A 60,948-nucleotide genomic window follows, 5' to 3' on the forward strand; every position below is an offset into this window, starting at 1 on the left:
AATTAAGCTATAAGAATCTGCCTGTCCCGTTACACTGTGGGATACATCCATGCTCCCCAATGAGCCCTAGCATTTCCCAGCCAGTGGTGGCACCCTGTCCACCCTCATTCTCGTTCCTCACTACAAAATCTAGCCTGGTGGTCCTACCACAGTGTTCCCTAGCGTCTGGTGGTCCCAGTGTTCCTTAGCCTGGTGATCTCAGTGCTCCCAAGTCCATTGGTCCCAGTGCTCAATAGTTCGGTGGTCTCAGTGCTCCCAAGTCTGGTTGTCCCAGGGCTCTCTAGCCTGGAGGTCATAAGTCTGGTGGTGGCATCCTTAACTTGTTGGTTCTTTCTCCCTAATCTGGTAGTCCCAAGTCCAGTTTTCTCAGCTTTCCCAAGCCTGAGTGTACCAGTGCTCCATAGACCAGTGGTCCCAAGTCCAGTGATCTCAGCAGTCAGCACCAGGGACCAGTGGTCCTGAAGGTCCCAAGCCCGGTGATCTCTACTTCAGTGGTCTTGAAAGTCCCAAGCCTGGTAGTCCTTTGTTATGAGCACTTTGTTACCGTTGTTATCAGTGCTTCCTGTGATGGCTACTGCTATCTTGTATGTCTGGGCTGCACACACCATGGGATGTGCATGATTTACCATGGGATCATTTTTATAAACAATAAACCAAATACAGTTTGTAGTTGCTGATTAATGCACCTCATTGTCATATACTGCTTTTTATTTTGTTGAAGTCAAATCTATATCTGATGTTATGCAATTTTTCTTCTTCTTTTTTTCTGTTTGACATGCTTCAGCTGTGCTCCTATGTTCTGCCTCATTGTTGCATTGCATATCTTAATGTCTTTAGAGTTATGGATCATTGAAGCTGAAAAACCAAGCAGTCCCACCCCATTACACTCCTTTTACTGTGTGTCACGGCTGAAAGTGGCTTAAAAAATGCTGAGGAACATTGACTTAGTGCTTATAAAGCTGATATGCGGCAATGATTTTATGAGAGGTTGGTTGCTGTAGTAACTTCTGAAAAACATCTGTATTTTGTGAATGGTTTACTCATAAAGATAGATTTTATAAGGTCCAAGAGATCAGCAGATGCATCACACAAGTACACTAACATACCCTGAGATTGATTAGAACAATTGATTGCCCTATTCCAAGAGGTCCATCAATAACTTCTATTTTTTAACTTTGGATTAAAATAAAATACAGAGAAATAATAAAGGCTATACATAGGCAACATGTTTTTTTCTCATATTCTCAAGTAAGTATATTTTTTTAAAACTGTACCTCTAACTGGTGAAATAAGATCCCCCAATATGATTTGAATTTGATGTATTGCATTTATTTATTTTTTCAGAAAATGTTTTGCATCTGATTTCGTTGTATATAATATAATATAATTCCAAAAGAAAATAAAAAAAGGTAACACTTTATTTAAAGGTGTCCTTGTTACACGTTACATGTACTTACTATTGTAATAACAATTAATTATGCATAATTACATGCATAATTACCTAAACCAAACCCTAATCCTAACCCTAACCATATGTGACCCTGGACCACAAAACCAGTCTAAAGGCCCGTTCACACCAAGCACGATAACTATAAACCCAGCCAACATTTTCACGTGGGCCCCATGTGGGTTTTTGATGGGCTGACACTTGGGACCTGCATGGACAACCCAAATGGGACCCATACAATTTTGTCCATCAGCTCCACTTGGGCCCCATGTGTGTTAGCCCATAGGGGCACATGATGGGTCCATAGTGGGCTCTAGGTGGGGCCCATATAGATTTTCATTATATGGGCCCACATATGTCCCAAATGGGTTCTGATAATTGGGGCCAAGGTGGGCCACATACAGAACCCTTATAGGGCCCAAATGGATGACCACACTGAACCCACAAATGGCCCAAAATCATCTTTCAAACCACTCCAACTCTTAAAATACACAGTTTTTTTGTTTTTGTTTTTGTTTTTTGGAAACCTGTACCTGACCTGATCTGTTGATTTTATGTGGTGCTCAATACATTTTAAATTACATGATAAAATATTTCAACTGTGAAGAAAATGACTTCAACTCAATCTCTAAATCACATTTTTTTATTGGGTGAAACAAAATATAAAACAAAACTATAAAAATACTTGAATAGGTCAAATGATATTGCTAGGCCTGTGCAGACTCCTCAGCTTCATACCTAAAAACAGAAACAAATCTGAGAAAAGGCATTTATTTTAAAATACTACTAAACTTTTACAAGAGCATTAAAAGGCATGCGTGGTTATAATTAAGCCGTGCCAGTACTTTTCCCTAAGTGACAAAACTGACACTTAAAGGTATTCCTAAAGCTAATATGAACAAGTTAAAGGTGACACTATTCAGTTAAGAAATGTAATTATATGCTAGGAGCTATTTTTGTTGTAAAATAGCCTACATGATAATGCAACACAGTTTGATTTCAAAAGAGTGTATAACCGTAAAATGTTTGTCAAATTAAAAGTAACTTAATGGCAACAATTATCCAGTTGCTGCTGTATTTCATACCACTGTAAAATTGCTGTAAAACTAAGTACACTAGTTTTAAGCACACTATAAAATGAAGTACAGAGTTATAGTTATTTATTTTATTTTTATTTTGTTATATATTCAATAACACAAGTTATTGCTTCACGCCAACAGCTTTATTCATGATTCATCTTTTATATTTCATAGCTGAACTTCAATCACACATAATTACCAGCATATTAACCATATTTCATCAGTGAACATACCAGTCAGAAGTTTTTGAACAGTAAGATTTCTATTTTTTTTTTTTAAGAATTCTCTTCTGCTCACCAAGCCTGCATTTATTTGATCCAAAATACAGCAAAAACAGTAATATTGTGAAATATTTTTACTATTTAAAATAACTGCTTTCTATTTGAACATATGTTAAAATGTAATTTATTCCTGTGATCAAAGCTAAATTTTAAGCATCATTACTCCAGTCTTCAGTGTCACATGATCCTTCAGAAATTATTCTAATATGCTGATTTGCTGTCCAAGCAACATTTTTTAATTAATATTATTATCAATATTTAATACAGTTGAGTACATTTTTTTCAGGATACAGCGCGGATTTAGAACGCCGTTGCCTAGCATCCATCTGGCAAATTTCCCAACAAAATGAATAGAAAGATCCAAAGATAAGCATTTATCTGAAATAAAAAGCTTTTGTAACAATACACACTATTTAAAAGCTTGGAGTCAGTATTTTTTATTTTATTTTTTATTTTTTTTTGGGGGGGGGGGGGGGGATTATAGAAATTAATACACTGTAAAAAGTGATAAGTTGACTTTACTTAAAAAAAATTGAGGAAACCCGGTGCCTTAAAATGTTTAAGTAAATAATAATAAAAAAAAAATAAGTTAAGTGAATTGTCAACTTTTTAAAAAAATTTTTATTATTATTTATCTAATAATTTTAAGGCAACGGGTTTCCTCAATTTTTTTAACTTGTCAATTTATCACTATTTACAGTGTGAGGAAACCCGTTGCCTTAAAATTATTAAGTAAATAATAATTTTTAAAAATAAGTTAAGTGAATTGTCAAGTTCACTTAACTTTTTTTTTTTTTTTTTTTTTAATTATTATTTATCTAAGTTGACGCCCATATAGCCCAGATAAATCCCATGTGAGGCCCACATGGACATGTTGGCTGGGAAGATAACAATAAAGATATAGTTCTAAAAATCGTTCTCAATATTAGAGAATAGCAGAGTCCACACCACAACTATAACGATAATGGCACAGATAAAATATCGTTGGAATCACTTTCAGAACGATTTTTGTCCAGCTGATGAACAATACAAACATTGACAGCCAATCTGAATCCATCCTGCATCCGGCAGACGCGCGTGCACTTAGATATACAAACGATATCGTCCGCTTGTGTGGACACTAATATCGTTATCTTTATAGTTATCGTTCTTGGTGTGAACGGGGCTTTAAGTAGCACGGGTGTAGCAATAGCCAACAATACATTGTATGGGTCAAAATGATCGATTTTTCTTTTATGCCAAAATTCATTATTAAGTAAAGATCATGTTCCATAAAGATATTTAGTAAATTTCCTATTGTAAATATATCAAAATTGATTAGTAATAATGTGCATTGTTAAGGACTTCATTCCTTAGGCGATTTTCTCCATATTTTGATTTTTTTTGCACCCTCAGATTCCAGATTTTCAAATAGTTGTATCTCAGCCAAATATTGTCCGATCCGAACAAACCATACATCAATGGAAAGCTTATTTATTCAGATTTCTGATGATGTATAAATCTTAGTTTTAAAAAAATGACCCTTATGATTGGTTTTGTGGTCCAGGGTCACATGTAGTTAATTAATATTACTCAGTACTTAAATGTATATTGCATATATATACATTTAAGTACTGAGTACCCAAACAAATCTAAAATAAGAGTAGCTTGTCCTGGTGCGAGCATTAAAGGGCTGCCGGAGATATCGGCAGCAGGAGGTGACGTCAGCAAGCCGCTTTCCCTCTCGTTGACTCAATAACAAGAAAGAAAGTGACCTGAGAGAAATGCTTTGTCTTGTGCCACATCGCTCAGTTTCGACACGACTTCAACAGCGCCGGTGTAAATTAGTAGTGTAGCCAATGCGACCTCGGTTCTTCGGTCTGCTGTACAGATGTCTTTGTCTTCTCGCCAGTGAAGTTTAACGGGAAATCTGTTTAAGTCGTTTGCGCGAGGATTTCTGTTCCGAAAAGGATCTTATGACTCTTCTTTTGATTATTACACGTAAACATGTTCGTTTTTTGGAGGAGCAGCGGTAATATGAGTGAGTTGGTGGGTCCGGAGTATCAGGGTTGCGTGGACGGATCTCTGATGGACGGGTTCAGTGTTTTTATTCAGGGTTTGTTGGCGGTTCTGGCTTTCAGCACTTTAATGTGTAAGTTTCTTATGATTTTTTAAACCAAACCACAAATGAAACTGTTTCTGTGTGATGTGACAGTGTTTACTTTTTTCTCCTTCTTTTTTTTTTTTCTGATTACGGATATGATGTAGCACGTGGCTTGGGTTTGTTTGTTTACAGTCTTGTTTGTTAGCTATTGTTGTATATGGAGGTACTATGGTACAGTGTTTTTTTTTTATTTATAACGTTACTTGGTATTGGTGCTAAATGATTAGCATATTTATACAGCCTAGCATGGTATTTATATGGTAACGTTACTCCAAAAAAAGTACAAATAATATTTAATTAACACTATACACAGATTAAGCCATGTTTACTGTTTAGTGTTCCCTGTAAAGAAAATGAGAGCTGTAGTTAGCCTACTTGCACTTGACCATAAAATGACAAATTACAAAATTAAAATGACATTTGTTGAATCTGTCTTAACATTTAAACAGAAAACTGGCACATATTTAGGCTTAGCAAAATATGTACATAAACACATTGAAATAATATTTACAGTACAGAGACAATGTGCTGGTTTTAATTATTCTCATTCCGCCTTAGTTAATATGTCTTGTAATCTGTGTTTCCCCCCTTCTTCCTGGTGCTTTTAATGCATTCACTCTTCTCACTGTGTGCTAATTCAAGATCTGAAGTGTTTAACCTTCAAGCAATAAGGAAACTTAATGACTTTTAATCAATAACACTTCATATTATAATATCGTTCAGTGACCTAAATAAACAAAACCTAGCAGCATACACGCCTATCCACACATAAACTTGGGCCATATGAAATGTTTTTCTTTCACTCAATTTTTAATACCACATTTCAGTCTTCATCTCATACATCATTTTTATTTTCAAATGAATGACTCTTAAAAATAAAGGTGCTTAAAAGGTTCTGAATCGATTGGATCATGAACAAAGCAAGAGTTTGCAAAAACAATCCCTGAAGATCTATTTGTTTCTTGATTGACATTATCGAGTAGCAAAGAGATGTGAGCAGAAAATGAGGAAGATTAGTACAGGTTTTTTTGTTTCTGTTGCAAAATTAGCATGGGGAAATCTTTCGTCTGTATGTGAAATTCCCAGTTGCATGGATTTCCATTGAAATGACTGGATTTTGTTCGTAAAAATGCTCAAAAACGTACTTTCCAACCATGAGGTACGAGTATTACTCAAAGATAAGATTGTTTCGCCGTGTGATAACACATGATAACAGCATTGACTCCTGTAGCTCATGTGATGCTCAGGTCCCAAACTCAAGCTGCTGTTTCCAGCTGGAGGGTTCGAGTCATGTGACCTTCCGTTCAAGTTTGGACCCTAAGGTCCAGAGTTGTTTCTTTCCCAATATCTAACCATGTCATATGATCATTCAGTTCAAAGATACACTACAGTGTTTGCTCGGTTAATATTTGGTAATTCTGACCTAATATTCATTCAAACTGCTACTGATCGTTTATAAAGTGAATGTGGAGGTGTTAGAATGTTATTTACTTAGGTCTTAGATTAAAACCTTGAGTAACTTGTCCCAAATATGCGGTACGGATAGGAATAAGAACTCAAAACATGCAGCTTGTTGAGGAGAAGTTAGGTTTTTAAGCAATCGGAATTTAGATTTTTACGTGTTGGATGATAAAATAGGCCAATCTGGAGAAAATATCCTAGAAATGGGCTAAGTAACTGCATAGCAATGTCCTGGCATGATGGTAGTGAGTTTTGGGCCTCACATTCTTTTGCCAAAGGATGTGAAATGTAGATTTCTAAGCTTGTTTTTTTTTTTTGGTCATGCACTGAATAACCCCAAAAACATGGTAAATGACCTCTGACCTTTTTAAAGTTACACATTACCATGGATCTGTGCTGTTCCGGTTGATCATTAAACTTTTTGCTGTGTACAGAGAAAAAATATCCTAATCATTAGTTATTATCATAGGACTGGCATTTATTTATTCATTTATTTATTCCAGTAAGAAGGTTAGCTTACATTTTCAGGATAGATTAAGAAATTTAACCTAAAAACAAAGCTGGGAGAAGTTCTATCTGTGACATTTGTACTTTATAATCACCGTCAGAACTCTGCTTATGCTTGTGTTTTTACTGTATGCACTTCCTCTTTGTTATTCTGGCCACTTCCTGGCTTCTTTTTGGCTGCTTATCTTTGTTGACGTCATCACTGTTAGTTTCCTCTGACATTCAGTAATCATCCTGCTTCTGTTTGGCTGGTGATTACAGACTAACCGTTTGCATATTTGAAAAACATCCAGATATGTTTTTTAGCTTCTGTTATAGTGGGCTAGTTTGACAGAGAATTTTGGCATTATATGCAATTATTCTCTCCCTTGAGAGCGCTTGTTTTGATGTACATCAGTGATAACATTATTTCATGATTTTGTTGGTGATTTAGCGGTTTTTCCCCCCACCAATTTATTTGATTTAATTTTGGTTTATGTGAGCTAGACTATTATAAAGACAGTGGTGCGGCATTTAGGTTTAACAGAACTAATTCACCCAAGTGTTGCAAAAAAAAAAAATTCTATTTTTGATATTCAGCATAATTTAAAAAAAGTTTTAATGAGGCTGAAGTAGTATCTAAACCTCATAAAATTAAATTTCGTTTAAGTTTTGCTATTTTTGTTGTTCATTTTACTCTTTAAAAAAAAAAAAAATATATATATATATATATATATATATATATATATATTATTGTTTATCTCTTTTTGTGAGTATCTTAATCTTACTTTAATAATTTTTTTATCATCTATGTGAAATTGGGCACAGCCCCTTATTATTTAGTGTATATATATATATATGTATATGTGTGTATGTATACATATGTATGTATGTATGGTATGTATGTATACACATTTTCCTTATAGAACGTATATAACATTGTATATTAATCAAAATTAATATTTTTATTCAGTAGGGATCCATTAAATTGATCAAACACGACAGTAAAGACATTTATAGTGTTATAAAAGTTTTGTATTTCAAATAAATGGTGTTCTTTTGAACTTTGTTCTTTTAAAAAATCCTGAAAAATGAATGTATCGCAAAACTATATTAAGCAATACAAAAAGGTTTTAGATATTGATGATAATAAGAAATGTTTCTTGTGCCAAATCAGCATATTAGAATGATTTCTTAAGGATCATGTGACGCTGGTGACAGAAGTAATGATGCATATAATAATTAATAAAAATATTAATTAATAAAATACAGGAATAAATTACATTTTAAATATATATTAAATAAAAAATATATATTTTAAATTGTAATAATATTTCACAATATTACTATTTTTAATGTGTTTTTGATCAAATAAATGCAGCCTTGGTAAGCACACTATCTATATATATATATATATATATATATATATATATATATATATATATATATATATATATATATATATATATATATATATATATATATATATATATATAATATAATATAATTTGTTTTTTGTTTTTTTTCAAAAACAAAATATCTTTACATCTTTGTCTTTACAGTGAAAAGGTTTCGTGAACCCGTCGGAATAAGAAGACCATGGAGGATCTGGTAATAATATTAAACATTAGTTGAGAATTATGGTAAAATAATACAAAAATAGCACAGAAGAGAGCAAACTCTCATTCTTTTTTTTTGTTTGTTTTCTCCAGGTTCTTTGATACGTCAAAGCAGGCCATTGGGGCTCTTTTCATGCATTTTGCCAACATTTTCTTGTCCACACTCACCAATGAAGATCCCTGTTCTCTGTGAGTCAATTATTAGCCTGATTATTTGTCAAGTTTATTGCTTTAATCTGGCATTAAACTAACCGAATGGCCCTTTTCTGTTTTTAACAGATATCTGTTGAACTTCCTGTTGGATGCCACGTTGGGAATGCTGGTGATCTGGGTCGGGGTGAAGGTTGTTTCCAAGATCGTGGAACATAAACAGCTAACACTGCTGATGTTTGGAGAATATGGTGAGTTACACTGATGGAAGCTGGTTATAACAGGTGAACAGTGGGGATAAGGGGTAAGTTTAATGTCCAAGACTACTGGCATAACTATCGGGAAAACGTAAACAAAAAATTCAAAACAAAAGAGAAACCGATGAGCCGTTTGTTACCACCAGAGGGCGCTGTATGTTATATTTGTCAAATATGTTTGGGTAGTTTCCCCACATTTGCTTTTTCCCTCTGAGGGATTCCCTGGGTGAAATACCATAGAAAAATAAAATGACACACACACATATACTCATACGTGTGCACATGCACTCAAAGCAGATGGAATACGCCCATAGTTTCACATGATTTTGGCCAAACAATTGTTCATGACTGTTTTTCTGCTTAGATCAGTTTTTAAATCCCTCTTTTGACTGTGCGCCATGTCCAGTTTACCGTAATGTTTTGAGGCTGATCACTTAAAAGTGCTCAGATGCTAAAATCAGTGCTAATACTATTATAAAATTACCAGCATTCATTAAAGTTAAAGAGAATTATTTTTTAAAGATGTTTAACATATGGAAGAACACAAGTGACATATAAACAAATAAATAAATATTTAATTCAATACACCAATATATTGTCAAAAATAATCATCATAAAAATAAATGTATGTATCTTTCACCAAAAAAATGATGAAATGTCAAAATGTTAATGCATAATTATTATATGTGTTAATGTATAATGTAATAAAAATTACATGTTATATTTATTTATTTATTTATTTATTGTCACATTTCATGATTTATATATTTATTATTTTATATTGGCGTATATTTATTGACTTTTTTGACATGATTTATTTGTTTATTGAAAGGTTAGTTTATTTGTTTATTGACACATTACATGGTTTGTTTATTTATTGGTTTACTTATTCATTAAATACATTTATTCATTTATATGTTTATATATATAAATGACATATTTCAGTAAATAAATAAATACATATTTATTTAATAAAAGACCCTTTCTCTAAAAATTTTTTTTACAGGTTTTTTTTTTGTTTGTTTTGGCTACTGATCACTTAACAACTACATAGCAATAGTGTCAAGCACTTCAGAAAATGTAATAAATCGTAGTGAATTTCTGGATGTCTCTTTCTGTCTTGTAGGTGATCCTCCTCGGATAGCGGCCTGGTTGGCTCAGTGCTCAGTGTATTTACTCCTTGTTGCCCTGGAGAAAACTGTGGTCACTCTGGTGCTGCTCATTCCCGGGTGGACCAATGTAAGATAAACAGTCACACACTCAAACTTTCTGTTATTGTTACACAGACTCACCCCACTGGCATCATTTCCCTCTACAGCCTAGGATGGACACAACTAGAATCGGTCTCTGATCCAAATATTTTTTGTTTGAGTTTGAGCAATGTATAACTCTTTTTGGAACGGTTTACTTTTTGTTGTTGTTGTTTTTTTGGTTTGAATATTTTCCTGACTAACGCAATGACATTCATAAGGATGACAAATTCTATTTGGGCCATTGAATGTTTTCAATGCTTGTGTGAAAAAATAAGTCAGCCCAATATATATCTTTTGTTCCTTCTGTTTTTTTATGAATCAACATATATAGACAAATTACTTTTTGTAATGAGGTACAAAGCTGTCACTGGGGCAAGACCCTAAGGAACAATAGCTAAAATAAATAGTACTTATTCATACTTCAAATGTACGTTTTAGTACATTAAGTGTACATATTAGTACCGTTTGAAAGGGTACTGTTAGTACCTAGTGACAGCTTTGTAAATTTTTTCTGTACGTGCAATTTCATAATTTTTGCTGAAAAAAAAAGCTATGTATGCATGTACACTGTAAAAAAAAAAAGGTGTGTAAACAGTTTTCACATAGAATCTGCTAGTACATTTCACAAACAATTACAAAGAAACTGCAAGCAACACATCGAATTAAACATGGCATTTTAAAGTAGAAAAACTGAAATAGTATTTTCTTGTAAAACACAATCTTTGTTTTATTTACAACCTCAAAAAATATCAGTTTTCATCGAAGTGTAAGTTTTCAATACATGCAATTTCATACTTTCTCACTGTAGGATGTCTAGACATTCTCTAAACATTTTTAGGCAGACTTCATATATATATATATATATATTAGATGGATATGCATTTCTTGAAGCGTTGACCGCTGGTGTGTTTGTGTGTCATAGCTGGAGGAGGTGGTGCTGGACTACATCCCAAACCCACAGCTGGAGTTGGCTATCGTCATGCTGATTGTGCCTTTCATTGTAAACGTGAGTCATTCAAGAGTAATGCATGCTATCTGTCTGTCTATCTATCTTTATGTAATACAATGCAACTTATTTCTGTAAATAAATGTGTTTCAGTCTATAATGTTCTGGGTGGTGGACAGTTTAACAATGCGGAAATATAAGAAAAGTACATCTCTGGAGGGCTCACGTGACTGTCCTAAGCAAGTAGAGGTGTTGCCAAATGACAGCAATGACGAAGCTGAGGTGAGAATGTCCTAATAAATGCACATTTCACTTGTAAAAACACAGTTTTGACCAAAATTGTAATTATAATTAACCAATGTCTGAATTCACTAAAGAGCCTCACTTTATTGCCATCACACTATTAAACTGTAATATAGAGTGAAATGTAAGTAAAGCACATTTTTGTAGTCTTTATCCATTTCTAAGCCATTTTTAAAGTGTTGTGAGGTTTAGTGTCTCTGCTTATAGTAGCTCAATAATTGCTACATGACAAATTACTATTTGCCATTTACAGTAGATGATGCTTTTGACTTACAGTTCACTTTATACAGAGACAAGTCATTGTGTAACCTGGGTTAAAGTGCTGTAAAAAAAATATTTTGTGACAAACATTTACAAATTTTAGTAGGATACTGTACATTTTATTTGTAAGTTATTTTAATGGTCAAATGTGGTAGAAATACAATGGTTCTTTAAAGTAACAAATGCCCGTTCTCATGTTTTACTCATGGGTCACTTCTTGCAAGATTTGAAGTGAAGTGTGTCATTTCTGTGGCACCAAAGAAAATTCCAAAAGCTTTCATAATATCACCATGTGCAATCCCTAGGATGTTCTTTATCCTGGGTTTAACAAATCAGTGTTGAGATCCAGGAACAAATGAGTCAGTAAAAATTCCTTAACTTGATCCTAATGACCCTGTTCCCCATATCTGTCCCTCAAGACATTTCATCCAAGTTTGAATTAATTTAGTGGTTCTCAGCTGGTTAATTTTAGGTTTGTAGCATGAAGTAGTATAAAATGCAGTTGACCATATAATTGTGTATAGTTAGAATGCCATGAATTTACCAAGTTTTACAATGGAGGAGTGGCACATTTTATGTTACTGACCTCATAAAGCATGTACCCATTCAAACTCAATGATATGTTTGTGGAAATGTATCATCACTTGTTAGAAATGATCCAAATTAGACAGAATTTTGACTTAATCATAAAAAATGCACAAAACAAAATGGAATATGTCCCAGACTACATAAAATACAGACTAAAATGGTCAGACAGAGCAAAATGGGTTTTCTGTGTTGAATTATTTACCTGAAACCATCGAAATTCAGCATTATTTTCTCATTCAGCCTATGTTACATTGATAATTTTCCATATGACTGAGCTCATGCAGCAAATCAAAATGTTTAAATTCTACAGACAGCCACTTGAGGTCCAATGTAAAATCTGGGTCCTGAAGTAAAACTTTAAAACCCACTGGACTAATTCAATTCTTTTATTAGCTTGGCTTTATTCTTGCATATGATTTAAAATGAAATGTGCCAGCTGGAATGCATGTTTTGTTTCTTAGGTCGTATATGAATAGTTTGATTGTGTGTTTGTGTATTGTATTCTTCTTCTTGAATGGTGGGATTGTGCTATATGAATGTGATTACAGGACAGATATTTTTTTAATATTTGCGTCATTTGACCAAAGACCTTTCCAAAGGCCGGTGGCTTCTAGGGTCAAATGGTCTCCATTTGTTGGGCAATACAGTGTCTTTCCCATCTCTTTTCCTTTGTTCTCCTCTTCTTCTCTTTTATTTTTCCTCATCCCTCTTTCCCTCACTCCTCCAGTTGTGGAAGTGTGCCAGCTGCTCACAAATCATCCATTTGTTCAGCGGGAGAAGTGACATTTGAAACATGTTTCCATAAGCTCATGCTATAGAGAACAAACCCAAATCTGTGGAAAAATGTGTTTGATGAGTGCCGATATGAACGAGAACTTAAAAACGGGTCTAGTGTCAATCTTCTGCTGAATCCATGCGTCTGGGCTTGTGGTTTTATAATCAGTAGATTTACGCAACTATAAAGTGATCCAGCTCACATGAACGGGAAAACGATCATGTGTAAAATCTGTCCAGGCTCTTCAGCTGACCTCAAACTGTGTTTATATGTTTGTGTAGGTGCTGCTAAAGGAAGATGAAGATGATGCTACAGTGTGTTCTGAACAGGAAGAACACGTCTCAACAGAAGAAGTGTTAATACGAGTCTGTATGGAAGTTTAAAACAAACGTATGCTTGTCAGAATTTTATTTGTTCCTAAACCTAGTGAGCTGCCTTGATGTTTACTTCATACATAGGCAGATACCTTCCAAATTGAAATGGAAACTCGTATGTGACTCTCTAGTTAGACTTAAACTTAGCGCAACTCAGAACTTTTCACGTTAAGTACACACTGAAGATGGGACTCAGTTGATACCAATAGAGTTTGGCGTTAGCATGTTGCTAAGCTAACAACACAATACCATAGACAGTAAAAACATCTAAGTATGGCTGCTGTCATCTTGCGAAAATGACGTAATTTGGAGACAGAGTCTGCGCAGTAGTGATCAAGAAGTGGAGAAAGTCCCACCCGATATCAAAGTCCCACCCAAACTCCCGCAGACCTAATCGCACTTTTGTAGCATCAAATAATTAACTGAAAGCAAACTTATTTAAAAAAAAAAACACTTGAACATACATTAAGAGTGATAAGAACTACCCAAAAAGATGGAAACCATCTTTGGGAAAAAATAATTTTATTATCTATTTTATTAAATGTATTAATTCGATAAGTTAGTTCTGCTCACATCCCATTCGTTTACATGGAGAGGGCGGGGTTTATGACCTATTCTGCAGCCAGCCTCCAGATGGCGATCAAGATGTTTTGGCTTCACTTTTTCAGGTCATGTGCGGCACGCTTGCACAATACTCAATACTTCACACAGTACTAAGTATGTAAAATTGCCAGTGTTTAGTTAGATTGATAGATACTTTTTAGCATTAAATGAAATATGTTTATCATCAACATTTCGTTTATGAAATTTCTATGGTAGTATCGATTGGAACAGCCTTCTTGTTGTGCCAATGATGCTTTAAATAGAGCTTTTCATGGGAGTACACTTGGGAGAGTAGATTTACAACTGATTCCAATTGAGGGGTGTTTACACAACATAATTTCAACTAAAAACGGAAAACTTTTTATGCATTTTGGCCGTTAATTTATACGATAATGGTCTGAAAACCCAAACTTTTGAAAACGGGTTTAAAAAAGTGCACGTTTTTGAAAACCGTTATCGTCTCCGTGCAAACTACAAAAACGCAAATTTGTGAAAACGGTGATGTCGTACGTATTATAGGTTAACAGTGTTTCTACAACAAAGTGACATTGCCAACTACTGGCCTGGCATACATAATACTGCGTTTTTAGTTGTTTTTGCGGATCCGTGTGAACGGGGATCATTTTGACAACGTTGTCATCTGTACACGAAAAACGCAAAAGCTAACAACACAATAGGTAAACAAATTCCTTTGTCAACATTTCTCTCAGATCATCCGCCATCTTAAAATAGAATTTAAAAAAGTAAGTAAATAAAATTCATCGCAGTGATTTCTGGAATTGCCTTGTATGCTGCCAAGTATTTTAGTATTCAGTTATGTTTTGGCTAACATTAAGATACGTTCCCAGAACATTCTGATAGCAGTTGTTAGAGGGACAATGCTGTCTAGGTAGGCAGCTCTCTTGATTCTCAGCTGGGAAGTTTTAACATTTTAAGCAGACACATGCAGTTTGACATGCTATACTTCATGTAAAACGGCATTTTGCTGATACTCTTATAATTGTTATGCACGCAGCTTATATTAAATGTGAGCTCATTTTAATTGAGATACTACATGGAATATTTGTGCTTTTAAAAATTCATATCAGGCTTTTAGAATTAGTGAATCAAAATTGTGATATAAAATGGTCCCCATTTGACAAGTTACAGCATCTAAGTTATATATTTTACTTTATGCATTTATATAAACGGTAACACTTTACAATAAGGTTCATTAGTTAACATTAGTTAACAACATTGGTAAACATTGTCTCTGTACATTGGTAAACATGTCTACAACATTTATTAATCTTAGTTAATGTTAATTTCAGCATTTACTAATGCATTATTAAAATCACAAGTTGTGTTTGTTAACATTAGATAATGCACTGTGAACTAACATGAACAAACAATGAACAACTGTATTTTCATTAACTAACATTAAAAAAGATGAATAAATAGTGTAATAAACGCATTGTTCATTGTTTGTTCATGTTAGTTAATACATTAACTAATGTTAATAAATGACACCTTATTGTAAAGTGTTACCATATAAACTTCAACCTATATATAACCTAAGAGCAACAGTTTTCTGAAATACTTTATATTACATTGTAGGATGTTTGTATATATGTTTGTATGTTAATGTATAAGCAGACAAGATAATTATGAGCATACGAGTTATTAAAGGGAAACATTATCCTCCTTCCACATCCTTTAGAGTTCATACTTCTAAGAAGTTAATTAAAAGAAGAGAAATGGAGAGAGATGAGAGAGGAGGCCTAGTGTTTTTCCTGATTACAGACATTCAGACTTTTAATTTGTAGTCTAAACAAGTCATGTCACTACCTGCGATGAACACCTCACTGTAAATACACTACGACCATGTTTCCAGCTCTGATGCATGCGAGAATATTTCATATCTGAAAGATGCGCTCAAGAAACAAGTTTTATGTAAGACGATTTGTAAATATTCAGTATTAAGTGAAAGACCAGATTATCTTCGTTTAAATATTGTAGTGTTGTTTTTTATGATTGTTTTTGTATTTTTACACATCATGCACTAGTTCTGAATTACAATTTCATATAACTGATGTATAAAATGCACAACATGATGTAAAGTAACTGTAAACTTTGTAATTTCAGCTGTTAAATTATATTGATTTCTTCAAAATTGTAGCAATGTCAACATGCACATGCAATTTCTTCAACATGAGGAAACATCTTGTTGTAAAATGTTGACTTAATGCCTTATTTGTATGAAAACTAATAAAACTACGGTTTGAGTGACTTAAACTTAAGTTGTGAAGTGATATAAAATATTGCTTGTAATATAAAGTCCAATCTAGAACTAATTTTGTAGCAGAAAGTTGTCACTTAGAATTAGGTAATTTTATTTTTTTAGGAAGATTTGTTTTCTTTAATGTACTAATTGTTTTATAAAAGTAATAATGCACTTGGCACCATTTTGCTTAATTTGAACTATAGGGTCATTGTGTGGATAAACTTTCACATTTTTTCGCTATCAGTTAGCAGGGTCACGTCTCCAGACCTTTTATGTGAAGTATATTGATAACCACAGCCAACAAAGTCCTGTGTGACAAAAGGTCTCTAAGAGGTAAGCAAACTTAGGTAAGAACACCTGGAGGGGTGGGTCCTGAAACCATTTGACCCCAGTCTGATGACAGGGGCAAAACAGGTCACACTCAACCAGACATTAGTCAAGTAAGTTAGAATTTCTCAGCTGTTATGGATATAACACACACACACAAAGAAAAAGGTACAAAAGCTGTCATTGGGACAGTACCCTTTCAAAATGTACCATTTAGGTACTAATATAAGCTACTAATATGCACCCTTTAGGGGTAAATAAGGTACAAAGGTGTATCTTTTGAAAGGGTAACGTGACCTTTTTTTGGGAGAGTACATTTGTTTAACATTAAACATTTTTCTCCTTGCTAATAGTGACCTTTTCTATTTGCCACAATAATGGTCCACTTTTGAAGTAGGCAGGTCCTGTAAGTATTTTTCTAATTAATAATCTCTTTAGACAACAGTATATTTCAAGCAATTAAGAATTTAAAAAAATACATACGATTTAAAAACAACAACAAAAAAAAAACATTATTATTTAACTTTAATAAACATCAGTAACATTAGTAAATCAAAAGGATGCATGTCATCAAAATTCTGTCTGATAAGATGATTATTTCTATGTTTTGCATAACCAATAAACGGCACATATTTAAAAAATTAAATTCAGAGCTATTTTTACAATTAAAAAAGAAATGATCACCATTTATCAGTAATAGTCAGAATACAATATACTGTAAATATTGACAAAATAAGTGTGGATACAGTGACAATTGTTTTGCCACATTGAATGATATTGAATAAGTATCTGCTGAAATAATTAATAATGACCAATATATGACCAATATTGTACCTATATATCATACATCCCTGACAATAATTATTTAAAAAATTTTAAATCTGAATTTATTTCTTGAACTGAAGCTGAATCATAATTAAAATTCAGTAAGTTTATAACTAATAAAAAATTACTAATATTTCAAAATATCATGTATCATGTTTTCTATCTATCTATCTATCTATCTATCTATCTATCTATCTATCTATCTATCTATCTATCTATCTATCTATCTCTCTCTCTCTCTCTCTCTCTCTCTCTCTCTCTCTCTCTCTCTCTCTCTGATTGGTGGATTATGGGTAGTGTAGTACTTTACTGAGAATTCAACAATACAACCGTTTGGTTTTAGAATTAAAATTAGAAGCATATTTCATCACTTAATCTCAGAGGTCATGGTAGTTTTGTCTAATTTCATTTTAAAATAATTTTCTCTACAAAGATTTATACTACTTTAAGAAGAAGACAGCTTATTAACATTAACATTTAATTTATTAGTACAAAATGTTTTCCTTGTCTTATTATATTACCTAAAAATATATAATATATATTTGTAGATGACTACAATAAAAACAGTAAAGTAACACATTCAGACATTACTAAATATAAATCATGTACTTAAAATACTGCTTATGGGTTTTTGTGATGGTTTTTAAAGTGTTTGTGTGAATATATCTGGGTCATGACCCATCAGTCCAGTAGAATTATAGTGTGTGTGTGTGTTTGTCTCAGTGTGTGTTGGTTCCATTAGCCCAGTCTCCTGTGTCAAACAGATGTGACACAACGTAATCACTGTATTGTCCATCAATCAGTTTAGCCGCATTATTTTTGGCAAACCAGCAGTCAACAGTCTGCTTTCCAGAGTAGATTCGCCTGCTCTTCTTTATGACAGTGACAGTGCGATCCTTCAGCTTTAAGGCAGGGTAACTTGTTAGAGTGATATTTTTCCCTAGTGTTTCCTGTGTGCTGTTTACTCCAGCCATGCTGAAATTTCCTGGAAGCTGCGTCAATCCAATGTCTTCATAAAGGAACTGGCCTGTAAGTACAAAAAAGTATCTCTCAGTTAATATATAGAAATTGCAATTTGCATTTGTAGATCTGTTCCAAAGCCTACTGCGCTGCCTACTGCTATCATTTAGGTTTCATGTGCATGTTTGTGGAGAAAACATGGTCAAAATGTACTGCAGCAACAATTTAAGTCAACAAAGTGAGAGAAATGTGGCTTATAAATAAATAAACATTTTCATTCAGTACTTAAAAGTATCAGCAAAAAAGTTGAACCTCAGTACAGTAGACTTTTTATTTAAAATTTGGTGTACTGTTTTTTTTTTTTTTTTTTTTATGGCAAGAGCATTAAAATGTTAGCTTAGCAACATGCTAACATCAAACTTTACACATTAAAGACAGTCAGGTCTTGTAATTAAAAATACCATTCATTTTCTCCCTGGGGGAACTGATTAACCCATAGACCTACTGTGAGCTTTGAGGTTGTTAATCAATGGTTTATGCTTCTGTTAAAGCGGTCAGCATGCATTTTTTTTAACAGTGGAATTCCTGGTGAAAAACAACATTCCCCATGATTCTGTAAAGAAATCTCCACCAATCAGTGTAAGGATGGTTTTCCTGCTAAGACAGAACATGAAATCAAACACCCTGCAATAAAACCATAAAACTCACTAATCTGGAGAGAAGATCTCAAGAAAGAGCAAAGGACACCACCTTGCCCAAAAGTCTCTCCTTGCTTATTTATGAGTCCCCCTCTCCGCTTTCCCTCTCCCCCTCTACCAGGCTCAAGTCACTGAAAGTTCACTAAGAATGTCAATATACCACATATGATGTATCTTTTTCCCTTTCATGTTTGTCATCATTTTAAATGTCAATTGGTTAAATGGTCTCAATTTCACTTAAACAATGAGTAAGATTGAAATCGTTGAAGAATTCTGTTCTGCTATTGAGACGTGTGTCTATCAAGGTCTCTGGTGATAATGTTTTCCTATCTATTCTGTAACATGAAACCCCCCCAACAGTGTGTGTGAGTCTCTGGAGCTCTGCACATTGCTGTGTGATGCGAGACTCAATCAGGTCCCTGATGAATGAATCATTGAAAGTGTGGGATGTCCAGAATAATCAAACATCTAAATCAGGCCACAACTAATCTTATGATCAGCCGTTAATCATTAATATAGTCAAATTTAAACAATTACAATCTCCAATTGTTGGAGTCATGGAGCTACAATAAGCTTTAAACTCAGTCCTAATAAATCAGGTTATTAAGTAAGTCCTAATTATTAACTTTGTAGAAGCGCAAATAAATGACGTACAACCTTCACCCATGCTGTTGGATTCCGTTGTCGGGCCAATGGGTGGTGTGTATATATATATATATAAATAAATATAGCCCTAGTGTTTCACTTGTTTCTTTGTCAGGAGGTTGATCGTAATGGTTGCCATTCTGTCCAAGTTTTGCCCCTGGTTCTCAGTGTTTCTGGTTCTTTATTTATTTTTTTACTTAAAGGCAGGGTAGATGATTTGGTTCAAAAACATTTTTTTGTTATGATGGTTGAAAGTCTCTTCACATCCTGATAGCAATCTCAAAGTAGATTAGACTAAATAGACTAATCTTTTGTTATCCTTGCAGGTCAGTTATGCGGTAATTATTGCGGGGCAAATTAATTGTAATTTTAATTTAATAATAAAAGTAACTTCCTAATAATAATAGACCTAATAAAATAAGAATATAACAGGCCTACATTAATTGGAAATGCCAAATCCTCTTAATATTGGCAATAATAAATTTTTTGACAATATCTCTGGCTATTGTTGATACAAGATCATTGTCTTTCGACGCAACCCAGCAAGGGGAGGTTATCACGCCACTGGGCAGACAGCACATTGCCCGTTACGTTTTTTGGGTTGCCTTGTTGAGCGCAGTGGCACTGAGAACATTATATTTCACACACTTTAAGCTCATTTACTTTCCAAATGTAATAGGATTAGTCCACGAATCATTCGGTTTGTAATGCGTACCGAACCGAAATCCTCATACCGAACGAGTACCGAATATGTGTATCATTACACCCCTATTGGAAGGCATAGGACCATAAAATGTTCATCCAATCATATCCCTCGGTCCGAGAGCTACGATAGGCTGTCCTACCTGCCTGTCAACGTATGTATTTGCATACCTCTGTGCACCCTGTTCGCACAGACATGATACGTCATCAGCACATTCCAGCGAGAATGAAAGGCGCTATTATTGTAATGTTTCCTCACCAGTTAATGAGACTTGAAAGCGTTGCATTAAACCTCCACCAACGCCATCTCTCATCGTATCGCTGGTTAGCCTCTGATCTGCCTGTGTGCGTTCATGTGTTTTGGAGGAGGCGTGGCTTTGGAGAGTGATTTGCAGCGAGGGTGGGATCTTGCTTTCAAAGCTAGCTTGCTATTGCCAGCCTTTCCGAAATCGCCTATACTCTACCTTTAATTAAACTCCCTGCATATAGATCACCTCTGCATGTTTTCTCAAGTTCCAGCAACATTACAACTAGATTTTAAAACATGTGTATGCATGCTTACTGCTTACCTAGCAACCCATGCGTCTCCTTGCTCAATCCTTTGCTGTTAGCGATGTAAAACCCCAGGTGATCCCGCTGATAGGGCGCTGGGTTTTTGTAATGGTGGAATAAGATAACAAACTGGATAGTTCCTTGGATGGTCACTGTCAGGTTTGTGTTAGCAATAATGACCACAGCCAGGTTTGCGGTTTCGATGGAAATGCTGGAGCTGGATGGAAGGATCATCCGCTCCCGGTCGTCCAGTATGACTTTTTGTGGGGTCACTTCAATGTAAGAGCGGCGTGGTTTATCGGCTACTATAGTTATGGTGCTGAAATATGTCCTCTGGTCTTTATGACTGCCAGCCGGAGCGGGAGCTCCAATCAGTGCTCCGTTCACAGTCACGCCTAACGGGAACAAATACATACATATATATTAATGTATAGGCTCCATGTTATAAAAATGTTAAATATTAATACAATTGTGTAAATATAAAGTAAAACTATAATGTGAGATGACAGTTTACACAATTAAAAAAAATAATAACAATAAATATTAAATATCGTAAAAATATTATAAATATTAAATGTAAAGTAAATATTAAAGGGATAGTTGGGAATGCAAAAATGAAGTTGTTCCAAACCTGTATAAATGTGTTTCAGCTGTTGAACACCAAAGAATCATTTTGAAGAATGTTGGTAACCAAACAGTTGCCGGTAGCTATTGACTTCCATAGTGTGGGAGAAAAAAAAAAAATAATACTATGGAAGTCAATGGCAACTGTCAACTATTTGAGTACCAACATTCTTCTAAATATCTTCTCTTGTGTTTAGCATAATAAAGAAATTCTGACAGGTTTGGAACAACTTAAGGGTGCATAAATTACATTTTCTTTCTTTGGTGAACTATCCCTTTAAATTTTCCAAGAATTGTCTCTAATATCAATAAATAGCAAAAGGTGTAGTTGAATACTTGTAAAATAATGTGTAAATACTTCCTAAAAAAAAAAGGTGTATTTCAGTTGTTTACCTGAGTGTTTATGGTCAGTCACCAGTCTGAGAATGTGTCCTGGCTCCCCATTAATGTTGAAACACATTGTCAGTTTACTGTGAGGAACCTCCACCACAAAATGAGGGTCGCCATCAGCTAAAGACAGATAGGAAGATAATGAATGAGACAGAAAATATAATTTAATCAATTTTGACTTGAATATGGACCATTTGTAGAACATTGTGTGAATATATTGCACTTTTTTCTTTCTAAAAGTTGTGGTTAAATACTTGACTTTGTTGCATGCAAGTAAATCAAATTACGCAAGCTCGTCAGTTATGCGCAACCTGAACAACCCCTGTGAATTCTCACATTTAGCAAGTCTGATGTGTAGTTCTCCTCTTATGCAACATTTTATATGAGATCACAAATCATGCCAACGGAAAAGTGGCTTTCAGATTCAACTCGAATGGAGGCCAAGTTTTGTTCATCTGATACATGCATCTAACAGACTTCCCCCATTCAAAATTGAAAAAGATTATTTGCGAATACTGTGAATACCATGTTTAACCCCTCATGCACAAATACTGACTTGGAATGTATTCTAATGTTTTGTGCATATGACAAAATGCCAAACACACTAACATACTTACTCCATAATATTAATGGTTGGCAGGGTGTTGCTATGCAGAGTGTTTTAGTGTATTTTTATGAGGTTGCTAAGGTGTTTCTAGTGTGCTTGCTTACTTTCAAAAAGCCTACCTTCTTGTTTCGTTTTGTTTTTTAGTTTTGTTTCATTTTGATTTGTTTTACATCTTGTTAGCAATACTTGCACCTTCTACTTTTTTGATCACTTTTTTCTTTTACTTTTATTTGTCAATATCACTATATTTTCTTTTTTGTTTTTAGTCACTGCTTTGCTTTGCTTGTATTGTTTGTATTGATAGTTTGGCAATAGTGTGTGTGTTGTTATGCAGCTGTTTGTTTTGCATTTTATTTGTTAGCATTAGTGGCACTTTTAGCTGCTTTTATCTTTTCACTTTTTCTTTTACTTTTATTTATCAATATCACTATATTTTGTTTTTTGTTTTTGTTCACTGTTTGTATTGATGCTTTGGCGTTATATTGTGTTGCTATGCAGCTGTTTGTTTGTTTAACATTTTGTTTTGTTAGCATTTGTGGCACCCTCTACTTCTTTTATTTCTCACTTTTTTCCTTTAACGTTTAATTATCAATATCACTATCTTTTCTTTTTCTGTTTTTGGTCACTGCTTGTATTGTTTGTATTGATGCTTTGGCAGTATTGTGTGTAACAATCATGCCAATAACATATTTTGAAATTGAAAATAAAATTAATAAGGATGCACAATTTGAGGCTTAATTCATATCCATAGTACTAAGAGAAAGCAATGAGTTATGCACTGATTCTCTGAAGTGTAATATTTAAGGGGTTTGTTAAAATCTTGCCTTTTTCTCATCAACCCCCAAAGACAGGCCTGTGAATTAGAGCCCATACACAACTGTCAGTAGCAATTAACTGTGTTCTGAGGCCCCTTTACCTGAACAGAACAAATTACAAGCTGCCCAGTCGATGTGAACAGACGCTACTGCCATTCCAACTACACTCACTCACATTCGCACTGAAATGCAAAGCAGATGTAGAAAAATTGAGAAATACCGGATGTTTTGGATAAGGTGACAGATGTTTTGGCGGGTTTGCTGACACCACCTGGAGATAAATGGAAAACATTGAAATCGTCATGGATCGTTTGAGTCACCTTAACATTTTCAAGACCGATTGTGTAATGACAATCATAATGATCCTAAATCTGATCTAAAACAAATGTTTTACTTTCTGTCCAAATTAAATAAACACACTTGTTGCCTTGGAGACTGCAGAAATCGGCTTGGGCGGTTGATTTCTCTGCAGGCTCTGGGGTGTTAGACTGTTGTCGTCTTCCGACAGCTGATTGGATGATTCGGCAGGGGGCGGAGCCTTGGTGGCCTCTGCCTCTTTCTGTGCCTGTGCCAAAGTTCCATCGGCCAGCACTTGTGGCTTCTCCACTATCATTTGGGTGAGTGGTGTGAGGAAATTATACGTTAATGAAAGATTTGTAGCATGTTGTGTGTAATTTTCCCGCTCTGCGCTCGTCTGGCTGCGCAGTCGTCCTTTTAGCCCATCTTTAACGCTCAGGTATCCCCACAGTCTTTCCACGTAACCATTCGCGTTCGGACCCGCCTCCGCTTCTGCTAGCCGCCGTTCGGTTTCCTGCTCTTGCTCGTGTATTGACACGTCTTTCTCCAGCACAATGCTTCGCTCGCTGTTGCTGGCGGTAACCTGAACGTGCAGCGAGTCTGAGCTGCGATTGCTCAGTTTTCCGGCTACAACGAGCTCAGAGCCGTTGAAGTAATTTGTGAAAAGGTTCTGGGTGATGTATTCCACAGCATCCTCAGAGTATTCCACCCGGATGTCGGATAACAGCGGAGTGCCAATCTCATCGTAGAAGCTATAGAGAAATAGTAGGTGAAAGATAGGCAGGAAAGAGAGGAGAAAAAGAATAATAAGGTCACGATGCAACACTGTTGCTTCAGATTGTGGGTTAATAAGTTATGTATTCTTTACCTTAAACTTGTTGAACTTTTAGAGTGGGGCCCAATTGTTAAGCCTTGTGTAAATATTTGTCTTCCAATGGTGACTTTTGACCTTTAACCTTGCCTTTAAGGGTTATTTTTGTCCCAAACACCACACATGCTAACATACATGCCTCATATTATTAATAGTTGCCAGGGTGTTGCTATGCAGTTGATGGTCTGAGTGTTTTAGTGCATTTCTATATGGTTGTTAGGGTGTTGCTAGATGGTTTCTAGGGTGCTTACAAAATTTTTGTTTTTGGTTTGTTTTGTGCAACATTGTGTTGTCTTGTGCGTAGCTAATATAAGATTGCCCTAGGCTCTTTTTTTTCAGATTAGCAGCAACATTAATTTAATTTTATTTTGTCTTGTCTTGTCTTGTTTTGGATAATCTGCCTAAAACCAACCACCTGCCATTGGCCAGGGGCTTGAGAAAATGTACTGGCCAAAATTAATTAATTAAATTTGAATTAATTAGTTTTAAAAAAATAAAATAAAAAACTCCTGGCAAACTGGTGAGCAAAACGGTTTCATATACTCACCAGTTCTGAATTTTACTCGTATTTGGCACTTGGTGAGCATTAACTTTAGGCCCTGTTATCTGACTCAAATCCTCTGGTAACACTTTAAAATAATACTTTATTTTTACTTTGAAGTGTTTTTGTCATTTTTGAAACTTCATGTTGTTCAAAATAACACCTGGGACATTCTGCTAAACTTCTCCTTTTGTGTTCCACAAAAATAATGAAGTCTTATGGGATTAGAACAACATGAGGATGAGTATATGATGACAAAATGTTTATTTTTGCCTGAAGTTACACTTTAACTGGTTCATAGACTCACCCTTTTAGCATGACACTGGCATCTGCATCCTCTGGGATTCTCCTCATGGTTCCACAGTTCTCCAGGGACATCCTCTCCAAGAGCCTGTAGTCCACGTCATCACCCATCCCAATCGTGAAGAGGCAGAACCTCTCTTGCACTGCTGCTTTGGTGTTGCCAATGATGACCGGGCTCTGAACCACACCAACGGTGGGCCGCCCATCGGTCAGGAAGATTATAAGTGACACGCTGTTGTGATGGGACTCTTCTTTGCTGGAGAGGTAGTCACTGAGTAAGGCCGAGCCTGTCTGAATGCCACCATTGATGTCAGTGCCTTAGAAGATTTTAAATGAAAGAGGAAATGAGTTCAACAAAAATTTTAACTCTGTCATTATTTAATTATCCTCATGTCATTCCATATCAGTATACCAACAGTTCATAGTAACCGCGTTGGTTAAGCTCCAAAAAAGGACCAAAAAAAAAACAATAAAAAAATATAAAACTAGACCATTCAACTTTTGCACAGTTGATGTTATTTCTTTTTTTTTGTCCTATCTATTAATTTATTCATGAATATTTTTAAGAATGCAATTCACACATGCTGTACAATGACTTTAATACATCTCTTTTATGATGAAAATGTTTTACTTTTTGGTGCATTATGTATGGCTTCTTTGTACAAATTCTTAAAAAATATTTTATTTTACAGAATTCCATGGAAAGATGGAATTACATATTTTTCATATATATTTTACATTATCTGTCTGTCTGTCTATCTACAGTCATGGTCAAAAACCCTTGGTAAATATGACCAAAGGCGGCTGTGAAAATTAATCTGTATTGTTAATCCTTTTGATCTTTTATTTAAAAAATTCACAAAAATCTAATCTTTCATTGGATAATAAGAATTTAAAATATCATTATGAAATAAATGTTTTTCGCTAATACACATTGGCCACAATTAATGGCACCCTTTTATTCAATACTTTTTGAAACCTCCATTTGCCAGTTTAACAGCTCTATATTTTCTCCTATAATGCCTGATGAGGTTAGAGAACACCTGACATTTTGGTAATTTATTTTATTTCATATTTATTTCAGTTAAAAATAACACATAGAGTTGTTTTATTTTTATTATTATTATTATTTTTATTTTTTATTTTTTTGCTTTAAATGATTTAAATGGGATTAAATTAGATGGTTTAAATGTGTAACGGGTGTGTTTAGGAGTGTGTAAGATTTTCTACCTCCAGTGGGTGAGATCATGTAGATGAACTTCTTGGCATCACGTACATTGTTGGGTGTGACAGGCACAAGTTTGCCCGGCTGCCATACACGGATGCGATTGGAAAAAGTGACAAAATTGAAGTGATCATTGGGCCGCAGCTCGCGTAGGATCGTGAACAGAGCTTCTTTGGTCTGCATGAGAGATATTAAAAGAGAACTATTGAACTCTGTTATTCTGCTATGAGATGGGTGTATGCATGTGCGTGTCCAGCTATGAGATCACAATAACCAGCTGGGAAAAAACGGATCGCAATATCATTCCCTCCATCAGAGAACAACACACTGCAACTCTGAAGACCAGAAATGCTGAATATTAATTTTAGTGTCATTCATCTAAGTGTGGAGAACTGATTGCTTCAATCTGTGTTGATGACAGAGTATTTACCTGTCTGATTTTGGTTCCAACCATGGAAGCGCTGGTATCAATCACAAATACAACATTCTTCGACACAACAGGCAGGTCTTTGGGGGCAAAATAGTGTACAAAATGTCCATCTAGAACCTGAAAGAAAGCAGATACTTTTACAGCCATTTAATCTTTGTAAAGTGTGTGTACACAAGAAAGCAATGAGCTCAGTGTGCTGGAGGAGTCTGAAGTCTTCACTGATTTCACTTTCTGAATGGACTTCAAAAATGTTGGGAGTGAATAAAAAGCATAATAAAATGAAATGAAAAGTGAAAAGACAAAAAAGCGAAATAACTTACATTTCAAAGATAAAGACAATAAATAACACAGTGTCTATGAGAAGGCATGTATGTTAATAATAATTTACAATCAAATATATTGAGTGTGTGGATACCTGTACATCTCCGATGCCGATTTCTCTCTCTACATCATAGCGCACCACAAATTCTCCCAGCATGCCGTTGGTCGCAATCTTGGCCTGCTGGGCAATGTTGGGAGTGAAGCTGATCTTGCAGAAGGTTTCATTTTGGTTGACTACTGTGGAAACTGGTGGTCCTACTTTACCTGGATGTAAACAATGATCATTTACTCTTTTAAAAACAGCCAAAAGTGGAAGAAATGTAACTGGAACCGGTGTCATCTATCTTGCAGTTTTTGAGGTTAAATGTTGCAATATTGCCAAATTTTTGAAACCATACCAATGACAGCACATCTAAATATACACTCAAGAATCAAATTGGATACAGCTGGTTACCATCTGCTTTCCCATTGCCATTGGAAGATGGAGTTTTGCCATTTCGTAGGGGTAAGACTTCAAGGTAAGTGATGCGAGAGTGCTCCACTATAGTAACGCCCACGCTGAGTCTGCTGACCAATTGCATTGGCCGAACACTAATCACATGCTCGTAACGGCCCAATCGTCTCTGCAGCAGCTCTTCGTAGGTCAGGAGGAACATAGCGCGGTTGCGTCCAGGAATGGTGACTTCCATTCGAAACACCTCCATCTCACCCTCGCTGACAAGGAGAGAGGAAAACATTACTCTGAAAATCTGAACCTCTTGCCAAATGATCAGTCACAAGGTTTGCCAAACCACCTTTCAATAAAGCCAATCTTTGGGAGAAAATATATCTCAGATTTCATATTTCTCATTCACTCACTTACAAGCAAATCAAATACACATGCAAGAATTTAAACAATAAAAGGCTCAAAATTTTGCAACAGCTAATAACGCAATGAAAGCGCACGTTGAATTCTCAGGCTTGCCACTAGGGGTGCTACAGTGAGTATAAATATACGGTCTTCTTCTGTGGTAAAATTTTCTTTCAGTACAATGGTTGTGGTTAGAAGGGATACAGCTCCGACCGGAAACGAACAATGAAATTAATTTTCTACCTATTAGATTGTGTTTTATTAATGTCTACACCTACCCCAACCCTAAACCTACCCCTTAAATTAATGAAAATATAATAATTATTGTTGTACAGTGTGACAGAAATTACACTGTACTGATGTGCGCATGCCCAGTAGTACCATACATATCCCTTCTAGTCTTTACCCAGTACAACTGAAGTCATGGCAGAACCACAGTTTGAAGAGAATCTTGCTGAATAATTATAACTAGCTACATGAATAATGCCATTTTCAATTTAATGGCACAGATATTTGAGGGTAACTCGCTATCTTCACCTCTGCTCTGGTGTGTTCTTGTTCTTCTTGCCATTGTTTTCTCCACCTTCCTTCTTCATCTTCTTCTCTTTGGCCTTCACCTGGCTGGGAAATACTCGTCCACCCACAATCCTTTGCCACCATACCAACAGCATGAAATTAACATTTTTATTAATGCCATGGAAACAACAACATGTTGCCAAAAATATTTCTTGTGGTTAATGAGAAAATAAACTCTCCCAGGCCCTTCAATAACCTCTCTCAAGATATAAACACAGTACTGGAGTCTTTGACCAACTTACCCAATAACAGCCCAATTGAAAGTGCAAAACATAGTATATTTAGTAAATATCTTGTGTCATTCTCAGAAGATTTTTTTATTAAAGACCAAACCACTAAATTTACTTAGGAGACATTTCTATTACTCAAAATAAAAAACTATTTCTAAATTGTAGAAATCAAATATTTATGGTATTTGCCTATGATTTGTATATATTTACTTACATGGTAAAGTTGGTGATGTATGCAGCGGTGGGGATGTAGAACTGAAAGACCCCCTGGGTAGCAGCCGAGTGTCTGTTGAGCATGCTACATGACACCGCAGTGAAGGCATAGCGGGAAATGATGGTGGTCTGGACCGACAGCTCCTGAATGTGAGGTTTAGTTTCCTGGCAGACGGAAGCAAGTTATGACCATAATTAAAACATACATGAATATTTAGAATAGTTGTTATAAAAACATGTGTGATGAAGCCAAGTGGTTTGCCTAAAGATCTGGGCTGATTACCAAATAATTGTTGGGTCAAGTCCTCACAAAAATGCAGTTTCCTCCAAAATATAAATTGTTGTCAATATAGTTAAACTGTAGTAAACTCTGGTCCAGAAAACGATGGAGCTTGTTGTCACACTATATGGGGTAAGTTTTCACAATCTAACCTTTAATTGAACAGCTCAGGCTTTTCAACATGGAAACTGACTTGAGCTGAATAATGACACTATTGTCATCTTCAGTAGAGCTGCTTAGTTGAACTGAACTTCTTTCATAATTAATGAACTTTATACAGTTATTGAAATGAACTGAACCAACACTGAGCTGACTTGAGCTGAATCATGACACAATTGTCTTTTTAGAGCTTACAGCAGAATTTGGATTTGTCTCATATTTGATGCAATTTGCATCATTAATTCTGTTTTTTATTAATGTGAAGCTGCTTTGAAACAGTCTGTATTGTATAAAGCGCTATATAAATGTGACGACTTTTCAGCAAAATTGAAACAGTAAAATAATCATGAAACAAAGGGCCAACACTTATCATAATTGTTTCATTTGTGAACATTTATTATATTTAAACAATCATGAGACATCTTCTCCCAATAAAAATTTCATAATTTGACATTTATTAAACAAAATGCCCTGAGAACAGTTAAATTGAATTGTAACACTTCAATGCAGTCTACTTACTATAAATATATATGCTGGGCATAATAGAACAGTGTAGCTTAGGTATGCCCACACAATTGTGAAAGTGATTAAATTGTATTTGATTTGAATAAATGCCTTGTTTTCCATTGGTGTCCCTACCCACACCACCCACAGTTACAACTCAATCTGGTTGTAGGTTGTAACAACACTTTTGTAGGCTACTTGACAGTAGTTTACATTTTATAGATAAGGTGGAGATTTCAAACCTACTCTGATTTCTAGCAGACAAGTATGGGAATATAATATCAAAGTTTAAGACACACAGGGCCAAAAATCACTAAGTAACAGGTGTTGAAAAAAAGCGTTACAACACTCCCCTTCAACCGCTTAAAGTGTGCGCAAGAATAGTTGAGAATTGCCTATAAAATGCAGACGTCTAAAAGGCAATAATGTAGGCTATATTTCCCCAATAGACTGTGTAAAACAAAAAGTCATCTTGACTCTTTTAGTCACTAAAACTTAAAACCCCGATGGAGAGAAAGCGCAGGTTTCGCGCGTCTTTACCTTAGTCGTTTTCACCTGCCGCGGGATTCTGAGAGGAGCCTTAAGACAAACACAAGACTGGTGAGATCCTAGATATGACTATTCATGCTGACATTTTCATATATGAAATGCAAGAAAAATCCTACAGAATTTGGATCCATGTCAGAAATCGTGTATTCTTCAAAGCCCACATCCTCCGACAATTCAGTATCCTCAGTTTGGCACTGAAAAACCGGACACAAATACAAGACGAGGACTATGAGTAGCATCTTAGGATATGATAGGTTATATCCCGCACTGGCTGCTCTCTGGAGTGGGTCGAGTGTACTTCAGTGGTCCTGGAGTGTGAACAGGGCGGTTATTGCGTCCCACCCATCCGAAGACACTATGAAGTGTTTGGGAGGAAGCTCCAGTGTTTTTGGTGTCTAGACACTTGCGACATTCTCATTCATCTGTCTATGCAAAATTGGCCCCTGTTTTATCTTCTGAAGCACTTTGCGCAAATGAATAATCTGGGTAATTTAGTTTAGAAGAGCTGGCATGTCTACACCAATTTACATTGCACATAAACATTTGTTTCTGTTCCATATTGGTCTTTATTGGATACCTTTAATAATCAATAGGCTATGTAATTCACTCTGATTTGAGTGTTTGTGCAACTCGCTAGTCGCGAAGTTTTACTTTAAACATTTTTTTTTCTTCTCTAGATTGAGTCGAATTTAGTGTTGAGTAGGTTTAGTAACTCGGGATATTAAGGCAGGGTTGCATATTTTAATGAATGTCCTACGTTATTTCATACTTTTAGGCTGTCCTGTTAGCTTCATTGTTAGTGTTCAAATTCAAGTAGCCTAAATTCTGAACTTCTTTCACGTTTCTATTAAGTGTTGCTGTTGGCATAACTTGTAGTAGGTGTGGATTGTACCCTTTCAGGTCACAAATCACTTTTCCAGCACAACAGCTTCTGAGCAACTTGGTTGGTTATCCCACAATTTGTGAGGCACTCAATAAGCAAATGTTCTTTATGGCGGGAAAACGTTCTTCTGATCATTAAAAAGTTATTAACACTCAGAAAAAGGTGGAAGATGATAATACACTTTGATCAATTAATTTAATTCGGCCTGTTAGTGGTTATTTCACGCCAACCTCATTTTCTAACGTGAATTTTCGCTGTCTTTGCTGCCATCTACAGGACTGACGGATTATCGCGAAGGTAGGATTCTGTCTGACTGATATCTGCACATCTGAGGTTTAGTTAATCGACTTTGGCTATGGTATTGGCTTTTCTTTTCTTTTTATTTTTTGGACACAGTGCACTAATGTCTTTTATTCATGTTTATTTGCGCTAATTGAAAGTAAAGGCTGTTTGCTATATAGGCCTATAGTACATAATTAAAAATACTTGCTGCAGGCTCAACAAGTTATGGAGCATATGGAGATAAAAATTACACTGCCACAGTGACAGATAGTGATCTCTACCTTATTTAGACATTCTTGGGGGTTTTATAGAGACCATTTACAAGATCATTAATGACAAATATATATAAATCTAAAATCAAATGTATTACACAATTAAAATTATTATATCAAATATATAGGGTATGACCATGACAAATGAGCAAAGTGTAGACACAAGGGAGCGCCCATACCAATGAATGGTCGTCCAGATAATGATATAATATCCTAAACAGAAACAAATGCAATCCAGGCCTAATTCAATTAAAAAAAAAAAAAAAAAAAATGTAACACTGTACATAAATGTGTTTCATCTGAATATATCACACGATTTTAAATAACATTAATAATTAGCACTTTTCTTTAACAGTATGCTGGGATTTTCCTAATTTTGCTTTGACATTTTGCTTAGGATCATTCCTGGTTCACTAGAAAGAAATGATGACAAGTTTTATGGAACTCGCAGAACGTTTTCTCAGACATTTTGTAGTGCAGAATGGCTTGCTTCCATTGTCTCTGTGATAAGAAACATTTAATCTGTTAAAGATGATTGGTTGATTGATTGATTGGAGGAGGAGATTTTATTTCCACGATGTTAAAAAAGAAATAATAAAAGAAAAGGCAGGGGTTAAAGAAGAAATATCGGCCTGATTTGCTGTCCAGAAAGGCATTATATTATTTATCCTTTAAAATAATAGGATTCGACCTGCATGGAAATTGTTCTTGCATTTCTCTTATTTGATCCCTGGTCCAAATAGTGGCCAATATCCTACAATATTCCCAAGTCTCCCAGATTTCTGGTAGATGATAAACAATCAGGGAATATGAATATTCTTGATTTATGCAAATAATGTGTCCAAACACCTTTGCCTTTGTTTTGAACAGTCTATCTTGGTTTATTATTTAAATTTAAAAACACCTTTTTTTTTTTTGTTCTTTTTTTTTTTTTTGTATGTCCTGGCAGAAAATTACAAGAACTTTTTTTCCTCTCCTCTCCTCTCCTCTCCTTTTTTTTTTTTTTAATCAGTGTGTAGGAACCAGAATAAAAGAGAATAACCTTGTGTTTGCAACAACCATAGACATGCCCTCATTTTCTGGTGATTGGGCAATATTCTGGGTAATATTAACAAATTAACCATTCAATTGACCTATATGGCTTAGATAAATGTTTTATATAACTCATTTTTGGGGTCACTTTCACAAAAATATCTATCATCATAAAATAATTAAAAAAAAAAAAAAAAAAAAATGAAAAAAAAAAGGAAGCCTACATTTTTAAGACTATATTTATTTATTTATTTATTTAATCATTAATTAGATTTGAATGTGCACATATTCATACTCGTTGTATCGTCATTGCTGTTATAAAATAGTACATTTAATCCTCTTCAGACAATGATTTTTTTTTTCTTTTATTAACACAAATACAACTTTTTCATGTGTAAAATAGAGAAAATGTGGGAAAGAAAATGTAATTGATTGTTAATGAAAATAATGTCACTGTCTAAAATAACAATGTTGTTCTGACAACATTTGAAACAAAGAGTGTGATATGTGTCATTCCTTTCCAGGGATTGTGTTTGTACATCTGCCTGTCAGGTTTCAAAGGTTCCTGTCTCTGTTTTTTTGGTTATGTGGGGCACAACAAATATTGACGAGGCTCAGAGGTCTCAGAGACTGCACTGATCATTTAGCCTCAGTCAGTGTGTGTGTGTAGACTGTGCTGGCCATTTTGTGGTTTCTCGAGTGGATTTTTTTCTGGTTCCATGAAGACTCCAGTTCTTCTGTGCGTCCTGCTCTTTTCTCAGAGCTGGGCTTTCGAGTTTATCATCGATGGGGAGTGGGAAAGTGAAACAGTAAGACTGAAATAGAAAAGCGAGGCAAAAAGAGACAAATTTATGTGTTGATGTCAGTATACTGAATGTGTATCTAAATTGAAAGCTATATTGTGTGTGTGTGTGTCTTATTTTGTTAGTCAGGTCCTTTGGATCAGAACTACCAATCTGGGAGATACAGGGTAAGCTTTTAAAAGTGGCATTTAAAACAGACATAAACTGAAATTACTTCAGAATTTCTGTGTTATAATAATAACTTATGCAGTTTATTTTTTCCCAAGATGTTCATCAGTTTTGAAATGTTTTAATGTGATGATAGTATCACTGAGGCCTTCATTGATTACCATTGATCAAAGAGTCAGGTGTAAGTCCACCAGTCCATGCGGTTGTGTCAGATGTCATGCAACTATTTTATTTATTTATTTTTTATTTTATTTTCAATTTAATATTTAAATCAAATTTATATATTGAGTTCGATTTTGTTTTAAAGTGATGCAAAATTTTTGGCAAAAAATTAAATTGAAAAAATATACATCATTTAAAAATTATATTAAAAAAATGATATAAATATTTACATTTGCACATGGTTACAACAAAAAAAATACTCATACTGTATGCAATTTAATTTGACTTCATGAGGCAGACCATTAATATTTCTTTGAATTTTAATCTTTTCTGTTGATTATTTGTTGGAGGAAAAAAAAAAATCACATCCTTTTTTTTTTAGTCTATTTTAGAAGGTTCCTGGAAATGTATAATTCAGACCTTTTCTCTCTCTCTCTCTCTCTCTCTCTCTCTCTCTCTCTCTCTTTCCTTCTTTCTTTTTTCTTTGTAAAACAAAACAGTAAACATGTCATGGTTTTAAACTGTAAGCATATTTTGAATTTAACATATTTTGTAATAATTTTTTTCTTTTTGTGTGTAGAGGAGTGTTCTGACCAGTGGAGAAGAAGAGGATTTTGAGGTAATCATGGTCTTGTTGTTCCACTTTATTCTTATCTACTAATCGATTAGCTTGTTTAAAGACACTACGGTTATTGACTTCCCCTCTGCTGCTGTTCTTCTTCTGCTAAAAAATTCCGTAAAATTTACGGTAAAAAAACAGTAGCTGTGGTTGCCGGAATTCAACCGTAAAAAAAATATGGTAGCAACGTTTTTGGTTTTACGGTTTTAACTTAAATTTACAGTTAAATACCGTAATTTCATTAACTGATATAATGTTAATATACCTACCTAGTACTGAAATCTGTTTTGTACCTTTGTAATATACTGATAACCACCAAATGCAGGTGGTGATGAGAAAGTTACATGATGAACCAAAGTCCATCACAAGCAGATTTTAAATAATAACATATATAGAAGGTGTCATTCACACAAGCACTAAACACCATTATGGTGAGACTCATTAAACTGAAATATGCAATAAACATTAATTTAACAACATTAGATGTAACATACAACCATAATAAACATAACTGATAAGAAAAAAACTAAGAAGAAACATAGTTATTTCAAAGAAAAAACATCAAATTCAAACAAAATTTGAAATGCAACGCAGGGAATTCTGGGAACGTCAATTTATGGTTTTTCCCTGTAAATTTTACATTCTTTTTCACTTCCAAAGACGGTATTTCACCGTAAAATTGTCTGAAATGTCTATTACAGTTTTTCACCATATATATTAGGGAAACTTACCGTTAACCATTTAACAGGTTTTTACTGTAGCATTTTCACAGTTTTTTACCATTAAAATCACGATCATTTTTTACAGTGTAGAGACATTTTCCCCCTGGTTAGATTTGGTTTCTAAGTTTCTATATATATTTTCATGTCTGTCAAACCCTAAAATAAATAACAGTTTTGCATGTTTGAGGTTCACTACTTTCACACAAGCCAAAAAATGCCACAAAATATTGGATTTCAAACTAGAAAAGGAAATTTCCTCTGGACAAACTTTGTCTTTATGTGCTAAGGTATACAAATGGTTCCTAGGCAGTTTCTATGGTCTTATTGTTAACACTTTACAATAAGGTTCATTAGTTAACATTAATTAACAACATTAGTAAACATGAACTAGAATGAACAATACTTTTACAGCATTTATTAATCTTAGTTAATGTTAAGTTCAGCATTTACTAATGCATTATTAAAATCACAAGTTGTGTTTGTTAACATTAGTTAATGCACTGTGAACTAACATGAATAAACAACTGTATTTTCATTAACTAACATTAGCAAAGATTAATTGTCTAATAAATGCATTGTTCATTGTTTGTTCATGTTAGTTAATACATTTACTAATGTTTATAAATGACACCTTATTGTAAAGTGTTACCTTCTTATTTAATGTTAAAAGTTTGATTTATGTATTGTGTTCTGTCTGTGAATGAATGCAGGCAATTCAAGGCAATGACATCACAGTTAAGAGCTATAAGGTGGAGAGCAGAATCACGTCGCGGTTCGCTCACACCACCGTCAAGAGCTCTGTGGTCAACTCAGGCCCCACTGCCCAGAGCATCGGCTTCAACGTGCAGATCCCCAAACGGGCCTTCATTAACAACTTCACCATGTGAGAGCATTAACACAGACACAAATACACACAAAAACACATCAACTTCCTGTGTGACCGATGGCTGCTTTTCAGGAATGTCAATGGGATCACATTCATCGGCTCAGTGAAGGAGAAGACAGTGGCAAGAAACCTTTACGCTCAAGCAAGAGCTCGTGGGAAAGCAGCTGGCATTGTCAGGTATGGCTTTTATATCCATCCATCCATGAATTCATACTTTAATTTTTACAAAATACACTACATATATTAAGATGTGCAAATATATATTCAGTATTTATTGTATACTTGTTTTTTATTTAATTCATTCTTTCTTTCTATATATATATATATATATATATATATATAACTATATTTGGATTTACAGTTATATATATTTATAAATAGTCTACATATCTAAATCCTATAACAATATATATGGGTGTTTCTTCAACTAGGGGAACTTTTAGCCTTGTGAAGTTGAATAAAAAAACTTGTTCAAAAGTCACGTAACACCGTCTCATAAGTTTAAATAATTTGTCTAGTTTTAAGGTCTGTAAGAGGACAAACTTAGATTACAAGAGAAATTGTTAATATTTTAAATTTTTCCGACCTGCAATGAACAAATGTCATTTCCACCACATCTCAATATACAGCTGTTATTTAAATATAAAATAACTTATGCCACTCAAGAATTGTCTAAGATCAGTTTTACCAGTTTTTCTACAATGTACAATAATTATACATTTGTCAATGAGATAAATTAACTGCCCTAAGGACCAAATTCTGAACTGTACACCTGTCACACTCTGAAATTTAATATTGGTTTGGGTAAGAGCTTATTAGAAAATAAATAACTTGAATTTTTATATTAAGTAGAGCATGATCTCATAAATTGTGGATACATTTTTAATGTGTGATGAGAACTTTTTCAATATTTTTATAAAATGTGTGGTGATGGAAATGACAGGGTGTGCTGGAAATGACAATTAATTAATGTGAATGTAGAGAAACAGCAGAGATATTTATTAGAAAAAGTCTTAAACTCATCACACTCATTAAACTCAATTCACAAAGTCATTAAACATATCAATTGTACTTTGTAACCATAAATGTAATTTCCACCACAGAGGCAGTGTGGTGGAAATGACATTTCTGTAGTTTTTTTGTGAAAAAATGGAAGATAGCTTCACTGATTAGCTTTGAATTAATACTTAGCATTTCATGTATGCAAAATACTCTTATTTAACTTTAAATTTTTAGCTTTTTAAAACACCCTTGAAGGTACAGTATGCTTGGAAATGACGTAGAATAAATATATTAACTGATCAAGCAATATTCACCTTGATTTTTCTTCATATGTTGTTGATGAAAATTTAAATTCCCTCCATGTCCAACATGTGCTCTGATGTCACTGAACATTTCCATAGAAACCACCTAAACAATCTTTCACACAAACTTTTTAAAGGGACATTACAGTGTTGTGGTGGAAATTACACCAATACTGTGCAACAGCTATATTTTGTATAAAAAGTAATATTGATAGTGGTCTCACATTAAATACTATAAAGTATTTTAATTATTTTACTAGTGCTTAATTCAGGTACATTAATTCATATTTTTAAACTGTATTTTCATTGTTGAAGTTTAAAAGTCTGGGTGTGCGACAAGGAGACAACAGTGGTTTTGACACCTATAAGGAGGTTGAAAAGTATGAAAAAATTATAATAGAAATGTAGTAAAAAGTTTTAAAGGTGGTTTTATTGTTAGTTTGACAAAGAAAGAGGAATTTGTCCAAAATTATATGTATTTTTAAAAATATGACCAAAGAACATAAAAGTCCCCATAGTCTAAGAATCACCCATATATATATATATATATATATATATATATATATATATATATATATATATATATATATATATATATTAGTCTATTTAAAGCTATTTGGATTTGTATATTCCGTATTTATGAAAGGTTTTATTATCTGGTCTATATAAATGCACACATATTGTTTTTTTGTTTTTTGAAGAAGTGACTTCTTCTCATCAAGGCTGTATTTATTTGATTAAAAATATAATAAAACCAGTAATATTGTGAAATATTATTACAATTTAAAACAACAGGTTTCTATTTTAATATACTTTAAAATATAATTTATTTCTGTGCTGGCAAAGCTGAATTTTCATCAGTCATTACTCCAGTCTCCAGTCTCCAGTGTCACAGAAAACAGTGTCTTCACAAATCATTCTAATATGTTGATATATTATCATTGTTGGAAACAGTTGTGCTGCTTAACATTTTTAATAAGAAGTGAGCTGAAAAACTTAAATTGTTACAAAAGATTTCTATTTTGATTAAATGCTGTTCTTTTCTAACTTTTTTATTAATCAAAGAATCCTTTGACTCTCAGGACTAACTCTCAAGCAATGGAGACGTTTAGGACGGAGGTGCATGTTCCTCCAGGCAGCAAAGTGGAGTTTGAGCTGCACTATCAGGAAATGATGCAGAGGAAGCTGGGTGTCTACCAGCACATGCTACACTTACAACCTGGACGCCTGGTTCCACTGCTGCAGGTCACTTCCACACACATACTGTATAAACACACACAGTACAGAAATATACACGAGTTGTATTTTGTTGATGCTTGTCTCTCCTCAGGTGGATGTGTATATATTTGAGCCCAAAGGTATCAAGTTTGTCACGGCCACTAACACACTGGGAGAGCAATTTGCAGATTTGAGCAAAATCACCCACACAAAAGAAAAAGCCCACATTGTGTTCAAACCAACTCTGCAGCAGCAGCGCAAGTGTGAAAACTGCACAGAAAGCGCAGTGGATGGTGTGTTTGCTGTGAAATACGATGTGGAGAGAGAGAGCAATGCAGGAGAACTTCAGGTACAGATGCACATTCACTTTTACGGCTAATAGTTTACATACTCAATCACTATCAGGCCTAAGTCCACCAGTCTCTGTGGTTGTGTCAGATGAAGTGTCATTTTAGTATAGTTTTTTTATAAATATATATATTTTCTATTTTCTATTTAATTGTATTTAAAGCAATTCTGTGGTCTTATTAAAATTAAAAATGTTGACTGGCTGGAAAAATTATTTCAAATAATGAAAGTGTTTTTATGGTGTAATTTAACAACCCTGGTCAGAAATCATGCAGCTTGTTTTTATTTTTTGATCAATCTGTTTTACATATAAAATTGCTATGTGTACTGCGTTGGGCTAACCTAGACTTGTCATAGTACTTGCATATTATTACTCTTTTGTTGGTTTTGATTACTTCTATTGTCCTCATTTGTAAGTCGCTTTGGATAAAAGCATCTGCTAAATGACTAAATGTAAATGTAATGTAAATATCAAATTCAGCTAAAACTAAAACTTCAAAAATTTTCATTACTTGAGATAAAAGAAACACTAACTAGAATAAAAGCAACATTTTTTATTTTCTTATTTCGCTGTATATATAAACTAAAACTGAAATAAAAATTAATAAAATCTCTATAAACTAAAATATAAAATATTAATAATAACAATAAAGGTAAAACAAAATAACAAATTTGAACTAAAATTATTGTAGGGAAATTATGGAAAATGGAAAATTAAAAACTAATGAAAAATATTAATAAAAACTATAATAGTTTCACAATAATACTGAAACAACACTGATTCATTAGATATTTTAAAATGAGATTTTGCCTGAAAAAAAACTAAGGATTTCTTCTTTCTTTCCCCCCAATTTAAAAAAAAAAAAAAAATTCAAATGAATAAAATAAAATGATATAAATATATATTCGCACCTGCCTTAGTTTCAATAACTTGTCTGCAAAAAATTGCAACCCTTATACAAAATGAATGTGTATCGACCAGCTCATACTGCATTAGTTAGACCTCCTGAAGTTGACAATGAATGTTTTTTTTTCCTTTCAATTTTTAATCTCTTCTATTCATTGACAATTTTCCTTCAGTAACCATTTTTACTGTACTGTAGTAAGTCCCTGGTAACCACACAAGAGCACATGTCTAATGCATATTATGTGCTCTTTTGCCTGCTATTTTTCAAATATAGTATGTGCAACAGTACGCACAGTATGCTTTACTTCATTACCTGCCATTGCTGATGCACTATTTTCTGTCTTTTAGGTCTCTGATGGTCATTTCATTCAATTCTTTGCTCCATCTGATCTCTCTCCTCTCTCCAAAAACATTGTTTTTGTCATCGATGTGAGTGGAAGCATGTGGGGTCTGAAGATGAAACAGGTATGGTCCTGTGTAACCTGCAGATACCAGAAGATTTATAATGTTATCTCCTCCTATCAGCATGTGGTTTTTGTTGAATACAGTGTGTGATGATCCATTACTGAAAAAGTCAGTAGTATGGATGCGCCTTCTTGTGGAACCAATGAAGATCTGCATTTTGTTGCCACCATGTGGTCATTAAGTAAATTGTAGGTGATCATGAAATCAAATTACTTTCTTAAAACTTGTTTCAGGTCTTATTATACACAATTAATCAGGGTTTTTCATTTATTTTGTTAAGAACTTTTTGCTAAAATGGCTGAATTTAACATTTCCCTTTCTTTGTGCATTTAGTTAGCTTTCAGCTAGCAAGCTAACAGCTTAGCCTATCAGTTTTAACATTATTCCAGCTAGTTACATACAAAAAGCTCTTTTGGTTATCATGATAACTCGCTAAGCAGATATTTTGACCAGCAAATGCTCTTACCAGTTTATTAATGTTACTTTAAACCTTGAGAAATAAACTAGAGCTACCTAACAGCCTTTTTTGTTTTGTAGACAGTGGAGGCGATGAAGGCTATTCTGGACGATCTGTCGATGGATGACTATTTCAGCATCGTAGATTTCAATCACAATGTCCGTTGCTGGAGTGATGATCTGGTCCAAGCTTCCTCCATCCAGGTGGACGAAGCTAAAAAGTACGTCCAAAGCATCAAGCCCAATGGAGGTGAGAGAGTCTTTCTGTTAAAAAAAATAAATAAAATAAATAAATAAAATAAAATATATATATATGTATGTAGCTCATCAAGGCTGTATTTATTTGATCAAAAATACAGAAGAAAAAAAACAGTAATGGTGTGAAATATATATATATATTTTTTTACAAAATATTAATTAAAATAATGGTTTTCTATATTAATACACTTTAAAATGCAATTTAATTCTGTGATGCAAAGCTGAATTTTCAGCCTCATTACTTCAGTGTCACATGATCCTTCAGAAATCATTCTAATATGCTGATATATTATCAATGTTGGAAACAGTTATTTTTTGTTTAATATTTTTTTGGAACCTGTGATACCTGTGATTATTTAATGAATAAAAAGTGAAAAAGAACAGCATTTATTTAAAATAGTCAAAACTTAGTCTGTCAGAAAAGACTTCTATGATCACTTTTAATCAATTGAACAATATTTCAAAAAGAAAGAAAAAAAATGTACTGAACTGTATACTGTTAGATTTCTATTTCAAATAAATGCTCTTCTTTTTTTAACATTAATTTTATTCATAAAAGAATCCTGGAAAAAGTATCACAGGTTCCAAAAAAATATTAAGCAACACAGTTTCCAACACTGTTTAATAAATCAGCATATCAGAATGATTTATGAAGGATCATGTGACACTGAAGACTGGAGTAATGATGCTGAAAATTCAGTTTGCATCATAAAAATGAATTATATTTTAAAGTATATTAAAACAAAAACCCATTATTTTAAATTGCAATAATATTACCATTTGTTTCTGTATTTTTTTTTATCAAACAAAAGCATACTCGTTGAGTATAAGAAGTGTGTATATATATATATATATATATATTTAAATGCGCATATATGAATATGTATATGTATGTACACACTGTTGTTTGTCATTGACCCTGTATTTAACCCCAGGCACCAACATCAATGAGGCTTTACTGAGAGCAGTCCAGATGCTGGTTAGAGCGTCCAATCAGGGACTGATTGACCCTCGTTCTGTGTCTATGGTCATTCTGGTGTCTGATGGAGACCCAACAGTGGGTAAGATTTATTAACGCTTACACTGTGCATCCCACCTTCATGTCCTGAAGTTTCTCTAGTCCTCAGTGATCTACTGTTTCTCTTTTCATGTCTTGTGTAGGAGAAATAAAGCTGAGCACTATTCAGAAGAATGTGAAGCGTGTGATGAGGGAGGAGTTTTCTCTATTCTCTCTCGGTATTGGCTTTGACGTAGACTTTGACTTCTTGGAGCGAATGGCCATGGACAACAGAGGCGTCGCCCAGAGGATTTATGCCAATCATGATGCCGCAGAACAGTTAAAGGTTTAATACAATGTCACAATATATCCTTTCTCTTCCATGTTAATCTTATTTTTCCCAAACCATGACAAGTGACAGGACCTTTTAGATGATTGCATGTTTTCTTTTCTTTCTTTTTTTTTTTTTTGATGATTCTGCTCATCCTTAAACATCAAATATATTGCAGTTGTCTATTATTGAGACATGTTATACAGCATTTTCACTTATATTATTTATATATAATATAATATATAATTTTATATAAAAATATAAATTTATACAGTTTTAGAAATATATTGATATTTTAAATAATATATATTCAAATTCATTACATATTTCAAAATATATTGTAATTCACGTTTAATTATAATTTTACTGTGTAAGAAAAAATATTACAAATAAATTAAATGGAACATTTATATCAAAAATAAATATTAAAAAAATATTATTATATTATTTTATATGTCAAAAATATATTGCAATATATTATGTATTATATATTAACATATATTGCCTATTGTTATTTTTCCAGAATCTAATGAGAAACAGCTGATGAATTGGATGTGAATGTGAATGAAACAAAACTCTTTTGCGCTCTATTTTAGTTCATTCATACTTTTCTTCTCTCTCCAGACATTCTACAGTCAGGTCTCCTCTCCTCTCCTGAGGTCCATCACCATTCATTTTGCTGAGAGCGCTGTGAATAACGTGACTCAGAATCGTTTTGATAAGTTCTTCAGTGGTTCTGAGCTGATAGTGGCTGGAAAACTCCAACCATCAGACCTCACAACACTGCAAAGCTTCACCACCGCTGCTGCTGTGCGCCCCTTGACACCTTTGTCTCTGTTCAGATTTTAAAATTCACTTTTCATGCCTTGTTTAATAATAGTTGTTATAATAGTTGTTTTGCTTTTCTAGGCCAACATGGACCTGAACATTCAGACAGAGGCAGATATTGGGGAGCTGGACTCTGTGCTCGGCACACATCAACATTCCTTCCCTGGCTTTGCTCGGCAGATGTGGGCCTACATTACTGTCAATCAGCTACTGGCCGAACGGTGAGAGAAAAAAACAACCCTGCGTTCACCTCAGGAGCAGTTTGGCTAGATTTGAGGCCATCTATATGCAAGATTTCTAATAATTGATTAAATAAAGTTTAATTTTAATTATGAATCAAAACAGGAAACTGCACCTAAAACAAGCATTTGAACAAAATAAAAATTCAAAGAGGTGACAGAAAATTGCCTCGACAAAGTACAGTTTCACAGTAGAAGAAGACATTGAATTTTTTTGTGCCATCAGTCACTCGTGGTTCTTCTCTTGGCTCTTGGCTCATTCTGAGTCAGACATGAAGACAATTGAATTAGTGATTTGTTGACTCAAGAACAGCTGTGCCTGGATCAGTCTAATTTGCAAATGAATCATTGGGTGCGATTTGTGAAACACTTTAATAGGTTCAATTAAAAGAAGTTTAAATGAATCGGAATGTCTTTTCATCAGTTCAGAATAATGAACAATATGTTTTTATGAAATGTAGTGCAGTAATGTTGTGAAGTAAAATGAAAAGTACAGATACCCCATTTTCGAACATAGACGTGAAAGTGCACTATCCAAACTTAAATTGTTATAATTTATGAACGCGTTGGAATACAGACTATTTTAAAAGAAGAAAATCAGCAGATTATTTCAGTGATTTATTTTAAAATATAAAAGTATCAAAGAGTTATAGAAGTTTAAATTTTCTATAAAGAAAATGCACTGTACTCATTTTTTTTGTATTTTATATCAAATAAATATTTTGCAAAATATTTTTTAAATCCATAACTTTAAAATTAAAACCTTATGTTTAAATAAGTTATGTTCCAAATTTGAAGTTGATTAAAAAAATAAATAATTAGGTTTCTGTGAGATTTTATTTAGGGCGTTATACCATAAACAGCCATGCAAACTCCATAGAATTTTTTTAATGCATTTTATTGTCACAAATGTCTAGAATTCTCCAATCGCAAAATATGGAATCCTGAGACTCAGACCTTTGCAATGATATGTATTTTGTCAAGATTATAAAAAGTTTTGATTGTAAATAAAAATGAATTCAAAATAGAAGATAATGTCCCAAAACTTTGGCGTGAACAACCTGTGATATTTGGGCATTTTTCGCCAGGCATATTTTGTGATGTAAACTAAAAAATGTTTCAGCTTACTGTTACAATAGTAAAGTAGTCCAAAAAAGTAAATAGTTTTAGCCAAATTTGCCATGATTTATTTATTTTCACTTCTCAGTCCATTTAATATGAATTATTCTGGATTTTTCTTCTATATGTACTATGTATGCCAAGCAGTACCGTTTCTAGGCATAGGCGAGCTAGGCAGTCGCCTAGGGCGCCACCAGCTGAAGGGGCGCTAATGAGCGCACGTACTGGTACTACATTTTAGCAGGGTTGTGATAAAGAGTGGCACGGTCACCCTGAAATATGACTGCCACCCCCACTGGATCCCCAACATCATTGGGCTAGAGTACTGTCAATCTGACGATGCCTGAATAATTTTTTTTTTTTTTTTGCCATGCAATAAAGCTAAATTCAAAGGCCAATTTAAAATATTGGTACAGTAAATAAAGTGCACAAAATCAGTATTTTGTTTAGGCAGCATTTGTGGCAGTTGATAAATCGTGTTGCGAGATTTGTCCAAAAGGTGCGTTTTTGCGCCAATGCATTGTTAAAGGATCAGCGTGTCATGTAATATTCCCATATAAACTTTAACAGCCAATTCAAAAATATTGGTATAGTAAAATTCGCTAATTCACGAGATACCTCCTTTATTAAACTGCTTTGTGGAGTTTAATACATCCTTATGGAGGTGTCGAAATGCTGATCAATTCATTCACTTCTAACACAGCACTTAATGGGAGAAGCGTCATACACATAGAGGGCAGAGCGTCATATTATTTAAAGGGGAAGTTCACGCGTTAATGAGTAGCAAAGGATTAAGTAGCTGCATTGGTTACTTTTATGCCACTGATCAGGCTTTATATGTAGTTTGGGGCAACAAAGGGTTTTATAGGTTTGACTGAAATAATAATGCAATAACTGACACTTTAAATCAATGTTTCAAGCAACAACAACATAACAATTGAACAAAAAACAGAGAAAGACAAAAAGTAGCCATTAATAGTATATAAACATGTATCCAAATCCAAATGTAATAAAATTAATTTATGTGTGATTTATGTGTAAATTATGTGCAATGTCTTAGCTACTAGGGATTGTTACATAGGGCTATACAGACATCTAGTGGCAACACAATGATTTTACAGATAATAAATTGTACAAAATGTTTATTTTAAGTCAATTTACAAATAATGCATTCAGATTTGTGGAACTCAATCTCCACAAATTAGTATCGTTACTATGACAACCAATTTGAATGTAACAAGAAACTGGAAAGTCTGAAAAGAATATATATATATATATATATATATATATATATAGAATTTGGGGGCAATAGGATTTCGCCTAGGGCATCATACCGGCTAGAAACGGCCCTGATGCCAAGTCTCACTTTGAATTATTTGCTGGTTTCAAAAGTAATAGAAAGTAGACAAAGCATGCCCAAAGCACAACATACATCAAAAATGAAGCTATCAGGAATTTCTCCTTTAATCGTACCACTGTGGATTTCCTCTCATGTAGCTCTCTAGCTCCTACTGCAGCTAAGAAGCGTAGGATCACCCAGAGGATCGTGGCCCTGGCTTTAGAGCATCAGTTTGTGACGCCTCTCACTGCCATGCTGGTGGAGGGTTACGACCAGGGAAGGGCAGAACGACTGATCGCAGACTCACCCAGAGACTCCAAACATGGCTGCTGCTCAGGTACCAAACACTTATCAATATGGCAAAAGGATTTACTAAAGGGATAGTTCACCCAAAATGAAAATATACTCACCCTTCACTTGTTCTAAACCTGTATAAGCTCTGTATAAGAAGAATACTGGTAACCAAACAGTTGATGGCAACTATTTACTTCCATAGTATCCCCCCCACCCCCATACTTTGGAAGTAAATGGCTATTTGGATCAGTAAATGATGATATTCACTTTTGAATGAACTATCCCTTTAAACAAAGTATGGACAATTATTCTTGTTGTAGTTATCTATTTATTATTATAGGAGTTATATATATATATATAAAAAAAAATTTCTCCCGTTCTTAGCCACTGCTCCCTTATCTGGACCTCCGCCGGTGCAACAGTTGGTCTATGCAAATCCTCCATGGCTTCTGTCTACAGTTGCTCCAAATCCCAAAGAAGTTGCCGGAGTGCGTGACAGTATCATTCCTGGACACATCACTGGTGGTAATGCAGCACAGTCAAATATTAATTAGTTTTCACACTTAGTCTGAAAGCAGTTCACATGTTTTTATTTTTTATTTGAATGTGAACGCTCAAAACATAATATATTTTCGATATGGCTGTCAAACGATTAATCGCGATTAATCGCATCCAAAATAAAAGTTTTTGTTTACATAATATATGTGTGTGTACTGTGTATATTTATTATGTATATATAAATACACACACATACAGTATATATTTTGTAAATATTTACATGTATATACATTTATAAATTTATATTCTTATATTTTTTATTATATATAAATATATTTAATATAAACAACATATTTTTCTTAAATATATACATGCATGTGTTTGTATTTATATATACATAATAAATATACACAGTATACACACATACTGTATATTATGTAAACAAAAACTATTACTTTGCATGCGATTAATCGTTTGACTACTTTTTAAGTGGGCTGGGTTCCACAACTAAGTTTAACAACTGATGCGAATCACAATGAGATTTGAGTTCACTTTCATATTCAGAATCAGTATGAACGCAACAAGAATTGGTTTCTTGCTACTTAAGCGAAGCATTGGGGCTAACGCGTTACAAGTAATGCGAGTTACGTAATCAGATTACTTTTTCAAGTAACTAGTAAAGTAACACATTACTTTTAATTTACAAGTTACTTTTTCAAATAAGTAATGTCAGTTACTTTGGTTTCCAATTTATTCACTGACAGCTCTCCTGTCCCTATGTTGAGAGATATTGGGAGTAAGTGCAGAGGTGTTGTGTGCACTTTGTAAATATGATGATTGTAGCAGTTATAGACTAAATGTGAACGTGCATTTACTCAACTCACTTTCCACAAAATTAATAAAAACAGAGAAACGCAAACCTTCCAAAGCTGCTGACCTTCGATGATCCAATTCAACAATATTAATAAGCAAAAATAATTTTTAGTGTGAAAGGGCTTTTACATTTGCCAAAAATAGATTTTTTTTTATGTTAAAAACACACATGCAAGCCCAACCCAGATAAGAAAAAGTAATGAAAAGGTAATATAGCGCATTACTTTCCATAAGTAACACGGTTAATTTTTATCAAGTAAATCAATATTGTTATTCATTACTTTTAAAAGTAACTTCCCTCAACACTGCTTAAGCAAGACAGTACAGACAAAATTATTGTATTTGAGATTTTGGGATATTTGGCATTTCATAATGTGTTGTTTCATACTAGTGGAAAGAAAACATTCAGAATACATTTATTTTATTGCACTTTATGTTTTTGCACCTGTAGGCTTCAATTACAATTCAATTAATGATGTTTTTCTCACGCGCTAAGTTAGAAATGTCCACTTCAGTATTCATTTTTCAGTTTTTATTTACCTAGTGCATTTTTGGTTCACTTAAAAGCTTAAGAAATACTGTTCTACCACTACTACATATTCTATTGTGAATCTCCCTCATCCTTTTGATTTTATTGCAGTGGACAGTGATCCCCACTTCATCATTCACTTACCCAAAAGCAACATGGACATCTGCTTCAACATTGACTCCAGACCCGGACACATCCTCAACCTGATTTCAGATCCTGGAAAAGGTAACTTGACATCTTCCATCACCTGAAAAAGTCCTTTATTTATATCATGTTCCATATGTGTTTTGTTTTTTTTTCCTGTCCAGGAGTTACAATCAACGGTCAGTTGGTTGGGTCTAAGAAGATGAAGAACAACAAAATCCAAACATATTTCGGCACCATCTCCATATACTCTAAAACAGACGGTGTGCAGGTTATAGTAGGAACTGACAGAATCGACCTGATGGAAGGCAGGAACAATCACTCCTTCTCTTGGGGAGCCACAGCTGAGCTTGCACTTTACAGGTATCAAAAAACAAACGTATTCCAACAAACACCACAAATTATAGGAATCAGTGACTGCAAGCTAGCAAACTTGACAATATACTTGACCTGCAGATTTAGGGAACAAACCTGTAGTTTTGTTAAGTTAAATTAGTTTTGTCCATCATATGGCCATCATTTTTTAAGAGGATAAGAGTATTTATAACATGTAACTTTCATAATCTGATGTATTTCCAAAATTAAATTGAATATTCAATAGAATATTTTTTTATCCATGTTATTCATTTAATACATTTTAATTGGATCATGTGGAATTATTGGCTATTATTGGGACATTTATTATTTTATTTAGGGATAGTTCACCCAAAAATGAAAAGTCTGTCATTTATTACTCACCCTCACTTTTTTCCAAACCCATAAGACCTTGGTTCATCTTAAGAACACAAATTAAGATATTTTTGATGAAATCAGAGAGCTTTCAGACCCTGCATAGACAGCAACACAACTGAAACATTTTATGGCCCAGAAAGGTAGTAAGGACATCATTAAAACAGTCCACATGACTTCAACCTTAGTTTTTTGAATATACGAGAATATTTTTTGTGCGCAAAGAAAACAAAAATAACGACTTTATTCAACAATTTCTTCTCTTCAGTGTCAGAGTTCGACGCGCGTTCACGAGAGTACCATTTGTAACAAAAATAGATAAAATGAATTTAATTAATTTGTATATTCACTGGAAAAAATCTAGCCTAAGCCGACAAGAAGCAACTATTAAACATGAGTTAAGTTGAATCAAATTAACTGTGAAAGTCATTTCAACTTATGAAACTGACTTAAAAAATCATTTGTTGCCATGATTTTTTGATTATATTATTACCTGTAACATGTCTGTGCCGTATCCAAATTAAGAATTAACGACCATTTCTACAGACTTAGCAAAGAGACAGCAGAGAAAAAGCGAGAGCGTTTAACTCGTCAGCAACAAATTGCATGCGTCGTGGTATTGTTGTGAATGCGAAGAACACGTAAGAGAAGAAATTGTTGAATAAAGTCCTATTTTTGTTTTCTTTCTTCACAAAAAAATATACTCGTAGCTTCGTAAAATTACGGTTGAACCACTGATGTCACATGGACTATTTTAATGATGTCCTTACTACCTTTCTGGGCCTTGAACATGTCAGTTGCATTGCTGTCTATAGAGGATCAGAGAGCTCTTGGATTTCATTAAAAATATCTTAATTTGTGTTCCGAAGATGAGCGAAGGTATCACGGGTTTGGAACGACATGAGGGTGAGTGATCACTGACAGAATTTTCATTTACGGGTGAACTATCCCTTTAAATGCAGTTCTCTGCATTTGGTAATATATGCAAAACTCTTTTCTTATCAGGATGAAGGTCACCATAGTGAAAGAGCAACATGTTACCGTGACGATTGATGGGAGGATTTCTGTGATGGTGCTTTTACATCGGGTGTGGAAGAAGCATCCTGTGCAGGTGGACTTCCTGGGCATTTACATGTCTAGCGACAACAAATACTCCACACAGGTTCATGGTCTCATTGGTAAGTTACTTAATATTTAAATGTACGAAACAGCTTAAACACATTATTCAACACACCAACAAGTGTGTGGGTCTTCTTCTCAAAAATGGATTTTGCGTCTCATAACAGGTCAGTTTGCACAAGAACCAAAACTGAAGGTGTACGGCATGCATGAGGGAGCAGATCCAAAGAAGAAGGAGGCCACAATGGAAGTGAAAGGCAACAAAATAGCTGTCACCAGGTAATATCACATACCAATCTCATTTCTTTTAATTTATAAGGATGTTAAATGTCCTCACTAGTTGGTTGTGTGTTATCTTGTTTGTGCTTTAAATGATTACAATTTCTCTGATAATCATAAATATCCTGTCCAGAAAATGATTTTAAAATCTGCATAACTGAAAGACATAAAACAAAAAACCTACCATGATGTATAAATACTTTCCAATTCAAATAATTGATCACTTTTCACAATACAGCAATAAGAATTTGGGGGAATATTTTTAATTTTCATGAAAAAAAACAAAAAACAAAAAAAAACGACATTTTCTTCAGTGACCTCCTTAAGATCCACCCAATCCAACTTCTTTTCTATCATGTTCATATTTTAAAAATGTGCAATATCTGTATATCAATCAGGGGCTGGCAGAAGGATTACAGACGTGACAAGAAGCGAGGTTCAGATGTCTACTGCTGGTTTATCCATAACAGTGGGAAAGGCTTCATTGATGGCAGTTATACCAGCTATATCCTGCCTCAGCTGGACAGCTTCCTGACCGCTATCTGAGAGCATGAGTGTGGCAGCTAGCTTAGGATACTTGCTAAGAGAGAAAAAGAGGCTGATTGGTAGAAATCTGTTATTTTATACAAGCAATAAGAAGCATAGTAAACTGAAACATGCCATTTTGCCATTTAAAAAAAGGTTTTTAATACTACAAGAAAGTATATATACAAAACATAGGAAAACAGTGATGCACAATAACCGACTGAACTGAAATTACTTAAAGCCAATCAAAAACTAATTAATGTATTATAAGACTTCTGACTTGAGCGTTTGCAGTGAAACATTTGATCGAAAATTTGATTTAATTAAATATTTTAATCATATGCAACCATTTTCAATGACAACAGAGATAACAATGGACAAAAAAACATAATAAAAACCATTGGTCATTTTGTTCCAATATGTAAATCAGGTCATTTAAGAGTCTTTATTATGCACTCTGACACAGTAGAGGCGTCATGGAGAAGAAAGAACATCAGGCCAATTTAGAGAAGTCCTCATATGCAATCCCCTCCACTGTCTTTCCTTTCATCCGACCCTAAACCAAGACAAAAAAAAACTTGCTTTAGATGAGTGGCTCTCAATCCTGGAGAACCGTTGTGCTGCTTAAAGGGTTAGTTCACCCAAAAATTAAAATTCTGTCATTAATTACTCACCCTCATGTCGTTCCAAACCCGTAAGACCTTCGTTCATCTTCAGAACACAAATTAAGATATTTTTTATGAATTTTTATGAATTCCGAGAGCTCTCTGCCCCTCCATAGACAGCAATGTAAAGGTCCAGAAAGGTAGCACGGACATCGGTAAAATAATCCATGTTACATCGCAACTTTACGAAGCTACGAGAATACTTTTTGTACGCAAAGAAAACAGAAATAACGACTTTATTCAACAATTCGTCTCCTCCGCGTTACTCTAGCGCCATTTTGGAGTCTATATGCGGTCGGATATGTTGTTTACGTTCAAATCAAAGCGTAAACAACGTATCTGCGTTATGCAGCTGACATAGAACAGCATACACTGTTTACGTTCAGTGGATACTCTCCAAAATGACACTACAGGGTAGAGGAGACAAGTTGTTTAATAAAGTCGTTATTTTTGTTTTCTTTGCGTACAAAAAGTATTCTCGTAGCTTTGTAAAGTTACGGTTGAACCACGGATGTAACGTGGATTATTTTGCTACATTTCTGGACCTTGATCGTGGTGATTACAATGCTGTTTATGGAGGGTCAGAGAGCTCACGGAATTAATCAATAATATATACGGGTTTGGAACGACATGAGGGTGAGTAATTAATGACAGAATTTTCATTTTTGGGTGAACTATCCCTTATTATTTTACTGGACAACATGAAACATTGTGTTCAGGAATCTTTGAATAGAAACTTCAAAAAGAACAGTATTGAAATACAATTTTTGTTTATAAATGTATTTACTCTCTTCTGATCAATTGAAGGTATCTTTTCTGCATAAAAGTAATAATTTCTTACTACACCAGCATATAGAAAGCTAAAGAAATTGACTAAAAGCTACAAAACCACACTCTAATTTCATAAGGTGCAATGAATTAGAGCCAGCATTTTAATAGTGTGCAGTGACAATTTTCAGAATGAGCTTACCGAGTCTAACATGAGTGTAGCAGAGAATTTGTGCTCATTTATGCCTTCCAGGATGGCCTCTGTGTCTTTATATTGACCGTTCACAATCAAAACTCGCTTGCCTGAAACAAAACGATAGATTAGATTGAGAATTTCTTTCTTTCTTCATTTTGAGTGAAAAAAGTAACAGGTAATACCAGGAGCTGGAATGACCGTCTCCAAATGACTCTGGTCCAGTTTGAGTTTGTCTCCAGAGTCGATCATCTTCACCACAGCTGTGTATTTATCCTGCACTTCCTGTAATATCACACACACGCACACAATATCACTGTAGGAAACATCTAATCACTCAGTGTGGATGACAAGAGTCTTCAGTTACCCGAATGACTGCCTTCTTCTTGTAATACTTCTCTCCCAGTCTCTTAGTAATCACTTTCACTACAATGTTTGCATGTATCCAGTTATCTGATCTTACAGATTTCTTCTTCTGTTCCTCCATCTGGAAAACACACAAAGGGAAAGTTCTGGTTGAATCATAGAAACATAAACGTGCAACAAAACTGCATGATCTGTGTGGATTTCATGAATATATATATATATATATATATATATATATATATATATATATATATATATACACACACTGTATATATAACACCAACATTACAACAAAAGTAGCTAAAAGAAAAATGTTAATAAAGAACATGCCTCTATTATTTCATCCAGAGCCGATTTCTTTTTCTTGTCCTTAGAGTCTCCACTGTGGGAAGACTCTTTCCTTTTTGCAGAGGCTGCAGCTTTGAGGGCACTAGGACCCAAAGTGGTGCTATAGAAATAAAACATAGTCATTGTCACCCAAACTACAGCCATATTGCTTTATGAGACTTTTAGACTGGTTATACCTTGTTTTAGAAGGCCCCGCTAAAGCAATGTCTAAATTAAAAGCTACTTTCTCATCTTCATTCATTCGCTTCAGTTCTGTGAAAACTGGTTCTTCCTGTAGAGACATGGACAATGAAAATTTGAACAAGAGAAAAGAAAGAAAACTAATTTTTTTCAGCACACAAACACACCTCTGGCTCCTTGCCTTCCCGACCACGGCGAACTTGTTCTTCGATGAATTTGGCACTGCGTTCTTCATCATCCATATCCTGTTTCTTCTTCCTCTCCAGCTCCTCCTGCCTGCGGATCGTCTCCGGATCACGATCAATGTACTGGACATACCAGCCTTTAGGCGTCTCATCCACTTTGCAATAACCTGTACACACAATCTAAATGAAACACCTAGACTACTGTGCAAAAGTCATCAAGAATGCATTTATCTGATCAAAAATTCAGTAATTTAGTGAAATATTACTATCATTTCAAATAACTATTTTCTATTGTAATATATATTTTAAAATGCACTTTATTCCTGCTAAATTTTCAGCATCATTACTCTAGTCTTCAGTATCGCATGATCCTTCAGAAACAATTCTAACATGCTGATATGAAACATTTCTTTTTATTAGAAATATTGAAAATGGTTGTGCCATTTAATATTTTTTGTGGAAACCACAATGCTTTATTCTTTGATGAATATTTATTTAAAATATATATTTTTTATAACAATGTAAAAAGTATTCACCATCACTTTTGATCAATTCAATGCATCCTTGCTAATTAAAAGTAAATAGAAAAAAAAAAAAAAAATCCTACTGACCTCAAAATTTTGAATGGTATTGTATGTTGTGCATATCTGGCGTTTTAGTCAATAAAATGTATAGGATGCTTGCCTTCTCTCCCAAGCCATTTGGTGAAGTCGGTGAGAGTCTCCCACTGAGTAGAGTTCATGTGAACGTGTTCCCGATGACTGATGTACTCATTATACACAATGTTATTGTGAACTCGCTTAGTCCCTGCAAACACGAACACAGACCGTCTCAGCCAACAATAATAAAGCAAACACAAAACAAATTAATATAATACTGATTAATAAATAAAAACAGCAATGACTTACCAAAACGTCTTCGGAGCAGCTCTATGAAGTCACTTTTGAACTCCCTATAAAATCAGAATTTAAAATCACAAGTGATCTCAAAGACAGCTGGATCAATGGATGGATGTGGATAAACTGTGTGTTGACTTACTCTGAGAAGTAGTTCAGGAACTGGTTAGGGTTCTCTGAAGCTAACAGCAGCTGTCTCTGATGAGACTCAGACATGCAGTGACATTTAAACCCATTCTGCAATCAAGAGAGATCATGTTAGCTGACAATATTGTCAAAGTCTGGTTTTGAAAAACACCCTATATTGCTCAAAATCATGTCCAGATAGGCTCAATGTCCATATGTTGCACCAAAATGCTGTCTAACTAGGTTTTGACACTACACAGTCATTGCCTGTAACGCACAAACATATGCTGACTACATAAGGAGGTCACTTGTTTTTAAGACAGTCTATGGGGTCGGTAGCTTACTAAGTTTTCATTGAATCATTTAGCATGTTGCAAGACACATATTACAAATTATAATCAAACATGCTATCTAGAAAGGCAGCAAAAGTTTTGTAACATAGCCTAAGATATCCAATAATGCTCTTTAGGTATAGGGCAATGGTGTCAAAAAAGGCTGAAAAAAATATAGGAAAATTAATACAGACTAAGTAGTACTTATACCTAAATTAGATAATAAAAAATTAAATGAATTAATTTATACATGCCAATTACGCGTTAATGAAGAATAAGACACATGTTCACATAAACTTACTTCATCTCTACATTGTTTCTGACACATCTGACAATACCAGCGCAGTTTCTGAAGGCCTTTGGCTTTAATTCTGTTTCCAATCGCTTTAGGACTTAGAAAATCGGCTTTCCCCATTTTAATCAGTCCAAAAAAATCAAGATTTACTGAAAAATAATAACAGTTCCAGTGTCTCAACACTTCCTACTCTTCCTTGCGTTGTGACGCGAGTCCCTCGCGTTGCTAACATGCGTGTTTCGTCACTGATCCGTGTGTATCTCTACTATCGCGAGATTATGATGAGACGTCTTCCTGCGCTTTATTTGCGCCTGCGCAGACCGGCGGCTCTGACCTTCATTGAAGTGAACATGTTCGCCAGGACCAGCGCGGCGGTGTTCCTCCCACAATGGTACGAATTTATTGATTTGTTGAATATGTGTTTATCTGGGAATATGCATTTAATGTGTGTTTTTAAGTAATGAAACTAAATTGCGTCAGTTGCTCAATGAAATGCGGATGAGGTGGAACAAGGACGCGCTGAACTCTAGGCCGCAGTGTACTTAAGCGTATATGACAGCGCGCGACTTGACATTTCTATGTTTATTTTGGTTATTTAATGGCAATACGCTGCTAAACCCACATATTTAATCAAATGATGTTCTTGAGTTATGAACTGTTTGTTTGGAAACCGTTCTATCTTGTCGTTCAATGATAGGCATGCATTGCATCCAGGGTATGCATTGCTTTCAATGCAACTTCAATTTCTGTCATATTTATTGATACATCATTGACCTGAGAGTTATTATATTGTGTTTATTTGTGGATGAGCTTAACTTCTATAAAACGTCTCTTGCAGTGGGCAGGTCAGGAACATGGCTACCTTGAAGGACAGTAAGTAAACCTTCCTTTTGCTTTATAAAAGGTCAGCTGTTATTAATGTCTATACAAATGCAGGGTTGTTTTAGTTAATGTACTTAATGTTATTTGTATCTGGCTAATATGTGTTTTGCATTTATATTATGATATCTAACAGACAGTTGTATGAAGTTTCTGATCATTGTTTTTTTTTTTTTTTCTCTCTCGCCAGTCACCATTCGGTTGAAGTCCATCAAGAACATCCAGAAGATCACCAAATCCATGAAGATGGTGGCAGCAGCAAAGTATGCCAGAGCTGAGAGGTCCCTGAAGCCCGCCCGGGTCTATGGCACCGGTGCTATGGGTATGCAACATATGATCCACAAAATTAAGTTTGTAATGCACAAATATTCTGATATACATTTAGAACGTCTTGTGATAATATGGTAATGTTATTTCTTTTCATAACTTTGTTGTTTAGCTCTATACGAGAAGGCTGAGATCAAGGCTCCAGAAGACAAGAACAAGCACTTGATCATTGGTGTGTCATCTGACCGTGGTCTCTGCGGTGCCATCCACAGCAGCGTGGCCAAAGCCATGAAGACTGAGATCGCCAAGCTCTCTGGTGCTGGCAAAGAAGTCATGGTTGTCAATGTGGGTGACAAACTCAGAGGTCTGCTGTACAGGTAGATTTGTCTCCCTTTTTCAGTTTTGTCTCTGTTATTCTCATTCAGACATTTAAGTTTTTAGATGCATCACAGTGGTTTCAAATACCACTTTTTGCAATGTTCTTTGCTTGAATCTCTCCCTCTGCTTCTGTAAACCATCAGGACCCATGGCAAACACATCCTGATCAACTGTAAGGAGGTGGGCCGCAAGCCTCCTACTTTTACTGATGCTTCTATCATTGCCACAGAGCTGCTGGACTCTGGCTACGAGTTCGACAAGGGGTCCATCGTATACAACAGATTTAGGTTTGATACATAATGCACATTGTTATATACTGAAAATAGAACCCTTTTTTTATTGCCTTTGATGCTGATTTGTGTCGTCTTCAGGTCTGTGATTTCATATAAGACAGATGAGAAACCTCTATTTTCCATTGACACTGTTGCAAACTCAGGTATTGTTTCATTGTTGGACTGAATACCCATCATGACACGTAAAACAACATAATAGTTGGATTACAGTTGAAACCACATTAAACATGTCAGAGAGCCCAGCTTGTTTGTGAGCAGGAGTAAATCTAGGGATGCATGATGTATTGTGTCGTTGCTTATCGGGCAATATTATTATTATTTATTTTTATTAAATGGTGTTATTTGAATTTGTAATAAAAAAAAAAAAAATGATTGGGCATCCTCATTTCCCCGATAATTTTTAGATTTCGATCACCTGTGCCATCATTTAACATGCTTTATGTAATCTATACATGCGATAATGCATGTAATCTTTAGAAAACAGCAATCAATATTCTTTTTTTCATACTGTAGATTATAAGATGCATATATAGCTCATTTGTAGTCTTTAATATATTTTATTTGTTTAATTTAAAAATGTATAGATTTTCCTTTTTAACTGATTGAAAACATTCCAAGGCATCATCTCAGGACTGTCATAATTATATATAATTATGTAATAATTATTATATATATATATATATGTGTATGTATGTACGCCACACACACATATATATATATATATATATATATATATATATATATATATATATATATATATATATATATATATATATATATATATATATATATATATATATATATATATATATATATATATATATATATATATATATATATATATATATATATATATATATATACACTCTACAGGAATAAATTATATACGTAAAATGTCAGGCAGAGACAGCTGTACACCCTTTATCTGCCAAATCATGAAAACAATTATCAGTTTAACAGTATTAGACAGCATTTTGACATCAGTGCACTCCAAAAAAATACTGATGCAATCATGTAAGAAATGTTATCCCAATAAATTGATACATTGTTGTTATCAGTATAGCCTTATTTCATGCGTTCTTGTTTTGTTGTTGTGCTAAATTTGACTCTTTTTGCTGGGGTTTAATATGTGATCAAGTGACACTGGAACAAAATCGATAATTTGTCATGTGTTTTGTTCAGAAAACATGGGCATCTATGATGATATCGATGCTGATGTGCTGAGGAACTATCAGGAGTTTGCTCTGGTCAACATCATCTACTTCGGGCTGAAGGAGTCCACCACCAGTGAGCAGAGCGCCAGGATGACCGCTATGGACAACGCCAGCAAGAACGCTTGTGAGTCATTTTATATCATCTTCCTTTTAGTTTCAAAAGACTTTGATGGCCAGTTTCCTATATTCCTTGCTAAAGTGTGATCTTTACTAATGTTATCACTCATACTTGAGGATTCTCATTTGCTATCTTGTTTTTTTTTTTTTCCCTCTCCATCAGCTGAGATGATTGACAAGCTGACTCTGACCTTCAACCGAACCCGCCAGGCCGTCATCACTAAGGAGCTCATTGAGATCATTTCTGGAGCCGCTGCTCTGTAAGATGTTTTTACTCTTTCTTTGCCCTTCTCTTACTCTCATTATAACCCATGCATGCCACCTGTCTTCCTCATTCTTTCATTCATTCATTCATTCTTTTTATTGGGTTATGGTTTTCTAATGCCCTGTTCTTTTATATCCACAGCATGTTTATATTTCTTTTAATTTCATAAACTTATCTATTTTGTGTGTTGTTTTTACACTGTTAATTTAACCCACATTAATCTAATTTCCATCTTTCCCTCACTGACCTTCCATAATATGCATGCATTCACCATTCACAGAACCTGAAGCGTGACTGAGGTAATGTCCTGCAGCTGACTGTAGAATACATTGTGTGCTTATAGAGAAACAGCATTGACACTGCATTTTAGTGTTTTTGCTTTCTTTATAAGGTGTTTTGTTGCATGTGGTGGGTTCTTTTATTTTATTTGGTTTAACGGAGAAGTTAATTTACACAGGCCATTAGTAAAAGCTGCATAAGTTGTGTAAACTTTTTTTTTTTTTTGCTAGAGTGTGACACAATGACTTCTAGTCTTATCGGTTAGGTCTGAAACATACTCTATATGCAAGTACATGAATGTAAATGCTTCTTTCATATAGAATGTTTCTGGCCTTGTATTTGACTAATATATGTTCACACCAACACAAATGTTTGTCGCAACCATTCGCGTGCAGTTTGACTGTTCAGACCAATGCTGAAAAGAAAACAGCAGAAAGGCTGAATGAAATCGCAAATTCGCTGTCTGCCAGTAGGTGGAGCTTGTTAAATAGCAGAAATACAACGGTAAACAAACACAGCTGTGTGCAACTTTACACAACTTCCTCCGCTGTTCATTGTAGCTCAGCACAATAGTCTTTTCGTGAGCACTACCAAGTTGTACTTTTACGTAATCACATCAGCTGTGTACATGTGACCAAAAGCTTAAATCTTATTGGTTGGCGGAGGTTTTTCTGTAAAAACACACTGTTGCTTTGACGGCATGCAAATGTTCATGTCGAACAGCTGTGTATTCGATTGTGAAAAAAGATTTTCCGCAACTAATCTTCGCACTCAATATTTGTTTTGGTGTGAACAGGCCTTGAGTGTTTAGAATGTACTAAATTATATTTCTTTTCTCATTACAGATAAAGAGGAGCCCTGTAAACGTTCAGTGTGGTTCTGGCGTACATGCTCTCCAGTTCAGTCACCTGGTGTAGAATTCATAAATATATGTGTGCTTCTGTTTGTACAATTATCAGAGAAAATAAACCTCTTACAGAGAAACGCCATCCGTTTGAGTTCTAGTATATGTCTTAATCAGCTTTGATGTCCTCCTAAAAAAAATAAATACGTTTCCCGTCTCATGCTTGTTTTCCATTGGAATTAAAGCTTGTGAACTCTTCTTTGAAGCCGCAGGCTCGGCAACGCTCAGAGGTTATCAATACACAAAGCATTTGAAGAGAAAACGTCTGCCAAAACAGAACACAAGGTCAATCCTTCCAATAAACCCTCTCTGGCGTTTACGTATTTTGCTTAGAACAGTATTAAGTTACTTTGAACTGATTACTGATAAACCCAATTGACTTAACGGCATCCTTATTGTTCCTTCTTATAATTGCCAATCAAAACAAGTTTAGCCTCCTTGTTATCCATTTGAAACTCAAGCCCGGCCAGCCACCACAGTATCAGATTAAATGATCAGGCAGCGGTGTTGGGTGTCTGGATCCATGAAAGGGTGAATTTGGGGGTCACTGATTGTAGAAGAGGGTCTGATCTATTAAAGTAATGGAC

General features: G+C 34.5%; 5 protein-coding genes across 7 annotated transcripts; 3 read left to right on the plus strand and 2 right to left on the minus strand.

The window, feature by feature from the left end:
• The first annotated feature begins 4,487 nt into the window (after positions 1 to 4,487).
• Positions 4,488 to 16,300, plus strand: tmem110l (transmembrane protein 110, like). Its single transcript, XM_058774224.1, has 8 exons — positions 4,488 to 4,938; positions 8,460 to 8,508; positions 8,610 to 8,705; positions 8,796 to 8,917; positions 10,050 to 10,162; positions 11,099 to 11,182; positions 11,276 to 11,404; positions 13,331 to 16,300. Exons 1-8 carry the CDS (start codon positions 4,794 to 4,796, stop codon positions 13,430 to 13,432), a joined length of 840 nt encoding a protein of 279 aa, XP_058630207.1. The 5' UTR covers positions 4,488 to 4,793; the 3' UTR covers positions 13,433 to 16,300.
• Positions 16,301 to 17,489: 1,189 nt separating this feature from the next.
• Positions 17,490 to 31,120, minus strand: itih5 (inter-alpha-trypsin inhibitor heavy chain 5). The gene is made up of 14 exons (XM_058773330.1): positions 30,900 to 31,120; positions 30,775 to 30,813; positions 29,293 to 29,456; positions 28,810 to 28,920; positions 27,877 to 28,136; positions 27,517 to 27,686; positions 27,102 to 27,218; positions 26,677 to 26,848; positions 25,451 to 25,763; positions 23,855 to 24,483; positions 23,655 to 23,705; positions 22,016 to 22,132; positions 21,016 to 21,393; positions 17,490 to 18,468 (listed from the first exon to the last, which is right to left on the minus strand). The coding sequence occupies exons 1-14, from the start codon at positions 31,020 to 31,022 to the stop codon at positions 18,161 to 18,163; spliced, it is 2,952 nt and encodes a 983-aa protein (XP_058629313.1). The 5' UTR covers positions 31,023 to 31,120; the 3' UTR covers positions 17,490 to 18,160.
• Positions 31,121 to 33,874: 2,754 nt separating this feature from the next.
• Positions 33,875 to 51,837, plus strand: itih2 (inter-alpha-trypsin inhibitor heavy chain 2). The gene is made up of 20 exons (XM_058773336.1): positions 33,875 to 34,061; positions 34,181 to 34,222; positions 34,966 to 35,004; positions 36,437 to 36,609; positions 36,685 to 36,789; positions 38,999 to 39,161; positions 39,247 to 39,483; positions 40,738 to 40,854; positions 41,392 to 41,560; positions 42,504 to 42,629; positions 42,730 to 42,911; positions 43,521 to 43,706; positions 43,806 to 43,945; positions 46,580 to 46,758; positions 47,100 to 47,240; positions 48,727 to 48,840; positions 48,924 to 49,122; positions 50,494 to 50,666; positions 50,775 to 50,886; positions 51,285 to 51,837. The coding sequence occupies exons 1-20, from the start codon at positions 33,972 to 33,974 to the stop codon at positions 51,430 to 51,432; spliced, it is 2,835 nt and encodes a 944-aa protein (XP_058629319.1). The 5' UTR covers positions 33,875 to 33,971; the 3' UTR covers positions 51,433 to 51,837.
• kin (Kin17 DNA and RNA binding protein) lies at positions 51,375 to 56,011 on the minus strand. The gene is made up of 11 exons (XM_058773337.1): positions 55,772 to 56,011; positions 55,155 to 55,249; positions 55,025 to 55,068; positions 54,801 to 54,923; positions 54,099 to 54,283; positions 53,928 to 54,022; positions 53,734 to 53,851; positions 53,405 to 53,524; positions 53,223 to 53,322; positions 53,047 to 53,147; positions 51,375 to 51,967 (listed from the first exon to the last, which is right to left on the minus strand). The coding sequence occupies exons 1-11, from the start codon at positions 55,883 to 55,885 to the stop codon at positions 51,905 to 51,907; spliced, it is 1,158 nt and encodes a 385-aa protein (XP_058629320.1). The 5' UTR covers positions 55,886 to 56,011; the 3' UTR covers positions 51,375 to 51,904.
• A 24-nt stretch (positions 56,012 to 56,035) lies between these two features.
• Positions 56,036 to 60,518, plus strand: atp5f1c (ATP synthase F1 subunit gamma). 3 transcript variants are annotated; one of them, XM_058773338.1, is made up of 10 exons: positions 56,036 to 56,156; positions 56,604 to 56,638; positions 56,835 to 56,966; positions 57,084 to 57,288; positions 57,433 to 57,576; positions 57,661 to 57,725; positions 58,765 to 58,920; positions 59,077 to 59,173; positions 59,459 to 59,477; positions 60,303 to 60,518. In XM_058773338.1, exons 1-9 carry the CDS (start codon positions 56,044 to 56,046, stop codon positions 59,463 to 59,465), a joined length of 954 nt encoding a protein of 317 aa, XP_058629321.1. In that variant the 5' UTR covers positions 56,036 to 56,043; the 3' UTR covers positions 59,466 to 59,477; positions 60,303 to 60,518. The 3 variants fall into 3 exon arrangements, with proteins under 3 accessions (XP_058629321.1, XP_058629322.1, XP_058629323.1); XM_058773339.1 differs by lacking the exon at positions 59,459 to 59,477; XM_058773340.1 differs by lacking the exons at positions 59,459 to 59,477; positions 60,303 to 60,518 and having other exon boundaries at positions 59,077 to 59,177.
• Positions 60,519 to 60,948: the final 430 nt, after the last annotated feature.

Source organism: Onychostoma macrolepis, chromosome 04 (assembly GCF_012432095.1).
Source record: "Onychostoma macrolepis isolate SWU-2019 chromosome 04, ASM1243209v1, whole genome shotgun sequence".
In the NCBI taxonomy this organism is placed as follows: Eukaryota; Metazoa; Chordata; class Actinopteri; order Cypriniformes; family Cyprinidae; genus Onychostoma; species Onychostoma macrolepis.

Coding starts and splice junctions, on each gene's coding strand:
- tmem110l (XM_058774224.1), top strand. CDS start 4,794: ATGTTCGTTTTTTGGAGGAGCAGCGGTAATATGAGTGAGTTGGTGGGT. Junction 4,939..8,459: donor GGCTTTCAGCACTTTAATGT/GTAAGTTTCTTA, acceptor TTGTCTTTACAG/TGAAAAGGTTTCGTGAACCC. Junction 11,405..13,330: donor ACAGCAATGACGAAGCTGAG/GTGAGAATGTCC, acceptor ATGTTTGTGTAG/GTGCTGCTAAAGGAAGATGA.
- itih5 (XM_058773330.1), bottom strand. CDS start 31,022: ATGCTACTCATAGTCCTCGTCTTGTATTTGTGTCCGGTTTTTCAGTGC. Junction 27,687..27,876: donor TGGCAATGGGAAAGCAGATG/GTAACCAGCTGT, acceptor GTTTACATCCAG/GTAAAGTAGGACCACCAGTT. Junction 18,469..21,015: donor GGAGACGCATGGGTTGCTAG/GTAAGCAGTAAG, acceptor TTGTACTTACAG/GCCAGTTCCTTTATGAAGAC.
- itih2 (XM_058773336.1), top strand. CDS start 33,972: ATGAAGACTCCAGTTCTTCTGTGCGTCCTGCTCTTTTCTCAGAGCTGG. Junction 48,841..48,923: donor GATTTCAGATCCTGGAAAAG/GTAACTTGACAT, acceptor TTTCCTGTCCAG/GAGTTACAATCAACGGTCAG. Junction 49,123..50,493: donor GCTGAGCTTGCACTTTACAG/GTATCAAAAAAC, acceptor TTTTCTTATCAG/GATGAAGGTCACCATAGTGA.
- kin (XM_058773337.1), bottom strand. CDS start 55,885: ATGGGGAAAGCCGATTTTCTAAGTCCTAAAGCGATTGGAAACAGAATT. Junction 54,924..55,024: donor GCTGCTCCGAAGACGTTTTG/GTAAGTCATTGC, acceptor TCGTGTTTGCAG/GGACTAAGCGAGTTCACAAT. Junction 51,968..53,046: donor CTACACTCATGTTAGACTCG/GTAAGCTCATTC, acceptor GTCTTGGTTTAG/GGTCGGATGAAAGGAAAGAC.
- atp5f1c (XM_058773338.1), top strand. CDS start 56,044: ATGATGAGACGTCTTCCTGCGCTTTATTTGCGCCTGCGCAGACCGGCG. Junction 56,639..56,834: donor CATGGCTACCTTGAAGGACA/GTAAGTAAACCT, acceptor CTCTCTCGCCAG/TCACCATTCGGTTGAAGTCC. Junction 57,289..57,432: donor CTCAGAGGTCTGCTGTACAG/GTAGATTTGTCT, acceptor GTAAACCATCAG/GACCCATGGCAAACACATCC.